At 38.0% G+C, this 60,531-nt stretch overlaps 1 protein-coding gene across 5 annotated transcripts; it reads right to left on the bottom strand.

Annotated features, from left to right (window-relative positions):
• Positions 1–1,151: 1,151 nt before the first annotated feature.
• Positions 1,152–41,985, bottom strand: SLC44A3 (solute carrier family 44 member 3). 5 transcript variants are annotated; one of them, XM_062581434.1, is made up of 17 exons: positions 41,920–41,985; positions 41,637–41,744; positions 39,592–39,734; positions 38,847–38,983; positions 37,584–37,677; positions 35,886–36,055; positions 35,239–35,328; positions 34,445–34,569; positions 32,665–32,851; positions 24,157–24,322; positions 17,923–18,079; positions 15,218–15,301; positions 5,157–5,294; positions 4,451–4,687; positions 2,518–2,616; positions 2,242–2,283; positions 1,152–1,419 (listed from the first exon to the last, which is right to left on the bottom strand). In XM_062581434.1, the coding sequence occupies exons 1-16, from the start codon at positions 41,944–41,946 to the stop codon at positions 2,275–2,277; spliced, it is 1,971 nt and encodes a 656-aa protein (XP_062437418.1). In that variant the 5' UTR covers positions 41,947–41,985; the 3' UTR covers positions 1,152–1,419; positions 2,242–2,274. The 5 variants fall into 5 exon arrangements, with proteins under 5 accessions (XP_062437418.1, XP_062437419.1, XP_062437422.1 ...); XM_062581435.1 differs by lacking the exon at positions 2,242–2,283; XM_062581438.1 differs by lacking the exon at positions 41,920–41,985 and having other exon boundaries at positions 39,592–39,724; positions 41,637–41,710.
• Positions 41,986–60,531: the final 18,546 nt, after the last annotated feature.

Here is a 60,531-nt window from a genome sequence, read left to right as displayed (position 1 = left end):
AAACAAAGAACAAGTTCCTCTTAGCATTCTCTGGCAGATAACTAATGCAACAGCAGGTTATCAGGTACAGTATTTAGCTGAACCAGATATGGTATTTCCAATGAGCTTTCTGTCAACATTTACTTCCAAGCTATGACTAATCAACAGTAGAGCAATCTCATCTACGGTTCCTGTTCATTATGGCAGCAAAGATGAGTCACTTACCTGCAGTAATGTCCCACTTCCTACACTGATGCATACTTTATTGAAATCTCTGCTTGGAGTCATCCTACATCTCAAACCTCTTTAAAGATTTAAAGGAACTTTGAAAAAAGGGATAAAATCATGTTCCACTGATAAATCTAGAATCAACCTCGTACCCAGAACAAGCATAACCACAGTCCAAGTACAAAGCTCAAAAAACAAACCTCAAAATTGTTCACAAAATGCTGAAAGACTGTTACTGAGGGTTTTTAAAAATGGTCTATACTTTGCATGTCCTTATTTTGGCTAGAGCTATGTTCATCACTTCTCTACATTCCTCCATGACACAGTATATTTTCATATCCATGTTGGAACATTTCCTTATAAAGTACTATTTTTAACATTTATGACATTTTTATCTTTTATCTCCTTTCTGTCCAGGTACTCTGCACCTCTGCTACCTCTTCATCAAGCTTTAAGTTATTATACCCAGACATAAATTTTCTGTCTCCTCTGTCTTTTCAACTGCAATGAGTGTGGCTCTTCATTTTCAGTTACAAACCAAAGGTTTATTCCTCTCCTACCCTTTGGAGAGGAGCCAGCTGATGGTTTATGATCCTAACTTGTTAAAATCATTCCCAAAAGAGTATAATTAAAAGGAAGACCACCTAGCTCATGACCATTATCTTGACTATAATTCCCTTTAATGAGAATTTCCATCAATGAACTCAATACTCTTCCTTGATCGGTTGCACTGGCTGTTCAAATATACTGAACAGATCAGGAAACAGTCATCTCAGAGTGCCTCCTCCACCTGCGTAAAATGTTTCTACATTTTTGATCCAGGGATCCCTAGCCCAGTTTTCTCAGAGAAGCATGTAAAAAGTATATTAGTTGATAAACCATAAAGGTAAAAAGGACAACTCTATATAATTTTATCAACTTAGTATTTTTAGTCTGACACCATAGAAACTTTCAGGGAATTTGTTTATTAACAGCTTTCATAGACAATCATAATAGGAATATTAATAAAAATCAGATATACTGATATACAAAATACATTATTTGTAAAAACTGATTATGTTTCGTTTTACCAGTGCAAAAGGTGCATCAGGATTTTACAGAATTTATAGTTATTTTGTCCCACGATACTGGTAATTGTTACTTTCTTTCCTGCAAGTGCTTTTGCTGTTGCAGTCCTGCCCTCACACTTCCTGGTGCACTTCCCATTCAAGTCTGCAAAGAGAGAAAAAGGAAAAACAAACAGTCCAAAACTGTTTGTAGCATTAGTCCTATTATAACATTTAAATGCTCACAGAAGTAAACTGGAAAATAATTAAGGGTCTTTCGTGTTTGACATCTAGGATCCTCTCTCAGGGGGTAGAAAGATCCTGGTTTGTTCCCGTCAAAAGTACTGAAAAACGCAACACAGACCCAAAGACGTTGAAGAATACAAGTGCAAGTATCCTCTACAGCAGTAGATCAGAACAGTGTTCTCCAGCCCAACTGCCTATCCCAGAAGATTATGTGAGAGTATGCCAGAGCCTGGTACCTCTTGAAAGTAGGTCAAGAAAAATTATCAAAATATTTTACACTCTTGTTAGCCACAATGTAGCAAGAATAGCTGCCAGAGTAGAAGCTGCTGCAGAATCTTTCTCCAGCTGTCCTGGTTTTGCCTCCCAATGCTGGGGGAAAATCATCCCAGATGTTGAGCTCCTCCGGTTGGGTAATTTGCAATAGCTATGCAGACGACAGCTAGCTAGCTTTTACTCAGGATTTTTACCAGCCTGAGTGCAGGGGCACACTTCCTTCTGGCATTTCAGCTTTTTTATCCCAGCATAAAGCAGAGCAAATAAATACATACATCGATTATAAAAAATAAAAATTAAAAAATTGTAAAAAGAAGGAAGACATCTGAAGTGCTGATCTTTAGCTCAGGAGCCTCAGCAGTTCCAGCATGGAACCAAGCAGGCTATGACTGTTCTGACTTCCCCACAGCAGACATGCCAAAGTGCCTTTATGCCAGTGAAGAACTACCTAGACAGGCTGCTCTCTCACCCCTTTGCCGTGTCCGATCTTTTTCTTCCTCTGTCAGGCACTCTGGGGAATGAGAAGAATAATGAGTACAAGTGTTTGACCCACCCATTTTGCACTAGCAGAGGATTTCCCGAGGAGGGAAAGCAATAGAAAGAAAAATGGGAGTCTGGGTTCAGGCATGCTGGTTGCTGTGAGACATCATAGGACACACAACATCTACATCCTTTCTTCTCCGGTTGCAAAGCAAACAACACATTAGCTGGCAGATAAATTGCACAGCCTATACTCCTGTCTCACCATAGGTTGGAGCTCTGTCCCATCTTCATTGTCCTGGAAGGGTTTCATGCTTCTGTGTTTTTGCCCTTCTGTTAACTTGTTACTCTGATTCACAAAGGTCTATAAGCAAAAATCCAGTTGAGATCACATGGGAATGCAAATCATTATGTAAATAAAAATATCTGGTAAAGGAAGATAATTAGGCTGAGGCTATGAAACGTAAGTTAGCTGTTCCTCAGCTGGATGGCACTAACTGATACCAGGAGGGACTCTGCAGAGACTGCAAGGGTAATAAAAGCAATTAGGAATAAAGCTGAATAAAGAGTCTGTGTTATGCCTCTTAATGCATCAGAGAATCTTCGGCTGTCTGCAATCACTCACTCGGTTTTCCACTCACTGCTGTCCATGTTCTGAGGGGCCAAGAGCCTCCCCCTTCTACCCTCAGAAGTCTGTCACCTGACTGTAACACATATCCCACATCAGATAGCTTCATGTGCTGGTAAACTCCAAGTTCTGGCCTACATGAGCACATGTACCTCAAACATGCAATGAGGAGGGATTTGGATGCGCCTCCCCCACCATGCACACATATTTTTCCATAAAAGCGTATGCAGCCTGTCCTGCAGGGAACACTCCTCTTCCCTGAGCTACGGGAGGTCCTCTCTTTACCTGAGCCCCTGCGGTATGACTAACTGCAAGAAGTAAAGATCAGAGTTGAAGAGAAACAGCTACACAATCTGGATATTCAGAAAGAAAAGCCTCTGACTGTTTCATAAAGAAGAATTGGCTTGAGATGTATTCTAGCATTTGGCAAAACAGAGGGAGAAGAATAGAGGTCAAGGCTTCAGAGTTTTCCATTCAGTAACATATTGCTATTTAGGACATATGCTTAAGTACTGTTCTGAATCAAGGCCAAAGAATAACTACCTTCTTTCTTCTGTACAAAGGGTTAAGCCTATCTTTTGGCTGTTTTTTTTTTTTTTTTTTGCTTTTTGTTTTAAATAGAATTCTAAGAACATTATAGGGAATGTAACATCAGCACTAAAAAAAAAAAAAATTCTTATGACGCTGCCCCTGCTGCAACCCATCCAGGAGATTCACATTATATGAGCTATTCTGGCTCCTGAGTTTGTTTTTCATGAATCACTAGCACTTTCTTTGTAACATGGTTCATGAAGGAAAAGGCAGAACTAGTGAGAAACAGCATGAAAGGAACATCTGCATCTTCAACCATTCCCTCCATAGGAAAGGGAAAGCATGTGTACACTCAAACACTTCAGGTACAGCTGTAGCTAAAGTGCTCTTCATCACTACTAACTATGCAATAACTCTCCATGGAAATGCTTGTAATACAACACAGTATTATCAAGCTAAAGAGAAAGAACAGTCTGTACAGAGGCAGAAGGATTTCATCATGAGGCCTAAGACACTAAACTGGCAAAAGCATCCATGTATGTATACGTATGGAGCAGAGCAACTCAAGTTTGCATGAAGTTTGTTCAAAACTACAGGATCCATAGGATATGGATGGATACCTGACCTGCTCTGGCAACAAGAGCTCATCGTTCCTTATTTTTGCTCCTTGCTGTACAGTAAATCACAACAGATAAAAACATCTAATTTTAGGACACATCGTGGATAAGACTCTGCAGCTATTTATTTATTTTTTTAAGTACCAGCAATATCTTTAACAAACCATAAAAAGTCAGCCATCACTTACAGGGTATAGCCTAAAAGAAGGTAACAAATCATAGCTAAAACACAAGACCCAGAGGCATTCATTTACTTCAGTTTATAAATTCACACATTAATTTGTATCCCTGAGCTCACCCTGTTCTAAGATATTGGACTGGAAATGGCACTGGTCGTGGGTTCAAATTACTGGGTCTTTGGGAAAGAAAAATCCCCCAAAGCCTATAACGGCTAAAATGTCTTTGTTATTATGGAGGTTTACCAGCAGTTCCTGATCCATGAAGTACGGCTTCTCTGCAGATCCATCATTTGTTTCTAAATCAATAGCAAAGCAAAGGAACAGGGCGTCCACTGTCATTTCAAACACAGACAGAAAGCTGTGGGATACCACGTAGGCAAAAAATCCAACCAGCAACAGAGGAACTACCCAAGCCTGCAACTCACGATGGTAGTTAAATGCCATCAATCCTCCAAAAACAGTAAAACATACAACAAACACCTGTAAAGGGCGAGGGGAGAGAAATGCAGCCTCATTAATCGTGTAGTAATGTTTCACAAAAAGCAAACAAATAAAAACCTAAGGCAAACACATTACAGCTAATATTTTAACAGCACACCTTGCATTCAGCACTACTGTCAGCATGTAGTTGTCGTGCTTTGTGTTCAATTAAGAGAGTGAATTTTGTAGGGTAGAGGCAATATTTTACCATGTGTTTACCAAGGACTCGGTGTAAGGGGAGCTGTAAGAGTGGGGCCAAGGACAGTACTGTAACACAACTAAATAACTGAGTACAGACTGTGAAAAAGATTAAGTACCTCATGCAGTACAGTCTGCTAACTCATTTTACAGCCTGAACAAAACTGAGTTCAAGAAAGGTAAGCCTTGTTTACTTTGGGTATAAGAAAAGAGAATTGGACCTGAGCTTTTCCACTTCCTTATTACAGAATGGTAATTTTCTTACTCTTACCTTTCCCAGAAATATGATGAAGCCTCCAAAACAGCTAATGGATGCAAGTTTAGCCGAATTCTTTGCCAAAATAAAGACAGCATCCTTAGCTGATGTACAAAAATTTGTCCCATTTATGGCTGTAGTTGTGTATGCATGCTGAAACAACAGAAAATAATAACGCAAGTGGACAGTAAAGACCCATATAATTTAGGTTTTACTTCAGCAAAGTGAAAAGCCTTAAAATCTATTAGAAATACTGACTTAATGCATATATAAAAAACTATTTTGCATAATATGACAATTTTAAGTGACATATATCATTATAATAACTATGATTATAGTAACTATACTTCTAATTTCAAATATTTTTTCTACATAATTCCTACCATTAGAAAATGGTATAACAAGGACCAAATAAGTTTCTGAATACACCTTTACGCAAATAATTTTAAAACACTGAAATTCTCTAGTCTAACTTTATTAATGAATATGACACAAATTACCACAAAATACCTGTAGTCACACTATCCAAACTTACTTATTTGCTATGAATGTATCTCCAAGACTGCTGGCAAACTACATACATGGAACAAGCAAGTTGCACTGTTTTCAAGTCACTTAGGAGTCAATGATTACAAAGGTTTTATAAATAGCCTGTTCAGAATATTCATATCCTTTTGAAATTTAAGTTTATGGCTGTAGCCATAAAACATAACCTTTTCATGAAAGATGAGATCAGCTGTGAAAATGATTGTAGAAGAGCAACAAAAGAATCCTGGACTATATCAGTGAGTCTTATGTGAAGAAAGAATAGCAGAATTTTACTAGACAGCCATAGCACTCTCAGTTTTTAAGGTACTGAGGATTTCGCAAGATTTCTCTTTGTGGAAATCTGCCATGACAAATGGGAAGGACGGATTGATTACCTTCTTCGGCTAGAATATTTTAGCACCTCTTCTAGATAACTTGGCGCATCTGTCCCATTTATGGAACTCTCCAATGAAATGTTGAATCAGTGTCCAAAATATCAGCTAAGAAAAACAGCACTCAAAATACCTGAAATGTGTGCCAGCGAATCTTATGAATAGTTTCCTTTTCTCAAAATATTAGAAGGTGGATTATGTCACAAAACATTAGTTACATCTGGTATATTCAGTAAGAACCACAGTGTGCAAGAGATTACTGTTCAGAAGGAATTTATAAATTCTAACATGTATTTAATGTTTAGATTACCTACTGCTTCATCTGGGAGTGAAAAAAAAATCTGTTTGCTGAAAGTGAACTATATACATCTACTACTATTCCTGGTTCAAAAATACATTTTTTTCTTACTACAAATAAAAATATAAAATAGCCTCAGATATCTTACAGCATATAAAATCTATTTCTGCAATGTCCAGTTTTACCCCACAGCAGTTTCTGTAATATACTGTAGCGTAGCATGGGTATATTGACATTACCAAATCTCAAAATGTTACAAAGAAGGAAGAAATTAAATGCAGGCAAAGATCCTTGATACCTTCACTGTGGGCAATACTTTATGTATGAAGGAAATTGTTTTTCTTACTAAACTGAGAAAAATATGTATAAATAAATAATGACATCCTATAAACATAGTACTTGTATAGTAATAAAAGCATCCATAGATGGAAAAAGTTACTATAGAGACCATGGGTTTATTGTCTACAGTAATAATAGTAATAATAAAAAAAAAATCCACTAAACTCTATGGAAATACACAGAGTATTTGCATAAAAACCTATTTAAACAAGCAGGTTCACTCCATTTCTAAACAGGAAAAATGCTGTCTGAACCAGCTTGCTTTCATTTGCACTTCTGCTGTTCCTCTCTGCTCTAGCAGGACCTGCAGGGAGCTGCACCCTTTGGCTCAACTAGGTGCTGATAGCAATACCTTTGCCTTATCGGTTGCCTGCACCTCTGAAAGAGAAGCCTTCTCATCCCACCTGCCTTGCTCAGCCCAACTGGTTTGCGAGTAGCCTGCTGCCACCCCACACTTGGAAATGCAATGGCCCACAGAGCCACGGCCCAGGAGGCAGGCGGAGGAGGGCCGGCCGCTCAGGAGGCCACCCCACGGTCTCCCTAGGGTGCAAGCGCAGGGGAGAGGAGGGCCTTAGGCCAACCTCCCACTCTGTCTTTCATCTGTAGCTGTCACTGTGCATTTCAAAGTGGTGAGACCTATCTTTATAATGCGCTGCGAGTTATGTTTGTTTCATCATTCCCATTTACGGGCAGAAAATTGAGACACAAAGTGGAAAAATTGCTCTTCGATGTTTGTTTCCGTCTGTTAAGAGCTAAGGCCACAAAACAGATCCTGATCTGGTGAGGTCAGTATGGGTTTTGCCAATAAATGAAATAGAAATTCTGTATTCATAATTAATAGCAAAAAAAAATCCTCTTTTAAAAATCAAAAAGAATGCTGAAAATGCATGTGCACTTGTACAAACAGTGTTTCCAACCTTAAAATAAATAGCCACTTGTTTGCACTCTGGAATTAGCCACTTTGGTATCTCAGGAAAGTGCAATGAAAAGAAATTCTGATATTTATTAACCAGTACAGTTACCTTGGAAAGACTGAAAAATAATACTGGGGAGTGAATACTACCTGCATAGGTATTTGTGATGTTACAAAGCAGAATAAGGCATTCATAACAATTATAACTTCAAAAAACATAAATATCAGCTAGTTAGGACAACATCCAAGCAAGGTGGACAGCTAGGTAATAAACCAACCTTACAGAAGGAATAAATGAGACGCAGAGACAAATGAGCTGCTATAAGCTACAAAACTAATCACTAACTCAGATAAAATAAGAACTTTTCTCCACTAGTGCAAAATGAAGACTTAGTCAAGTGATGTATACCTTCTGGTAGACATCATATTTCTGAGGGGAGGGGAAATAAAAGCATTTTGAGGGTTTCTTGCTCAGCTCCATACATTACAATTCTCAAGTTTCCTATATGAACTCACAACATGATCCCGTCCAGCCCTCTAGAAACCTGTATGTTCTTACTAACAAAATACATGTCTAATATTTAATGAAACATGTTCCCATCAAACTCGAAGTTGCACAGAAATGAACAACATCCTTAAAAATCAGTGCTTTGCTTGAAGATATTGCTGATTTCTTGCTCTTACCCCCCCTCCAACAAACTATTCCCAGTATTTGCAAATCTTTCTGGACTTCAGAGCAACAAGCTTAGATTTCTCATGTATCTTCTAGTTTCAGGCCATGTGCAAAAACCCATTCTGTTTCAAAGAAAATGAAGTTGCAAAGGCTAAAGTGGTAGGCAATGGTCAATTAAGAACTTACTCTCATCTAGAAACAGGTTATTTCAATGTGTGTTTTTCTACAGATTGTATTCTCTTTCCCCATTCACAAAAGCTTTAATGGAACTGGAAATGCTTGAGAGAGAGAGAGAGAGAGAGAGAGAGAAGGGCAAGGATAATGACCAAATGGTATGGAATGTCTTCTGTCTGGGGAACAACTGAGTACACCAGACTCTTCATCTGGAAAAGAGATGACTGAAGGAGCATGCAGTAAGAGATCTACAAAATCATAAAAAATACAGAGGGAGCAGATAGGGTTAGATGGCTCATTGTTTCTTCTGGTGCGAGGACTAGGCAGAGGGGGAACCATACGAAGCTAGTAGAAGCCAGATTCATAAAAGTGATGATAGTTCTTCTCACTGTGGTCTGTAAGCTGTAAACTGCTAGCCAAAGAATGCTGTAGCTGCTAAAAGTTTGCATGAGCTCAGGGGAGACAGGAAAAGTTCAGGGAACAGGAATCCACTGAGAGTTATTAAACACACAGAAACAATAACTAGCTTGAGCTGTCTCTAGGCTGAAAACAGATTCAGAAAGGGCACTAGGGGTGGGGAAGCAGTCACTGTTCTCGCTCTTTCCTAGCGGTCACTCGCAGCCACCACTGGAGATGGAATACCAAGCTAGATGCAGGTTCAGTCTGACCCAATATAGCTATTATTATGTTCTTAATCTTTGCTTAACGTGTTGATGTTTTATAATGGTAGCCTCTGCTACATTGATACGCAAGTAGTAATGGCATCAGTGCTGTACCATGGATCAGAAAGCCTGGGAGACAATGGGGTCAGAAGCACTAGCAAGCCAGTACTGTATCATCATCACCTTTGTGAATAACACAAGCTTCTTTGGCTTGAGGCCTGGGAACTAGACACTGGTTTCTCAGTGTCAGAATGAATAAATAAGGAATGTGAATGTTTACATATTTCCAAATACCACAGTATGCAAAAAAACTATTTAAAGAAGATATCCTTCTGTGCTTCACAACACAGAATGTCAAAGGTCTTGGAAAAATTGACCTGCTAGTTTCATGAGAAAGGCCCTGTGGCTCAGATCCAGGCCATTAAGTTCCCTGATTGTTGAGAATAATTGCTACTTTGTGTAACAGCTGAATTCAGCCCTCCATTTAGGACTTGCCTTAATAAAATGAGCTTGCAGGGAGAGGATTGCTATAGCAACAGAATCTTCTTTAAAAAGAAACAAGAGACATACTGGTCTTGCATCCCACTTCAGCTTTTTCTGCTCTACTGATATTTTCAGACTAAGCTGATTTTCTTGTTGCTGCCAACTCTCTCGGGGGCTGCTTTGGTTATCTACACCCAGTGCAATGTCACAGAGCTCAGACAGGACTTTTAAGTGCTTCTAGCTTATGACTGCATAGCTGAGGAATCCCCTCAGAAAACAAAATTAGTGGTAGACATGACAGTACTGTTTCTGTGGCTGCTGTACAGGCCATCATTGATATAGTGAGAAAGCAGTATCACACCTCTCAGATGGCGGTGGGAAACTACAGCACCAGAGGCTAATGAGACCCCATTGAAGTGACGAGGACATGTAAGATTGGAATGGACTTCCAGCCACTCTGATCCCTGGCTGTTTCAGACTACACGATTTCTTGTACTAAGTTGAAAGCTCCCTCTTTAAACTACTTAGGGCTTTCCCCCCTCCCACCCATTACACTTGGTGCTGTTCCAGACCACTGTCTCTCTGGCCCTTAGAAACCTTTTTCAATTTCCAGACATTTACTCATGAACAGTTTACATCTATTCATTCTTCTTCTGATCTTGTGTTGGCTCTCATCCCTCCTTTTTGTTTCTCTTCCTGATATAATCATAGATGGCAAATGTGTTTGCTCTTAGCCTTCATTTGTCAGAGTAGACACACCAGAATATTCCAGTCCACTCTTGTGAGATAAGCCTGACTGCCTAAATCAGCAACTTGTGCAGTGACATTGATCCCCCTCTCTGTGTTGGAAATACTTCATCCTAACACCTCCAAGGACTGAATCTGCCCTTTCTGCAGCTGCATTAACTGATTGCTTTTGTCCCATGGCTGACAAACATGCTAATGTTCTCCATCACTTCCAACCAATAAGCATCCAGCTGATAGAGAAACGATCATTTTCAGTCCTTAGGCTAATCATACCAAACTATTATATTTCATCCTATTATATTTCATCCTATTTCTATTACTCCAGTTCCTCAAATCAATTCTTTCTGCATGTGTTCTGTCTTTCTCTTCACAGGTAACACCATCTTCTGAGAACATCATTCAGTGCAATCGAATTCACAGTTTTGCACCCACTCCCTCCATGGCTGTCATACACTGGGTACAACCAACATATCTTTCTCCTGGAGAGAGTAGTTAGATCTCCTTTCCTGCAGCAACTCATTGCTACATCTGGGCTCTGTTTGACCCATAGGGACCGGACCACGACATCCTGCCTTAAGCACCCATAATACCACAATTACATCATTACTTGAATAGCTAGCAGTGGCAGCTGCATTACTGCAACAATGTTCTCATGTGGGAGCTCCAAAATAAAACCAAACTAAACATAGCAAGAACAGTTCAGAAATTGCCCTTCTTAAAGGCAAGAATTACTGGTCGCTTGCTTCACTGCCTTTTCTTAATAGAAGAGGGAGAGGAGAAAGGTTTCCATTTAGCAAACTGGAAATGATTCAGGGAGGTCATAAGACATTGTCAGGTTACAGACCACATTGCTGTTCAATTCTGACTGCATCAAAGCAAGATTAAGTCAGTCTTGTTCATCTCTATCCTCTGCATAATTCAGTATATAAAGCAAATAACAACCTAATAATTTTTATCTCCTGTTGTAGCACATGTAAATCCTCTGCAGGGAAAAAATATATTTAAAATATGATTTCACTGAAGTTGAACATTTTAGCCAACTGTATTTTCAAGATGATTGAAAATTTATCTTAGCAACTACTAACAATTTTTCAGTAATATTAAAATACAGCATTGGTTTTTGGAAGGAAAAAGAAGTATTAGATGGGGTGAAGCAGAATGCGTTTGGCAGAGGAGAACTGTATTTACACTAGCATGCATGAATTTTGGTTTTATCTGGTCATTTCTGCACAAGACGTTTAACCACAAACTGCTAATAGGCTTCCATCCAGTTTAAGAGACAACCAATTGCCATGGATATAAGACCATTAGTCAGTCTTGATTCTTTTTTTTTTGTTCGCTTTTTTTTTGTTTTGTTTTTTACACTAGACAGTTGCTGTCTTTCAGTATCAGTAAGGGTTCTCAGGGCCAGGCTATCACACTGCCCTTCATTAGTAATGGCTACCACTAGGCCCTGAAGACTACACTGTGGATCACTATGCCGAGGAAAATAGAGAAACCACATACTGCTCAGCAACTCCATCAGAAATCCATGTGTTGCACTTTGGAACAGTTGCTTGCCAACTGGCTACAGATAAACCCAAAGCAGACACATAAAAGCAAAATTATCTTGTAATAGACATACTGTGTAAAAAAAAAAAAAAAAAAGTAATTGCAAAGACTTATAAAGAAAAAAAAAAGTGATTTCTTTGATGTATCAAAAGTTAAGATTTTGCCACAACAATTTAAAAGAGCCGCAGACAGACCGACCTTGTAGCTCCCAAACCACATAAAGAAAATAGTATATTCTTTTTATGGGAGAGTAGTTTAAATCTATCAGATTTTTCTTGAGATGATTGGATATGTTTATCTGGAGCATACTGAAACCATCAGAGCCAGAAGATGAAAAATCTGTGGTAATTCTGACAAGTGTTGGCAAACAGAACTGTCAAGTAAGGATAATAACTTTATATTCAGAAAGCACTTTTCATCCAGATAGAACCCAGAGTGCTTTACAATTGTTGCTAATGGATTATACACACACATGAATCACTTTGCCCATGACTGAAATGGAACAGCTTAAGGAGTGAACTGTTTAGCAGCACAGAGCAACACTACACCACAGTTTAGCACCGGATCCAGTTGCAAATCCAAGAGAAATCTTCGGAAGGCAGAATGTAATTATCTACATCGCAATGTGGACATGATCCTGGGTTTACATTCCCATTCCTCCAAAAACTACCACTGGAAATATGGCAACTGTCAGCAACTAGCACAGAACTCTGACTGATGTGAAGACAAGAGGGTACCTTTTTGGCCCCTTCTGAGTGGAGCTCCAAGGGAGCAATTAGAACTCAGCTGAGTTTGGAGAGGAGTTTCGGGGAGGCATGCAACAGCCAACGTCCATGCTAAATCCCACATGAACAATGGCACACTCAGCCCAAAAAGCACACTTTGACAACATAACATAACAGAGCTCTTAGTCGACACTGCATGGGAAGAAAGAACCTCACACTCTCTATCACCAGTGTTACTTCCTCCAACACCTGTTTCTCATCCACAAGCTTCCCAGATGGAAAACAAAGACTCTGTCTAATCCTGATTAAACTTGTGAATGAAGGAGGAGAAAAATTTAAATAATCTATGTAATATAACAATAGGTTGAAGAAAACAGTGATGGGGAAGGTTGTCTTTATGTTTAAGGTGCTTATTAGTATGATGAATGTAATACTGGGGTAAAAGGCAACAACACAGTAAGAAATGTTACTACATACAATGAGTTTTGGACCAACTTTTATAACAGCTGTTCCACATTTTAGTAATTTCAATTCATACAAAAATCAGAATCTAAATAGTCAAAAATACTTTCAAAATGTTAGAAACATATGTACAAGCAATTTAAAAAAAATGAAGTCTTATTCTTGAGTCCATGTTCAACAACTATATGAAATTTCAAGGCACTACCCCGCAACTTTCACTGATCTCAACAGAGCTCTTAGGAGGTCAGCACTTCTGTTAATCAAGCCATATGTTAAGCTGCTTAAAACTGTAGACTCTTTGACTCCTTTTTTTAAATTTGGCCACAGATTCTGCAAAATTGAAGATTGGATTATATTTTCAATCTTAATAAAAATGTATTTGTTAAATCAGGCTTGAATATAATCTTTATAGGAAAAAAAGCTTAAGAAAAAACAATTAGATAAATTAATCATCCTACATAATGCACTAATCTTCAGCCTGATGTTACCCTTTCATACAGATAAAACTTCTATTACATGTCTTATAAAATGTTTCTAGTTTTCTTCTCCTCCAGCCTCTCCCAAATTGCCCTGGGTGCCACATGGAGTGCCACCAATTTTGCCAAAAAGATGTTCAAACAGTTATTCAAGAGCAAACTTACTACTATCATCATTAGGTAAAAAAATCCAACTCATACTCGAAAACAGATTTTTTTTTCCTGCAATAAGTTAAGAAACAGGAACTCTTGTAAGAGAATAGATATAAGCTCTGAAACAAAGGAAGAACAGCACAATAATTATTTCTTTTTTTAAAACAAAAACACATAGCATATAACAGCTGGAAAAAGCAAATACAAAGATGCTGGCTATCTTTTTGAAAGGCAGGAAGCCAAGGGAAGGGTGACTATAAATGGAATGCTTGCAGTCAAAACTAACTGAGATTCCTCACCAAGTCAGCGACCGTAAGATCTACCCAAAAAATGTAAGTCTGGAAAATTCATCAGCTAGAACTAAAGATTTTGCCACACAAGTACGTAATCTAGACTGAAATAAGTGAAAAACTTCTTCTGTATAGTTGTCCATGATTAAGTTTAACTTATGCACGTACACTAGAACAAGTAATCAGACAATTTATCAGAATCTTCCTATGTACTTCACTACTGGCCTCAGCAATGAGAAAAAGAAAAGTAACAGTTACAGAGTTAGGAATCAACATGAACAACATCTGATTCCTTTCACATTAAGAATACCCACAGCCACCAGACAAAAGGGGACTGACAAAGAAAATATTAACTATATATAATGATGCAGATAGAGTTGGAAAAAAACTTGGAGAAAATGATCAGGAAGCAAAGAGCACGAGTCAAGTGTCTGAAAAATGCTGTATGTCAGAAATCATCTATTTCCAATATAAACACTTATGAAACAAACTGCTAACAAAATAGAGATGTCTTTCAAAGAAAGAGATTATTATATCATCTTACTTTTTCATCATGGCTTTTATTCCCAGACATATCAATGATGGAAATCAGCCAACAGTTCAATGATTTTTTTTTAATAGGGACCTTCAAATGGAAAAAAATGTAACTACCTATAAGGTTTTATAAAAGCAATGGACAGGGACTGGGGTACAGTGTCTAACACAACAAGGTCTCAATTCTGATAAATAAAATCCCTAGATTTTGTCTCTAATAGAAGTAAAGAAATAGGCTGCACACATTCGGTTCCCTAGTTCAGTGACACATCTCCTGGTAGATATCTTACTTCTTCATTGCTTCCTTCCACTTGGACACTCTGCATTTCAGTAGTCTACCTGGCACAACTCAAGGAGATGTTAAGACCTGAAACCATTGGAAATAGCAGTGGCCCTCTAAAAGAACCATCTCAAGCTGTTTTAACAAGTTTTCTGAAATTTCCACTCAGTACCTTGCATGTTTGTCAATTCCTTGTTTCTTGGTAACATTCTCCACCTAAGCTGAAGACCCCTCTTTTTTAAAAAAAAATAAAAAAAATAAAAAGTTTAGCTGGCCAACAGCTAACTGGTTTCCATGCACTGGACACTGTTTGCTATGTTAAAAGCAGTTAGATATACGCATGGTTTCTAAATAGGCATGCAGATGGTCAAGTGATAGAGAAATGATAGAGTGTACCTGGTTAAAGTATCTTAAACATCTTTCCAGGCACCAAAAGCAGCAGAAACAGCACTTGAACAGGCACTTTGCACATGCACTTTCCTGTAATAAAATGAAATGTTTGGTTACTGGATGCAGAATTAGATTCATTCAAAACTGACATTTTAGAAAAATCTGCTCTACAGGTCACTCTGTCTCTTCTTACAAAGCATTCACTTAGGCAATAGATATTTTTTTTTCACATTATAGGTAATGTTTTAAATTCAAACTCTACAGTATTAATGACTGATGAGATGAGCAGTTTTTTCTTCCTGTGGATGAAAGGTTCTTCTCTGAGGAAGAAAATAAATGCTGTAAGCAGCTTTAGTGAGCTAACAGCTGCATGAAGAACAAAACAGACAGGCAAGTCAGTAACCCTTACAATACTTTTCAAGCGAGCAAGGAGTACTTTGGCAATTTTTTCATCTTTTTTGTCATTTGTCAAAAAACCTTCACATTTCTGAAATGACTGGTACACCATCAGACAGAAATAAAAGGAAAAACCAAGAGGACTTCTTTGCACATTTGTGTGTATATTGACCCAGAGTACATATTCATTTTTCAGGGCAGGAAAAAAAGGCTTACATTTTCCTGAACAAACCATTCACTAAACAATTTGAATTTAACAAGGATTTTGATCTATATTAATTTCATACCAAAAACAAAGCAAAAAAAAAACTAACGGTCCACCCCCAATACCATATCAAAAGCTCAGAATTGTTTAACATGTAAACATTTTACTAAATGAGACAAGAAAAGACATGTTGGCAGCCACGGTAGCCTTCCCATTTTAAATGGCTCTTTTGCTCAGAGAAAGGAAACTCAGTGCAGTGATATATGTGTCTTTTCAACCTTCTCTTTTCCAGAGATCGGAATGATTTTGGTTTACTTTTGAAAGCAGACCTCTTGCGGTCACTGTATAAAATCCTCAGGTCCCAAAAATACCATGGAACTGTGCATAAACCATGAACCTCCTAACTTTTTTCTCACAAAGTTCCTGAAAATATTCCAGGATTAATCCCTTTAAAATGGCCACTGCACATTCATACAAATACATGCATACAGATTCTGACACCACTGTAATACTTTTATCATTTTTTGTTGAAGAAATTATTTTATTAAAAATGTACAAACCTCAGTAGGTGCTATTTATTAAATACGTATAGCAGGGGCCTTCAATTGCAAGCTCCTCTCTGCTATTCTGCTTGAAGATTTCCATGTAGAAAGTACCAGTGAATTTACCTGCAAAACCTGCAGTCCTTCTCAGACAACTAGATGCTCCCTGACTTCTGTTCTCCGTAGAGAACAGGAACATTTTTTGCACAGGTGGCAAATTCTGGGTCAGCTCTACAGGAATGCAGCATCCCTTCTCCATCCTTCATCACTTCCACTCCTGCCTTGTATGGAGGGAACCTCAGCAGAAAGGAGCCGCAGCTCCTCCCTCCTTCCATGGGAATGAGCTAGGTTACTTTTGTGGGGGATCCTTCTGTGGACTGGGGACACGAGCTGGCCTGAGCATCTCCAGCCTCTTTAGGAGCAGTTACAGCCACAGGTCATGTCACACCTGTCTCAGCTAGATGGTTGGCAATCGGACTAGAAGAAGACAGAAGAAGCTTAAAGCACACTGCTATAGACAAACAATCCTTCTTTGCTAGGTAAATCTTCTACAATTAGTCAGATTACAAAGTCCACTCATTCTACTTCCTTTAAAAGCAGAATATAGTCTATTTTCCTTCTAGAATAACTCATCCCACCTACCACCTTTAAACAAAGTTCTTAATTAACCCAGCTCATCAAGTTTTATAACCAAGACTTTCATACAAAAGTGACATAAACCTATATGTTTACAGAATTTCTAAGCACCTAATTTAGACTGACTTTTATTTTGGTGTTCACAAACCATGTCTCACACATGCTTCATCAGTACCAGAGATGCTCAGTGTAAACACCCTCTCATAATTATACACAACTTGCTTCAAGGCCAAGACAAACTTTGGGGAAAAAGGTATAAATTTCAAGACCTACATTTGAAACTTTTTGTCTAAATGTTTCTGTAGAATCAAAGCTGCGCAGTCATGAGAGCTTCTCTCCTTGCCATAGTGCCAGAACTGCAATAGTGTGTTTTCAGCAGAGTGTGAGAAATGTAGAGATGCGTGAAAGAGAGAAAGAAGGCAAGCAACAATCAAACTATATTTTTGTATCTCTTAAAAAATGTGTTTTAGATCCTATGCAAATGTCTGGAATAGTTCTTATTTCACATACTCTTTTTATAAACCCACATCACAAGACAAGTGAAATCTTTTCTATAGAAGATATTTTACACTCAAAATAAGAACATAATTCTTAGTTCATTTTTCTTTTATAAAAATTTACAAAGTGAAAGTTTTAAATAAAGCCTTCTGCAAAATTTGTGTTTTCCCTTACCCTTCATAAAAACTTTACATGTAAAAAGTAAATAATGATATTTTTAATGCTAATGTTTTCTTATTTTAAAAATATCTTAGTTGAGAGAAAAAAAAGGTAAATACACTGAAAAGACTTTCTACATGAAGAAAATGGAATAAAACATAAAAGCCACATTCTATCACCCATTTTTTAAGCAACACATATATTCTTCACATTTTTTTCCCTGAATCTCACCTTTTAACTACTAATTATATGGTGTTACAGGAGTACATACCTACCTTTTGTTTTAAGAAATTATAAAGGTACAAGAGAAAAATCCTTGGTATTCTCAGTATTGTGATTAAAAACGACCCTTTTACAACAGTTCCTAGATGATAGCAAAAAAGAACTGATATGGAAGACAGGACTGGGTGCCGTGGTGGGCTATTTTTATTTCTAGAAAGAAAAACAAACAATATAAAATGTTTCAGAAACTGTTATTTAAGAAGATATACATTGTATCATTTCAGGAAAATTCTGGAGATTTAATGAATTAATCTGCTATCTCCTTCAGCATTTAAAATAACTCCAGTTTTCCTACTGACTTCATCTGAACATTCACTATAGTCCAAATGAAAGTAGCCAAGTTTAAAACTTTTATTGGACTAGTTTAATTCTGAAGCAATGACTGTTTTGATGTATTCAGTAATGGAGAAATATCTAGAAAAAACTGGTATGGAAAATATCAGAAGTGAAAAACATCTGAGAATTATACTTTCCTGAACACTTCTCTGTTTTCTGTCCTTTCTTTTTCCCTCTGCAATCTTTCATTTGACTTTTTTTTCAGCAAGAGTTTAGTCTGAAAGAATGAATTCACTATTTCTGCTTCAGTGGTAAAACTAAAATCAAAAAAAATGACAAGATCTTACGTGCAAAACTATCTACTTTTATTGTCACAACTTGGCCAAATTTTGTTTTAAATTTTGCTCAGATAATTAATGCATATTTCCTATCATTGGGCAGGTTTTGTTTTAAACGGAATATACAAAAAAAGAATTTGATGTTATATATTAAAAATAATAATTTGGCCTAAAAAAGCTGTAATGTTACTGTACATTAACCTGTATTGTTTTGGGGTAACAATGAGTATTCCAAAATTGAAAAGCAAAGATAAAAAACAACCTCCTATAATTGGTAGAAGAATCCCCAATCCAGATTTTATTTTCTTGATTTTTATAAAGGTCAGTTTAATGTGAATTTTTTTACAGAGAAGAGTATGACACAGCTCTGAAGAATTTATATGAAAACCAAGAAATGAACTTAAAGTCATTCCCCTCTTCCTGTTCAAAAAAAAAAAAAAAAAAAAAAGAATACCTAAAACTATGAATACCTAAAAGAAATGTTTTAGAGGACTTAAAAAAAATGCTGATTAATATTTCCTTATAACCTTCTATAAGGCAACTCTTAAATAACAGGTATAGTTATGAAAAATTTACTCAGGCAGTGCAACCAGCAGCAGTTTAAATAAGCCATTAAGTAAAGATCAGACCTTAAATCACAAATAAGACATTCTATAAGTAATTCTTTCAAAACCTCTGTTATCTCAAAAAATTAATAGTTTACAGGAAAAAAAATAAACAGAAAGAGATAAGAAAGAGTGACTGAGTGACGCTATAAAGGTCTATAAATATATTTTTATTAAGTTCTCACCTCAACAAGGATTTAAATCATACACACTATGTCAAGATAGCTATCACAGTTCTGCAAGAATCCTGAAGGTATCACTGTAGTCCTTTCAAAATGCTAGCTACTTTGTATCTGAAAAGTTAAATTTAAATATGTGAATATACCACATTATTTGAAATAGGAAATTCCAGCAAAGCAGTTGCTGCATTTATTATTTTTGGTCTTATAACCTGGGGAACAGCTTGGGGGATACTGGAATTTTATACTGAATAAGCCTTTCTTAAAGACTTTAAGGTTCTGTGTTAGAAACATACATCTCAAAATACATGAGCTTTCCACCCATACAGTACCATTGCTCCTTTTCCTTTTATAGTATCTTACATATGACAGTCTTGGTCAGATCTCAGAATTTGAAATCTGCAAGTTAAATGTTAACGAAGGGTAAGAAATACAGAAAGGACAAAGTTTACTCTTGTGTTAATAATTTACTTGCCATTGAAGAGAAAAATGAAGAAAGGTTTTGGTATTTTTATCAGGACTGATTAATGAGCAGGAATCACAGGATCTTAAGTTTTGTTTAGATAAATTTCTACACATTTGGAAGCTTTTCCAAATCTTGTCCTAACAAAGGAATTCTCACTGGAACAGGCTCCGACAAGGCTGCTTGTCATTTTGCTTTGAAACTGCTTGCAGAAAGTACAGAACTGCCTCAAAATAGGAAACTGGCTAGCCAACCATGGTAACGGTGAATGATTGTGACTCAAAACAAGCTCAAGATCGGTTCAGCCATCCACCTATACCCAATTACCCAAATTACCATCATGACTGAAGTTTCATCCAGCTTTTCCACACTGTATGGCTGCAATCCTGAAAACAACTTCAGCACTAGCTTAGCTGGGCCTAGCTTACATGCGTAAGCTTTTGTAGACAGTTCATATTGTGCAATGAATCCTGTGCGTGGGGCTGTGGTGCGTGGACAGGGTACCCCGAGGCACATAACAAGGTACTGGGGAAAAACAAGGAGCTGCCTGCATAGAACTGGTGGCACAACTGGTCAGCGCTACAGCTTGATTCTCCCCACCAGCATTCCTATTTCCTGTTGCTGCAGGATTGTTTGATCTATATAGAACACCACTATTTCAAATTCCTGTGCATCTGTACTCAGTATCACATCATCTTTTAACAACTTTACTTTAGTGCTGCCAATTGTCTTTATTTTATTGTGATCTCCGTGATATTTGATATTTCTTAATACCAAGTTTCTTGAATCAAGTGATCACACATCGATCTCATCTCTCATTTTAAAACCACTTCTTGTTTTTTGTAAAGACAAAATTCAAACTAGAAGGCCAAAAAGACTTAGACAATTGAAAGTAAAGGAATGCCTTTCTTTAAAAGCCTGTCCTTCTTTTCAAAGCTGTGCTTACGGTTTTCTTCAGTGTCATCTCACCTTTTCCAAAGACTGTTTCAATTGAGATCAAGAGTTTAAGTATAAAAATACTTTTTAAAAAATGTTAATGAAAGTCATATATTCCCTAAATAAATAGGAATCTCAGTTTTTAAACAAATAGAATGAGTTACAAGATTGTAGTAATCGAGACATTATCCAATTAACACAGGGACTCTACTTTCAACTGCTCTTTTACCTGCTCTCCAGAGCCCAGGGGACCCATCTGACTACATCCATGCTGCAGGGCCCTTTCGCTTGAGCTCAGCCAAGTCTGTGAGTAGGGCAAAGGATGCTCACAAATACTACAGCTGTATGTGAAAAGGGGAGGGGAATCCTTTAAAATATGGTCCCAGTTCATCTCTTAATGGCTCTGGTGCAAATTCATAAACTTAGATTGCTGACTACCTGCGAGATGTATGTTAGTAAATTCTGTGGGATTTCAACTCCCACTGAAAACTGTGGAAGTTGAGGTGCTGTGCACCTTACAGTCAGGTTCAAAGCCCCAATCCTGGAAATACTTGTATACATGCTTAATTTCAAGCCTGTGCAGAAGGGTTTGCAGAGCAGAGGCACAGATCTCCAACTCTATAAATGCATAAACATTCAAATAATTATACTTGCACACATGAAGGGAGGACATGTAAGAATTACTGAATAAACTCCAGCATGGACAGGACTGTGATCCCTATAACATGAGTTAATTTAGCATACTACCTTCCTTTAATCCCAGAGAGGGACAAACCCTCATCTCATTGAAAAGGCAAATATACATATAACCTCTAAGCACATCACGGTGAAAATAAACCTTTTTGTAAAATAGCAACACTAAGAAAGAGCTTTTCTTAAAGACTGAGCCCATTTCACAAGCCATAAAAAGTAACTCTTACATAAGTTTTATTTATTTCATTAAATTAATAAAAACTTTCAGTTACTTAAGTCTAATTTGAAATTTAAAAAAATCCATTTTCAGTGGCAGCGTTGCAGGTCAGACATATGTCATTTGTAAAACTGATGTGGCAAGAGCCACTTCCCACTCCCCCATTCCTAACTGCACTTGTGGCTGTTGGCCACGCAGTACATTGCTGCATGTGTGGCAGAAGACAATTTCCGCAAGGAAAGGCCAAGCCATTTCCTCGGAGCATTTACTAGCCAGTAAGACTTTGTGTGAGGTATCATAAACAACTCTTGTGACATGTTTTTATGACACTGCCCCCAAGGAATACAGTAAAGAGCAAACAAGCTTAGAATTGCTGGAACAGCTTGAGATAACAACAGCTTGTTGCTAATGATGCAGCAACTCCGCCCGTTCACCATCCTCTCCTGTTCCTTCACTGTTGTGGTGTCTCTACAGACCTGCGCTGGCGGCCTAAAGGCCAGGAAGAGGGATCACCACCACAGAAATACCACATTTCCCTTCCCAACCACAACTCTCTCAACACAGTACATGTCACCTGGCAAGCAAGAGGAGAGCTTAAAAGTATCTGCGCAAAATGATTTCAATACAATCGGGAGCAGGAATCTTCTCTACTCTGCAGCCAGTTCCTGGAGCGGGACAGTGGAAGAGTTTAACCGAGCAGTAAAAGTCATCACAGCAGCTTCAACAGCTGCTTTCCTGCTCTGCATGAAGACATGGCCAGTGCCTTTGCCTTGGGGACTTAGATGGTGTGTCTCACCATAATGCACTGCAGCATGCAACCCAGTAAAAGGCAGTGAAATTTTCTTCCTTTCCTGTGCTTTCCCAAGCAAGCTCTTTTAAATGAAACCTTAGCGACCCAGCATTCAGCTTTATGATAGAACTATCGATTGCTAAAGCTTAAGAAACACAAATATGCTTAGAAGAAAAGAGCAGGTAACTATGCACAGAACCATAAACATGCCGATTACTTGTTTTTAGAGCTTCAATCAAAAAAAGATGATGATATGAAACGGGAGTCCCTCTCTTTTCAGATTCTATCATGGCATGTAAAATAGCAGTGTGAGATTATGTTACTCTACAGATAACAATCTTGTTAAAAAAAAAAAAAGAACATTTTTGTTTCTGTCTGCACTACGAACATCTTACTAACACTAATTCTGTGACAATAAACAATGCTTGAAACCGAGGTGGTCACTACCAGGGCTTCCAGTTTTGTGGCTATAGATGAAACTGAGCTACTGTCTGCCACAGAGGGAAGTTCTCAGAGTCACTCCTGCAAGTAAGGCTTATGCTGCCTTCCACGCAGGATGAAGGAGAACAGAGTACTTGGAAATCTTCCTGCAGAAGGCTTTTCTATCAGAAACTGAAACATCCAGGGATACATTCTTAGAACTGTCAACAGCAACCTAGTGCCTAAGCTTTGGAGAAAGCCCAAAGCCTTACCTCCCCGCACCCTGGCAGCCTGAGCTCCAGGATCCCTAGGCCCTGCCAGCCTCCAAGGCAGCTCACCTGAATCACCCTCAGACCACATTCCTCAGGGGCTGGTCTTCCAATAAATGGAGATAAGCATCATATTCCTCTACTACAAAATGAGGAAATGCCTTAAAATGTCAGAGCTTTTCACAGATCAGAAAATCTCCTTACAGAAAGTGGAGTAGAGGAACATAGCAATGAGGTTAAGAAAGCTCATAAAACATTTATGAATAAAAATGTTTTCAGAATACTACTCTCCTCACTGTCAAAAAAACCCAACGACATATTCTTAAAATTAGATTTTCCCCCACTATGTTAGCATAGCACCATGCCACTGCAGGAAAACAGTTTAGTTTTGTTTTACAATTTTACAGAAAGTGGGACAAACAACCCACATAAACCATGAAAAGTAAATATGATTTTTCTTCAGTTACCCCACATTTACCTGTCAGAGTAATACAAAACTCAAGAAATTTTGTTTATACATCTCTGAATTTGTAATAGTGCTGTTAGAGGACTTGTAGTTAACTGAAAATATCTGCACAGAATGAAAAAAAAATACAACAGACCAAGAATTAACACAGAACAAATTAAAAGCCAGAGCAAGGATGAACTCTTAGGAATAATATACCTATGAATACATGAAATTACTGAGGTGCTACATATTACACCTCCATTTGGAGCTAACATAGTCTCCTGGGAAAGGGTCAAATGTAGCCTGTCCCTTACGAACTGAAATTTCATCAGATTCAGCAGAGCTCTACTGGCTTATATCATGGATCAGTTTGACCTAGTAAGTGTAGAGGTAAGGGTGAGTCATACTGATATCATACACATTGTAAAATCTTACCCAAAATCTTGCAACAAGCAACACCATTTTAGATTAAACTGAATTCCAAGATATTGGCATAAGTTGGAACTTATTTGATAGTACTTTTTCTAGAAAGAGATTGAAAGAAAATGCTGAAATAGCTGTAAAATGTGTACTTTGGGCAATTCTGCACATACCTGTTGAAGTAACAAGTAACCACTGCTCCAGCAATTGTCATTTGCTGACAAGCAAGAATGAATTCACTAGTCCAGATAAGGCCAACAGAATGGTACCATACCATGTAGTGAATTCCAGACAGAGCTCTATATTCTACTTGTCCTCCTGAAGTAATCTGTGCAGTGCCTGGAATTAGGATTACATCACACTATTAATAAAACACAGCAGTCACGACCAAAAAAGTAAATAAAAGTTTTTGTACCCTTGCTCTTAACTTTTCTTCAATAAAATTAAACAAAAAGCAGGTATTACTTATTTCTCTCCATTTTTAACAAAATTAGAGAGCTAAAATTCTGCAATTCACATAGAATTTTGAAAAATAAAATCTTATAAAGCACAAAGGCTTACATTTAAATCGGATCTTAAGCAGAGCTGCCAGTAAAGTCAAGAGCATAACTATAAACCAGCAGAGATTTTTGAGAAAAGATTACTCAAGATTACTCAAATGCTTTGGAAGTAAACAAAATCCCTTAATTTTCTTCATTCACATCTAAAAATAAATTTGTAGCCAGTTATGAAATGCTTTAAAAGTATATTTTCTCTACAAGAAGCAAAAGAGAAAGATTGCAGAAAAATATTAAGGATGTATATGTAACCCCACAACAAAATGAAATTACTGTTCTAACATTTTTAATAATTAGAACCATAACAGAACAGGTTTCTGTTGTCTGTATTTTGCAGCTTTTCTATAAAATAAAGCACATAAAGAAAGCATTTCAAAAAATACTTCCAAAAAGCAGAATGTAGACATCTGTATGGTAATAAAAGCTCCGGTGTTACTAACATACTGAAGAACACTGACAAATGCACTTATTCAAGCTACATTTTTGTTGTCTTAACTCTTGTTAATAATGAACATATTCCATATACAAAAGACAGCTTTTCACAACAAGCCAGAGTAACTCAGGCAACATTAGCAATCAAACTTTTCTCTATGCAATCCCATCTATGCCATTTGGCTTTCAAGTCTAGTCAGGGGATGACAGAATCAGGACATTTCTAGTGTCTAGGACTAGACATCATAGTCTCTAGGGCTGTAACCTGCCATGTTATTAGTTTACCAAGTCTCAAATCTATTAACTTTGAAGATAAATATATTCACAGAATAAAACAAGCTCTGGAGGCGAGTAGTTTCTTATTTTAGCTCCATGAAAGAAAGAGCAAAGGGACATGTAGAATTCTCTGTTGCTGCTAGAAGAGCATTATAACTTAAGCTTTAATGCTTCATGCTTTCCTACAGGACAGTGCAACAGTTCCAAATTCAAAAATACCAGAGATAAAAAGCTATTCATGAAAATGTTCACCTATCTTTCCCTTTTTTTTCTGTAGCCATAAAGTTCATGCTCTATATTAGCGGAAAATAGAAGCAATAAATACTTGTTTTGAGCAATACCATCAGATTTAGAGGCCATTATAAGTCTTCAGAATTTTGATCCATTTATCTGTAAATTATGAACTATATTAATCTACCCTATGCATAGTAGCTTTGCTAAATTATTTTTGAAATGCTTTGAGAGGATCAAAAATGTTACATATGTGTATAATTCTTATTAAATAATTAGCTCTCAGATGTATCTGTCTGAAAAAAATGCATTCCTTTACTCCTGCAGCACTAGCGCTGCAAGAAACTCATCCTTCTGTTCAAGATTAAAAAAAAAGAAAAAAGTTCATGAACAGATTTATAGCTTACAAAATAAGCATTCTTCCCAGAGCTCAGTCATCTTATTCTTAGCATTCTCACCATCAAGACTTGCACCCATCAACACAGTGTAGCTGGCCTAGAGAAGGAATTCATAGGTCCCATAACAGACTAGATTATCAAGGCAATCTTTGCTGGAGTGCAGATACAGATGTGTTTTCTAGCTATTTTATTTTCTAAAAGGCTATCAATTTTAACTAAACAGGAAAGCTCTGTGAAGTGCTGTAAGGATAATGATTCACACAAATACTGTTGCTTCCATTATATTCAAATGTATTTTAAGCCTGTGAAATGCAAGATACTTGACGCTGTGAAAAAGCTATGACTCTTATCTCAGATTTCTTCTCACAAACTCTCTCAGCCCTTCTTCCCTATCCGCTGCCTCTCTTTTATAAGCCTGGATTCAAAAGTTATTTTTCCTTTTTAAGGGAATTTTAAAGGATAGCTTCATTTACTTTGATACATTGAAATATGCTCTCTGCTATACCACTCCTCCTTGTTCTGAATTCAGCTCCCCTCTTTCTTCCAGAAGCTCTAGATTACCATTTTCCTACAGCACATACAACTGGCCAAATATGCTCATTAATCATAGCCCATAGCCGTTGTTGAGGAACATGTGCAAATGATGCCAACAACAGCTCAATAAGACACAAGAAGCTTTCCTACTTCCCCATTTTTCTGTGAAGGCATTATGTCATTTGGTAGCAGAATCAAGTATGTTCTCTGCCACACAATCTACCTGCATCTTTCTTTCCCAAAAAATGGCATATTTTAGGCTTTGCTTCTCTGGCTTTGTCATGAAGAGTGACAGATACCCATATCATTTGCTTTTTATTAACCTACTGAAATAGTCATCTGCAATAGCAACAATAATGCCCTTGTCTTTCCCAGCCAACCTTGTGCATGTGTGTGTACGTAGTAATATGTTCAGCTCCATGAAAGTCAGGCACATCCATCTTTGAGTTCGCTTTTGATCATTTCACTGTCTAGATAAGGAAAATTGTTTTTGCTACCTCATAGAAATTATTTTCCACTGTAAACATCTTGTCTGACTAATGGCCTCTGCTTTGAGGCCTACTATGCAGGTATAATTTTGATGGCAGAATTACCTACTATGCTATTTTTTGTATGTAAAAGTATGTCAGTATTAGTAATACAGATAAACTTCTAAGGCTATCCTTGACACCTTGTTGAAAAAGTACATGCCCTTTTCTTTGTCATTCCACTGTGATCTATCTGTTCACGCAAGCTAAACATCCTGAACAAAGGCTCCAAATATGGTTTTATTTTATCCACAGAATATTTTTCCTCCAACTGCATAATCACAGAAGAGACTGCTGAAAAATGAATCTTTCTGGTGTACTACAGGTGTTTAGTGGTAAAATCAAGATGTTAGTAAAGAATTAAAGTTTCTATGGGTGAATCACCAAATCTGGTAAAATCTGCTCAGTACAAATGTTGATCTGCTGCAAAAGTTTCTAAGAAGTGTTGTTAACAATGCAGTTGCAAGTACTTGCAGCAGAATTCAGAAAAATTTCTCCATCAGCCGCCACAGCCCAGTGCTGTGCCACTACGTAGGTCAGCACAGCAACACGACGATCTGGAAGTCAGTGTGTGCAAGCAACATCATTAGCTACATTTTGGTGCTTTCAGATTTATGTCATATGCTCTTATATGGCAACAACTACTGCAAGTTTTTGCTAATGCCTCAGGTAGCAGACTGTTTTAAGGGGCTAAAGTTCCTGGGAAGTATATTTTAACAATTCCTTTATCGGAAACAAAGAACCACTGACCAGAAAATACTAACTCAGAACATGTTTATCAGTTCCTGTTAACATGACAACATGACCTGTATTTAACGCTTCCCACTGCTAAATAAAGAAAGGTACTGGCATCATACATTGAATCTTTACGCTTCTTCCATGGAATTTATTGTGTTATTTTATCTACCCTTTCCATGTAGTAGCATTAACAGTTAAGCTAGCTGACTATAATTAGAATATCAAGAATCCTACAGGAAATACATTTTTACTATCGGTTTAGCTACTACACAACTTTAAGTGGCACTTATATTGCCTGTAGGATGCACCTTCATTACATGAAAATCGTGCACTGCCATCTCATCCTACTTTATTTGCACAGCATTTATAGCACGTGGATTTCACAGCTCCCGTGTGCTGTAAAGTTAAAAGAACATGTTTTGCCACTCCACATGGCTGCTTCAGTTCTGCAGTAAAATACCACACAAAGTAGCAAATAATAAGAGTCAATAACACTACGACATAACAGCTTTTTCAAAGCACAGCTGAATTCCATTGCTACTCAACTAATGGTTCTAACTAGGACCACTGTCTGTGCAGTCTCAAGTCTTTTGGAGTCTGGCATTTCTCCTGGTTTTCTAGGTTTGGAATTCACTCAGTCTCTGCTGCTCTTATACACGCTGAATTATCAAGGCACTTAAGCAGATGCCTACCTTAAAATGCATAGTCCCACTGATTTTAATAGGATCATACATGTGTTTCAAGCTAGTCATGTGCATAAATACCTTCCCAAGTGGGGACTATAGTCTTCTGCGGCTCCCAAGAAGTCAGGCTCTTCTTAGAGTAGCATTAACTTTTGGAAAGGACATAAACAAGGTGTCTGTGTGGTCACACAGAGATCAGGTGCACCATAGCTGAAGCAAGAATCAGGGCTTCAGAGCTGTCAGATGCCCAGACACCATAAATATTATATAACTAGAGGAAGCTTAAGGAAAATGTTAAGAACAGGTGCAGCACAGTAGCAAGCCAGTTTCACTTGCCCATCTCTCTCAGCTTCATATTATATGAAAGAGTAATGTTCTCCTACATATTTCGTTTTTCCAGCCTTCTTAAAGTCCAAATTTAAAATGTATCTTTTTTCTTGTTTTTGTCATTTTGACTTTTTATTCCAACAAATATGTTTTCTGGGGCTAAGTAGACTACATTTTAAATTTGGACAAAGTGATAAAAACAAGAAAAAAGATTTTTTTTTTTTTGAACTGAATCCTGGCTAAAAAACTATTCGACAAGAGAGAAAACAAACTGCTCAAAGTGAACTTATCTTGGGAATTCACAGAAGTACTATCAGCCCACACAAAAAGTCCCAAAACTCAAAAAGCAGAAGAAATACCTTCCATATATGGGATTGCTTGATTCTAGAAAAGAAGCGGAAAACACAAAGCTGTTCTGCCAATGCATTATGAATTCAATAGCACTATACTTATTCATTTTTACAGGATCACAAAGAACTAGTTATTCTAAAACAGCAAACCGACCTGCAATGTTCAGCCTCCTGTAAACTGCTTTAACAACAGCCAGCATTTCAGAGGATTCAAATTTGGGTTGAAATTTTGAAATAAAATTTAAAGGAATAATCACAATATCAGATCTAGCCTACTGTTTATTTGTTCTAGTTTTGAACTACAGAAAACGTGATCTGTTTTTTACCAAGTAAAACAACTATCAAACTCTTGCCTACACCAACCTCCTGGGTCACTTCACCAAGTCATTTCAGTCTGAGCTAGATAAAACAATCCTTCGTTATCTCACCAGATGATTAAAAGGCTAAAATAGCCTTCATTGTGTTTGAACTCCTCCCACGAGAAGTAATTCTGTAATAACAGCAGCTTTAAACAACTGAGTAGGTACAAGAGAAACTTTCTCAAACTACTTTACTGGCACCTAGCGGACACAGACACTACTGCACATTATCTGTTCCATGTTAACCCTAACACCTCAGCCCCCGGGCTTTGTTAGTAATTTGCACTTGTTGAGTAACAACAGCCACCATTTAATGTAGACAAACTAACAAAAAGAATATTAATACAAATGACAAAAGTAATGGAAGTTTCAATCAGAAAAACCACCTGAGTGGCATTTTCTACCAGCACTGATACTTAAAATTGGTATTATTTATCAAATGCATATTCTCTCCTAAATATCAACACCCTAACTGCTAAACAGAAAAATCTTATAAAGATTGATATCTACACTAAAAATATCCTGGCAGAAGATCTCAGTCAAAACATATCTAGATTTCTCATATAATAATATATTCATAATTACAAGTACCTGGAAATGACTTTTCCTTCCTATGCTAGATTTGCAAGAAGTCAATTCTTTCATGACCAAGAGTATCCTCGAAACATTATCATTGCTCTGCTATGCAAAAGGACTGTGCTGCCTTCTGTGCCATCTTGTTTCTATCATTTTGGAAAAAAGCCTTCAGGAAACATATGCCTTCCCATCAATGTTAGGGTAACGACAAAAATAAAATACCTTTGAGCCAGGAGATGTCTGCTGCACTATAAAGGTTACAGAAGGTCACAACCTGCTTGAATTCCACCCTCCAAGCCAGAAAAAAAAATGTTGAGTGGAAATGTCTACCAGGGAACAGAGAATATAACCAATGAAGGAAAATAGCACAACATCAAAAAAACATTAAATGCCCCTCAAAGATACTTTTCATTGGATTTTATTTTCTTGTGAATACATGTAAAATTTATTTTTGGATGTAAAGTGCAACCCTCTACCTTCCTGCAAAGTCCTGCAGCATCCAGAACATATCTGACTATCTCCCCACTGTGCACTTTTATCATCAAGTTGTTTCTGTCTTATGAGCTAAAATATATCGTCTAATGACTGCTGCATTTCTAAAAGCTTTTGATTATGACAGACTCAGCTGGTATTTTCTAAATTTAGAAACATGTATCTTCATATTAAAGTACCAGAGAAAATTCCTATGGGTAATATACCAGCTCAGCTTAAAATCAAGAATGTATTATTTCTTGCTAATATTTTCTGCTAAATTTATATTTAGCAAATCTGTGTTGTCACTCACTTTATTCACCTGCTATTAGATTTACTACAGTTAATGTCTGATCTATGTACAGGACTTTAGTTACTTAAATTGAATCTGATCCAAGCAAGTGCATGAAAAGCAATTCTGTAACTCTACCTAAAGCTGAACACTTGGTTGATAGCTCAGAAATGCTAGTTTCAGTAAGAGACCAGGCTGAACTGGTGATGAGACAGTTTGAAAATTACTGCTTGTATGGTAGATACGTACATAAATGGGATGAAGGTTTTGTGGAAAAGCTAACAACCACACAAAGCTGTACCTGGCAGGTAATAATGTCTCTGTAAAGGAAAAATCTAAGAGGACTGTGGAGAAGAAATATCCGTGACGTCCTTAAAGCAAAGTGAATCTGACTATTTATTCAGCCAGGAACAATTCAAGAGAGATTGCAGGTTGAGTATCTGGCTTGTCTGGGTCTGACAGTTCTGCAAGAGAAGCAGGTTATCCGCCAGCCAAGTGCTTCAAGCAGATATTTCTGACAGGTATCAGCTACTGGGCAAACAGTAGCAGAAACAGGGAGACTCTGGCAAACCTGCATGATTCTCCAGCCAAAGCTGGAGAGAAACAAACATTTTCTAGCCTAAGCAATGGGCAACTGATTTGCAATACCAGCCTGGACTCGGACATTCTCACACGTTACAAGTGAAATGGGACCTGGAAAAGCTAGATTTAACAGAACAAGCAGTAGTCAAGGGATGGGGATGAGGTGCCGGACCTACAGAGACAGTTTTCTCAAATTGGCTTAGCTACAGAGCAGTTGGAGAGAATTGTAGGCCTGTACAGATAAGTTACTGCAGCCCAAGGGGTTGAGGAAGTGCAAGACAAAATGACAGCATATAAGCATTAATAGGGCTTGGCTGCATTTGGTTTTCTAAATAAAAGCACTATACAGTTTCAGAAAAAAGAAGAACCCAGGAACAAATAAGTCCACAACAAACAACTGCCTCTATCTCTTCTGTGAATTCAGCATCTACTTCAGCCTATAGGAGAACACTGAACACCTAGCAGCGGTCCTAGAAATTTAAAATACACAAATCCCCAAATCATAATGCTTCCTTATATGCAAAGACTAATGTCTCCTTGAGAAGTTATCCCCACAGCTACATTTAGCTTCCTTTCTTTTGATGATGTTCTTTGTAAGGACAATCTCGCCCTCCCTTGGGTGTCCTGATGCTGCACCAAAGGCTAGCATACCAAATTATTCAAAATTATTCCTCGTTCAATGAATGAGAAATCTTACAATGATACATTATACTCAATAATAATACTTCCATACTCAAAATCTATTCTTACAGATCTTTCATACTATGATTCTCTATCTATACAACAAATCTCCTCTATATCACCTCACCTTCAGAGGTAAGGACCGCTGCAGTAATTTAAATAGTAGTATACCGAGCTAAGTAAGTATAGTAAATTCAAATACTAGTATACCAAGCTAAATGAGTATAGTAGTTTTCACCAAACTACTGCTCAGAAACAAAATGCTTTCTCCAAGACAACTGGACATTGTTTATCTCACTTCTCACAGAAGATTAATATTCTCATTTCATAACAACTGCACTAAAAGTTGTCTCCCCCCTCCTGTTACTTTCTGCATTTAAATACTTCAAACGTACTAGATCTTCCATAATCTAACCATAAACTAAATAAATGAGAAAGAACCCTGCATCTAGGAACAAAAATCTCTCTTAGTAGTGCTATGGCTCACAAAACTATGGCAATGCTGAAGGCTCCAACAAGCATAAAGGAACGAGAAAGGAAAGGATAACACAGCTCTACAACAGTGCTAGCCCACATTTTGCACCCTAACACCATACAGTCCCATATTTAAGAAGCAAATTTAGGAAACAGATGGCATTCATCCCAGTCATGGAAAGCATATATTTACCTGCAGTTCCTAAGCTAAGTAGCACAGCAACCCAAAATACCCAGAAGACAATGAGAATCAGAAAGCTCCAAAGTGGTTGGAACAAGAGGAAAGGAATTCTGCTAATTACTTTGTTAACAATCTGTAAGAGCTGTACTGTGAACCGAAGCCTCTTTCTTAGTACAAGCAGGAGGGAAAGCACAACAACCTGTTACAGGAGAGAAAAAAAAATAGTTATTTTTTTCCTTAAGAAGTATTAAAGTTGTCAAATATGGGGTCAAAGGATATGGATTCCATGAAGACATTACAGCAAGGCATTTTACATGAACTTACTGTGCTTAGAAATGCTTTCTGAGACACTGCTACTTTCTCAAAGAGCTTGTGGCTTAAAATCTCATTTTATGAAATCATGTTGCTGCTGCTTCTTTAAAACAAAATAGGATTCATAAAACTGCAACTCACTAAATACAAGCAGTCCTCTTGCTTTAATGTAATGAACAAAAATGTATGCTACATGTTACACATTGCTTTCATAGACTCTGTACGTTATGAACATTTAAAATTCCTTCCTACTAGGTCAGCTTGCCATTGTTCACAGTTGGAGGAGGATCAGTCCTTTCCTGAAGAAAGGACAGCAGCAAAGATAAGCTGATTTGACAGCTGTATATATATGGAGACAAAGCATAAATAAAATGAAACCTCATTCAAAGAAATTATTTTCTTCTCAAAGGAAAAAAAAAAGAAAAGCAAAGGCAAAAACTCCACAAAGTCCAATTCCCTTTATCATTTACAAAGAAGTATGAACAGCTTTTAAAAGACAGGCTGGAATTTATAAAACAATAAATAAAACCAGTGGCAGTTGTTCCTCTACTTTTCTTCTACAAAGAAGCCATCTGCTCTTAAGAGAAGAATAATCTGCAGCAGTGGATGCTTCCAGGGCTCTACAAATAACAGTGAAAGGTACTAGAATGAACATGCTTACAAATGAACTTATTCTTTTATTATTCACAGAAGTAAAAAGGTCATTGTTCATAACTTACCAGGATATGAAAAAAAAAAAAAAGTCTGATGTGCAACATACTTGTATCTGTCACAGTAAATTGACAGACTGTTCATATTTGGTGAATTCCATTCTGTTTTGTTTTAAGGACAACAGTAATATGATTTTGACAATTCCTGAACAATGGACAAATTTTTGCATACTTACATTGAGCAATGACTTCTTTGACACTGCAACATCAGAGTGAAAAAAATCACTTTAAAGGTGGTAAGTCACAGTAAAATTTCATGTTGGGAAATAAGAAATCAATAAAAGAAAAGCAGAATTTACCCCTGTAACTTGAGGCCTAAACACTGACCTACTACCTAAGCTTCAGCCCATCCTCTTTCATAGACTAGAAGAGTCTAAAAGACATGCCATGCCTTTCTTCTGCTGACAGAAGAATCCACAGATTTTATATTCACACGCAGCCACTGCCTCTCTGTTCACTCAGCATGATTTTCCAGTTAGCTGATGCAGAGAAGAATGGGAATGGAACTTAATTCCTGCATTTCTACAATACCAGTGCTAACAGTGTTTGTACAGGGTTTCAGTGTGGCAGAAAGCCCTGTCCTGACACATGAATTTCATGATGAAAATACAAAACTATTTAAATGCATATAAGTAGATCTTTTCATTCATCCACTATTTCAAACTTGAAAGGAATGAGGAAGCAGAAGTATTTTAATTGTTGCACAACCACTATTGTTCAAGTTTTTAAGTTACAGTCTCTCTCATTGTTTATTGTAAAATGCTACTTACTGTAACTATTGTAGAGAAGATAGCATATCCAAGTAGAAATTTTATATTTTCCCTTTCAGTTTCCAATTCAGTGCTGGGGTCATTCCTGTAGTCATAGTAGAGCCACCAAAGAACTCCTGAGACAACTGCAGCAAACACAGGTCCGTATGAAGGCCAGCAGTACTCCTCACGCTGCGCTAAAGTCTACATTGTCGGCAGGCTGATTTCTACTCGACACTTCATGATTTTGCCACCATTCTTCCTAACTCAAATTCAGCTGAGGAATACTGTAGTGTAACAGGGAGCTACAGTGTCAATGATGGTCTGTTGATTTGAGGTAAAAATGCAGCAGAAAGTTTGGTTTTCTTGCTGTCTTCCTAAAACTCAGCCATGTAATTTCATTCAGGAGATGAGAAGCATAACTTCTAAGGAATGTCTAACTTTGATTAGACACATTCTTATAGCTCTCTCTTTACAAAATAGGCAATGTCAAACTTTGTTAAACTTTCTTTGAAATGGTAGCATTTTCATATCTGCCTGCATTTGCCAGAAAAGACATCATTTCCTAGCATCCATAAATAATTAAAAATCATCGTCTCAACACTCCACTATGGTGCTCTTGTTGGAACTCCACAGCCAGTTTTGGCACCCAAAGGCAGGCCAACTTCTGCTTAGAAATGGCTGTGTTAAGCTTAAGCTTACTGAGGATGGCTGTGGAGAAATGGATTTGCTATTTGTTCAGCTGCCTATCCTTAAGTTCAGTGAAATGATCCATTCAACCAAGCACATACACTTACGTAAGTAAATATACTTACATAGCAACCCAAACACAACCAGAGCAATCAAAGTATGCACCAGAAGTGTTCGAATGAATCTGAAGGTTAAAACCAGCATAAAAGAGAAGGCTGAAAAATATACAAAGTAAGGTTATTGTGAGTGTTACAAACTATTTAACTTAACTATTAATTACTTTAAAGATAAACAGTAATCTCAAAAGCAACAATATTTAGTAAAACTGGCAGCCTTTCTAACATTTAAAGCAGATCTCTTTGGCTTACTAATAACAAACTAATAACTGAAATACTTCAGCTTGGGAATCATTAGATTTTTGATAATACTTTTGTATAAGATTTAAGCTAAAATCAAAATGTTAATGCTGACGCTATTATTTTTTTATCAATAGTTTCTAAGAGTCCCCTGAAAAGAGATAAATGATAGATTGTATCTAAGAACACAAAGTCTGATCTCTAAAAGGCCCACATTTCATTTATTAAAAGTCTTCTGATAACAAACATTTTTTAAAAAACAACTCTGCCCAGAAAGTATGAAAAAGATCAGTACTTCTAAATTAAAAATATAAAATTGATCAGTACTTTAAATTTAAAATATAAAATTGATAAAAACATTTGAAACTTCACATTTTAATTAGACATCATTGTTTACTTTTTATTTATAACCTTACCTAGTGAAAGGACACTCAGTCCTATTACAGTATCTCTTCCTGCCAATATTCCAGACAGAATACGGTGAAGAGCATCCATTTCATTAACCATATTTATTAAGACAGATGCATACTTGGAATAGCACTCAGGATTTTGTGGAACACACCGATTAAATAATAGAAAAGATTTACTGGAAGGTTAAAAACAAAGATGGTGAAAAATGCTCATTACTGGAAATATGGTGTCTAATTCAGAGATCAATTCCACTGCTCTAGTTCAAGCCTTCTGTAGTACCCTACCAGCACCCTCAACACCGTTTTGCAGCAGCAGCTGACCAGTGTGACCCACAACCTCACAGGCACCCTTCCCACCTACGGGAGACCTTGCACAAAAAGTCTGACACAACAGGGCACTGGGAACTGGAGCAGTCTGTTACTAATGGTCAGATGGTAGTTTTATGCTGCATCTGAAAAATGAACTCTTAGCAGCATCATGCCTGTATTATAGTGCTAGATCCATTCAAAACTATCCTGGAGAAAAAAAGTGACCTACTGTCTTCATCACCAACAGCATCTATTCAATTACTAGTCTGGCTTTACCTGCTTTGCTCCCACAGGTTTATGTAAAAGCTAAACTCATGCTTGCACGGCTGTAAGCTATGTTGTTGTAGGTAATTCTAGACCACAAAAACCTTGCATAGTTTTTAGGATATTTAAGCATCCTAAAGGCAGCATGAAAACAATGTTTGTAAGGTACAATTAACCCCACCAAAGTTACTTGGCAATACTGTACTACATCTACAGAACACACACTCATACCTAAAAAGGAGAAATCAGTTCATCAGCACATTAATACTTCTCTGACTTTAATTCTACTAGGAACTGTGACTAGATAACATAAATAACTTTGGTGAGTTCTTTTGCCAAATAGAAAAAAAAAAGCATAAAATGTCAAAGAAAGAAGTAAAACATGCCTTATCTCTTCAAAAAGTTACATGCCCTCCTTTGATCCACACTAAGTAACGCTTTGATGTGTCTCCTGCTCTCTTCTCTTTATTTTTTTCCTCTATTTTCTCATGTTCAGAGCAGTAGATAAATTAGCTCTGCCACACAAAGGTTCCAATTTGATGTATTTTCTTGAAATGGTGGAATTTAAAATTAACCTAGGACTTAAGGATTTTGACTCACAAATTTTTAAACAAGAAAAGAATCAAACTAAACCAATATCCAGACTTCGTGTGTTGTCAAATGCTAAAGACAGTCCATCTGCCCAGTGCTTTCCACAGACATAAGTTTCAAGCAAGCTGGGTGTGAATTGACTCTGACAGAAAATTTCTGGGCTCAGGATAATAATGCAAGGCCTGCTGACAGCACAGCACCTTTTCCTTAACCTTGTGGGAGTGAGCAAATGTCTGCGGAAAAGTCCTTGCAGGCAGATAAGTTCCTGCTCATGTGGAAGGCAAAATAAGAGCTTTGTCCCTGATTTGGTAGGGAAAATCTCTAAAGGGTGGAGGAATAGAGTTCTTGTTCATTTTGTGGACAGGAAACAGCGTTCACATGCGCACACACAAGAATGTATAATGAGATATGGGCAAAAATAAACAAAGCAAAAACATTTGGATTGTGAAGCATGAAATCAAACACAAAACATGAGGAACTAATAATTCTTAAGAAACTGTTTATACTCAAGGGTATATTAAAGTACCCAGTAATTCTTACCTTGGTGGAACGGGCAGTGTGGGACACAGCTCAGATGCCTTTGGATTTAGTGTGTAACTGGAAATATTCAAGTTGTAAACACAGAGATAAGAACCTAAGAAATAATAATAACAAAAAAAAAAATCCAACGGTAATTTGACATTAGTTAAAGTTTGTTTTGTGGAAAAGCTCTTTTTCAAGTAAGTTTTCAGTTCACTTCTGTTTTGATCCCTTAGCAGGCCATATCCATTAGCGATATTCTACTGAGAATGAAAATAACAAACCAGCTAATGGGCAAATTAAAGCAACATCTGGGGAATCTAGTTATCTAGACTTCACCACAATTCCCATTTACAGATTTTCCTCGGCAGCAGGCACATTTTTTATTCCACAACGCTATACTTCATGTCTAAACTGTTAGAGTTAAGGCAATGGAAATGCCTTTAATGACAGAAACTACAACAGATCTTTTTAGTGTGTGGATGGAGGTTCACAAAATTTAATTGAGTTACACTAAAATTACTCACGTAATATCACGGGTGTTTAAAGCACTCTGTAAATACCAGAAGATGGCAAAATATTCCAAAACGAGATTAAAACAATTGTTATTATTTTAAATAGCACTTCTTGCCAAACAAAACAAGAAAACCAGAGGAGATAGTATTCTAACCTCCAGTACACATAGGTAATACTCATGTGGTCTGCATCTTATGCACACCCCACAGATTAAGGGTCAGGCCACAGTTTATCTATTTGTTAGAAATTAATGAACTGGATCTACCCCTTTTGTACAATAGTTACTTCTGACATCATGTCCATCTTGAATAGCAGAATTTTAAAAAAAGCTCTGTGGAGAACTTTAGGCTCTGATTTCTAAAGGAATAACAACTTTTGTATATCTCTGGAATTAATAATCCCATCATAGTTTTAAATCATTTTAAAAGAACTAATTGGACATGTTTCTCAAATAGCGTGTGAGCGGTATCCACCTACTGGCACCTCCAACAAACTACATTAGCTCTTTTCAACTGCCAGTTTTCAGCGGGATAATCTCAGCACTGGGCTGCAACAACTTTTGAATTAACTTAAGAGAGCTGTAAGATTTCTGAAAACTGTGACTTTGAAATAGGTCACAAAGAAGTTTTATTTCCTGTCATTATGGACTGCTCAGGAAATTAACAGTAAGAAATGACTCCGCAGTATAGCAGGCATATCAGCAATAAAGTGAAAGCTGCTCAGCTGTTCTATGGCTATATTAAGACATTCATACTCTCTGTGGCATACCATTGTTCCTTGCAAAACTCTGGAGGTCTTCCAAAGAGTTGAGCTGCTCTTGTGGACAACTAGACACACACAAGGAAACTGAACTGATTTCAAACCTTCGCATTTCCAGGTTGCATGAATTAAGAAGGAACACATACCTAGGAAGAAAAAAAAAACCCTACTTTCAAAAAACAGTATTTTTGGTATTCACGGGTTTAAATTCAGAACCTTTTCATCTTTTGAAGGTATTACAATGCAAACAGAATTGTGTTTTTCCACATAAAATGAAACAAAAGATTTTGAAGCTAAAAGTTAAGAAGTAATTTGAGAACATGCTACATTTTTACACTTTATTTTAAATTCGTAAATGGAATTAAAATGGCATCCCCCTGTCAAGAGGGATCCCTTTCTAAGAGGACTAGTTCTGATGCACAGGAATCTAACAGGATGACTGGGAACATTAACAAGAAACTTCCGTAAATATAAATATCTGTGCATATAGAATGACTGCTGTTTTGGCAAAAGTCCTATTTGCAATCGTATTTAAGAAGCAGCCAAAATAAAGGACAAAGATGTAGAACATTTTCACATTCCATCTTAACTGTTAGCTTCATTCACTATTTTGCAGCATTCTTATTTATGTCTTTTAATATACGCATGTATATGCATGTATGTATACGACTGACAACTAGAAGATAGATATCCTATAAAATTATGCTCAGATCTCAAAGATTTGTTTTATTTAGGCATTATCTGATATACTTACTTTTTATTAGTCATGTCCTGTCCAGAAAGAGGTGCTCCTTTTACAGGAGAGTTCTTCCTACCACATATGTTCCCGAAGCTGTCGTATCCAAGCACAAGTCTTTCTGCAGCACCAGCCATCACAGCATAGCCAGCTATAAACATCTATTAAAACATTTTTCTTTTGAAATCATGCTACCACGTCTTTTCCCTCTTCTTCCATAAATTTCCCTTTTAACCATGCATTTTTGTTGCGTGAAGGCAAACAGCTAAACCTAAAATTCACTCTGGTCTAAAAACTATCTAAAATTCTGCACAAGGCCAGAGCAAGTAATATGGACAAGTTAAGCTCTATAATCTCTTTAGAGTTTTTCCTTATTTATTGTAGAAACTGAAAAGTATGTAATTAATTAAGCAGAGTAATACAGCAGAAGAAAGACTCATGCTTAAAACATCTAGAAAGAAACAGTAAGGTGCCAAAAAGCCTCTACCAGAGTTTCTGTATGTCAATAAGCAAGATCACTCAACCTACAGTTTTTCACTCTGGCCACTAACTGCCTGCTCCTCATTTTTCAGGGTGCCTTTCATGATATACCTGGCCAACACATGTGCAGAAATGTTGAGTCATTGCAGATGTTATTGACTTTAATCAGAGGTATATTTTAAGCACATAAACTATAGTTAAAATGCATGTTATCTCAAATTTCAGGAAGATGCACCATTTAACATACATGGAAAAAACCTGCAGAGATCCACAGTCTGGATTTGAGTGTCCCTGCTCTGAGCTTTCAGATGCTCTGCTTCCTGAAGAAATTACCACCACTGAAAGTCAGGTCCAAGTAAGACTCAGGGTCCACAAAGCACCTCCAACTACTGACTAGGGGACACCCCTTTGTCAATACAAGACACTCTAGGAATGCAGCTTAAATCCTGCTCTTGTGTACCATGATGGGCCAAAAAGCTGCACGAAAAGAACCTTTCCAAGTGCCAAGAATCAGTAATTCCTTTTCTGTGAAGTTTGTGAAGCCCCGAGCATTACTTTACCTAACAGTTTATTCATAGCACTCCAGCTATGGAAGAACTTGGTGATTCAATCATCTCCTCTGTTTCATGGGGTGTGAACCACATTTCACATATACTAAGGACAATACGTGAGGCTCTTGGCTACACACCAACTGCTGGCAACAGCTAGTCCTGCTTGAACCATTACTGCTTCACAAAGAGTAACTGAATATCAGAAGTGCTGGGGAGAGACTGTATATATCAGATCAAGCACAACTGTTTTATTACTTAGATTTAGTGCCTTTACTTTGCTATTCCAGTGGATCTTGCAGGGTCTGGGAACCCACATTTCAGAAGTAGGCACTTAAAGTGGCTACAAGTACAAATCCTTTCTGGGTCTCTTTGACCTCTTTGGCTGCTATTTCTTTAGGCATCTACATCCCAATGCAGAAAGTCTAAAAGCTAAGCATTATACCACCTTTAGAATACCTAGAAAGAAATTAATCATTCTGTATTTGGTAAAGAGCTCAGATCATGTGTGTTAAAGCCTTGGGACACAAAATGACTGAGGAGGATAAAAAGTTAACTACCCACTCATGGAACAAGGTAGGCATCTCAGGGAAAGAAGAGTACCTCATCATGGAATTAAAAATAAAAGAACATTTGCTATCAGCAAAGTTAAACACAGTGAAAACTATGGATATAATGGGGGGAAAGGGGTGGGGAGAAAGCCCCAAGGGGACAAAGAGAAGAAAGCTGGTAATACGGAGTAAGGGCAAGCACACATTGGCAGATTAGTTTATTTGCAGAAAAGTAAACTCCAAAAGTAAACTCCAGCCCTGTATATACATAGAAACTGAAATATATGGGCAGAACTTGAAGTCCATGTTAACACACATGAAAACAGAGCCCTGCACCACTACAAGTTCTGCCAGTTCTGGTCCAGTCCAATCCTGGGACCCTAACGTCTATGCCCATATTTATTTCACCTTACATTTAATATACAGTTGTGCAGAGCCCCTTAACTCTGAATCTCGTTTCTCTTTCAAGGGAAAGCATGCTTACCAAACCAGCCCAGAAAATAAAGAAGAGAATCAACCAGAGAATGTCTGTGCACTTTCTATAAATGAGTGGTCTCCATTCCCTCAGTTCAGAAACTCTATCTTCAGGATCCTAAAATGAAAGAGAGGAGAAAAAAAAAACAGCCGGGCCCCCGCCGCACGCAGCACCGCCGCGCGTGGGGCCCCTCCCGCAACAACTGTCCGCGCGCCCGGCGCTGCCCCGCGCCCGCTCCGCCGCCGCGGGCCGCCTCGCAGCCCCCGCGGCCGCCCGCCCGCCCGGCGCTCACCTGCTGCCGGCCCTCGCGCCGCGCCATGCTCCCGCCGCCCGCCGGGCTGGGCCGCGCCGCGCCGCGCCGCGCTGCGCGGGGGCGGCCGCGGCGGGCGGGCCTCGCGGCGCCGCCGGGCGGGGGCGGGCGGCGCTCCCGGCGGGGCTGGCGGAGGCCGAGCCGGGGGCCGGGCCGGCGCCCAGGGGGCCCCTCCGGCAGCTCCCCCCGCCACCGCGGCCGCCTCCCGAGCGCTTCCCCCGAGCGGCTGCGGCCCAGCCGGCAGCTGCGTTTGCTGAAGCAAGTGGCATTTTCTCTGCCCCAAACCTCCAGCCGCAGCACTATGAGGGGCGGTGGGATGCAGCCCCCGGGGCCAGCTGCCGGCGCGGCCGGGTAACCGGCGGGCTCTTACTTCAACGCTGCCCCCGGGAAGGGGCAGAAGGCCGCTGAGAGCCCGGTGCAAGCACGGGGGGAGTTCACGTTTCCTAAATTCTTCAAATTATTTTCCTTCAATACATTAAACTTTCAGTGGAGAAATCAGAGCTTTTGCAAAGGGACGAGAGCAGCCGCTTGAGCTGCGCAGCGAGGCCCCCGGGCCGGCCTGCAGCGGGCAGCGGGCCCCGGCGCAGCGCAGCGCCCCTGCGGGCGGGAGGCGCTCGCGAGAGCGCGGGGCGCGCCCGCCGCTGCAGGCTTGCGGCCGTACCCCGGCTGCTTTGGGAGGTGTGTTTGTCACCATTAACTAGTTCATTTATAGAAATTACTGTAGATTTGTTTACTGTTATTGTCAGTACAGTATGCTGTCTGCTTCATTGGGAAAAGCCAACTGATACCCATTTGGCTATTCAAGTTGCATTATCAAAATAACTCCAATCAGTCGCAGATCCCCCTTCCCCTTTTTTTGAGGGTGGCACAATTACATTACACCGACATTACTGAGGTTGTGTATATGTTAGATCATAATTACCTCCCATGGGTCTTAGTATGAACTTTGTATGCACAGGAATAACCACACTGAAGTAGATCAGAACTGGGATATGAATGACCAATGAATGCAGAAATCATCAGCCAGTTTTAAAGACTGATTTTCTTATGCTGTCTTTGTTTTATATTTTCACTATGCTCAGCTCAATAATACTGTCTAAAGACAAGTAATGCTATAAATTCGAAAGCAGTATGAAAAGTACATCTTTTTTTCTTCTTCCATGAAGATCAATATGAAAGACGTCCTCTTTAAGAAGCAGTGCAACATCTGCAACCACAGTAAAACAGAACTAACTGGAAATTGTTGTGAAAAGCCATTTAAGAGTTGGTACAGCTTGTCCAGGAGACAGAGCATTTTTGAAGCATTTTGATTAGAAAAAAGAATTTATTCCAGTGCTCAGGCAAAAACACAGAATGAAACTTCGGTCAAAAAAATAGCATAGATGTGAAAGTAAATTGCTAATCTCAGGAACTGGGATAAAAAAAAAAATATGAATCTCTGGCCCAGTGTATTTCAGGCTCTTTCTAGGTTAATTGGAAATAAATATGATTTTAAATATAAATACATTTTTCTAAAAGGTTAATCTCCTGAAATTTATTTTCTAACTGAATTTAACAGAGCTTAGTACAATTCTGATTTAAATTAAAAAATAACACAAATGTGGTTGCTGAGAAAACATGACAGGAAGGATCTCTAACATCAGTTAGGCTCACAATTCTTATCTATCTCAGTGTTTTACTTTTTAATGTTCATTCATCAGTTGTACAATGTTTTAAGAATTTGTCTAAAATTTAGAATAAAATTGTTTAAAATTTTGTACACTTTGCAGAAGTAATTTTGTGTCTGCAGAATCTAAATAGAGGATGTACAAAAACTTTTCCATCCATTTGCACTATTGTACTTTTAAAATACATAGCAAAAAAAGAACAAAAGTAAAACTCATTTTCCCTTGAAATATGAATTTCTGTAAAATTTCATGTGAAATGCTTAACTCTTTTCCTGTAAAGGAAATCTAATATTTTGAACATATCAAGAAAAACAACCAAAATTATTAATAATTTGAAACTTGCTTAGACACAAAGAGTAACCTTATTATCTGCTGGGAAAATCATTCAGAAAGGACCAGGCCAGTGATGAAGGTTAATATTAGAATTTGATGACTTGCTGTCATCAAATACTAATACTAGCTTCCATTGTTGATCTGCCCCTTTTGGAATTATTTTCCTTAAGCTTTGCCTTACATTCTTATTGTGAATAAAGGAAAACAGCAAGCAGAACAAAAAAAAAGTCTTTTTAAAGCCAGATTCCAAGCAGCTGAAGTTCGGGGGGGGGGGGGGGGGAGGGCGACAGAATCAGGAGTAAGGCCTCCTTTTAACAACAATATCAATCATAATTCTTGTTTCCCTTCAATCAGGATAGGAAATGTCATCTTACACTTACTAGTAAAATCTTCAAGATTTTGAGAGCATAAATTTTAACTGTAAATTAAATTTTTAATTGTGTTCTTTTTCCTGAATTTGAAACATGATCAGCTAGAGCACGTTCTTAGCAGCTGATCAGTAATTTTATCTTACGTCACTAGGTGGTGCTCTGCTCCACCGTTTAGAATTACAAAACATACTTCAGCCCAGCGTGGAGGCTTATGTTGTGCTTAGCAAATAGTTATAAATGAAGATTTTCATGTTACAATTAGAAAATATATCCAGGAAGCAGGACTCATATCTAATAAGGGGTTTAAACACCCATATCCAAAGTGTAATACTGAAAGCTCTTGCTCATTAATATTTTCTATGGCCAAGGAAAAGTTTAGTTTTACAGCATGGGAAGGTTTTGCAGCTGCATAGTTTAAACAGTTAGTGGAGAGCAGAAAGTTTTAAACTGCCATTTTGTAGAACTGTTTTCAGCTTTACTTGAAATAGGAATAAGTTAAAAAAAATCTAGAAAAAAAGAATACTGGATTCCAGGACTGTTTCCTTTATTAGTAGCCTAGTGACTTAATGACTTGGCTACAGAGGTGTGCACTGGCTTATGCTCTTGCTGTAGTGGGAAGCCTAAATTGGAGCATGTAGTCTCAATCCATTGGCTACTCAGACAACATGCTGATTTTATAATATCCAAGTCTTGTATCCAATCATGGCCACTTTCTGGAGGTATTGGTACGATTTTGGTCTGCTTTCACTTATGTCTTCCCTGCTCTCTGGAGTATGCACTGTTTCGTCTAAAGGCAAAGAATATGTTTAAAATCCTAATACTTCACGCAAGCTGGCAGGAAGTCAGTTTAACCTGCTTGGTATGTTGTGCTAGGGCAGCTGATGGAAGGGAGATTAACATTTACATTTTCAAAACTACCCCTAGCTTTAAGAGCTTTATTTACATGTTGTCCATCTTCACACATATTCATCTGCATCAGCAACAGAAATACTGCAGCACTGAAAACTCATGAACATGTTTCTCTGATTTTGGTTCAAGGGTTTTTTTCACAAAGTTACCCAGAATATATTGAAGAAAACCAGGCACAAACCTCATCTCCCGACTTCAAGCCTCTGCCTTAATCACAATGTTCTTATTATACCTTATGAGTGTGTTGTTTATTCACAGAGAACAAATCTTGGTGAACAAATCCTGATGCTGCCTACATTTCTGGCTCCTCCTTCGTACCAAGAAACTTAGCTGGTTAAAACTGGGGCAAGGATATGGTGTGAGTGAGTAATGCCTTGAATGAGAACATTACAGTTCTTTGCTAGGCTGGTTAAGTCAGATTACTACTCCTATCTGTATCTTCCTCTGGGTCAGACAAGGCAGAAACAATAATTATTTTAATAGCAGGACACAGTAACTGAGAAAGTCAACATAAAAGCAAGCATTTTCTGTCTAATTAGAGGAGGCACAGTAGGGTATAATTTCCATTACTCTCAAATGATCTTCCTTATGTACAGTAGTTTAGCAAGAAGGCAGTGTTCTCCATACGTAGCTATGTTATCTGGAAATCTTGAATTGAAACACCCAGAGATTAACATAATGCCAGTTACGATATTCAAGCTGTCTCATTGAATTAGCTGTTAGTTAGGTTTCCTGTCACTTTCCACTTTAAGACCTCCTTTATGACATTGCCTCACTTGAACCATTCACAGACTAAAATTTCTCATGGCCTGTGTTAAAGATTTGTGGACAATTTCAGCCCAAATTGTTCAATCACTTCTAAGAATGAAATTACAGAAGAAAACATTATAGTATCCATGTTAAATAAATACAATGCCCTTTTTTGGTAGTAGTAAAGAAATTCCTACACAATCATGATTCGAATCAAAAATTTCAAATGCGCAAAGGGAAGCAGTGCTTTCTGCTTCTTATCATATCTGAGATGCTTCACTCACATTTGCTTTGATAAATCACTGTAGGCTCATTCATCTTTCTGGCCTTCATAGCTAAATAGTCTGAAGACTATCTGCATGGTGTATTCCTGAGCCTGCTTAAGATTGTTTGCACTGCCCTGAAACATGCTTCTGACCTGTCACGCACTTTCTCTGTTTTGCTTGCGTCTCAGTGATTGTCCTGATGGTGTCCAGGCACAGTGGAAGGCGCAGAAGGATCCTGCGATGAATGTAGAGAAAGACAAAAGGAGGAGCGGCTATTGCTGGTAAACAGTCTCTTGCAGCTGATAAGGAGTGTTACGCATAACATGATGAATAAGGCAAGCAAGGCCTAGAAACTACCAGCGGAGGATCAAGGGATTCACAAAAGTCAGTATGAGCAAGGATCATTAGAGCATCTAATTTAACGTGGGACATGGTGGGCCATCATGTCTGTGTCCTGTGTAATCTGTGACCTGCCTGTGAAAGCCAGGACTTGCTCAGCAAAGACATTAAAAACAGAACTCTTTAAGAGTTCTTTTAAGAGTTCTTTTACGAGTTCTTTCTCTTTAAGAGAAATGGAGGACTGTGACAGTAGGGGAATGACAGGCAGTGAGAAGAGATGGACAGAGGACTGGCAGAGGAATAGCATGAAGGATTTGAGGGAAGGTTAAGACTGGATGTGAATGAGGCTGAGCCGGGAGAAGATGGCTGAAAAGGAAGACTGGACAAAGAGGGTCACTGAGAGCTAAGGCAGATCGGGATTGGTATAGGGAAGTATACAACTGGCAGGGGAAGAAGGGGTCAGAGGAGAAACATGAAGGCTATGCAGAAGTTTAGCAAGCAATTGTACAAGTCCAGAAGGTGCATAAGGTATTAGAATTGTGGTGAATGAGCAAGATAATCTAGAACTGCTAATACCACTCTCCTATGCAGCTGGAATATTACCTTTCCTCTGCTGTCAGCAAACATCCACAATGCCCACTGACCAAGTGTCTTGTTGCTCTCTGGGCTGACTGGCACCTCAAATCACCCCACCTGGTCTCTGATCAACCTGCTAGTACTGTCGCTTACTCCACTGGATCAGCTGGCAAAAAGGTTTGTGCTATGTATCTAGCGTATCCAGTCCTCTTTATGACTTATGTCATCTTTATAATGTTAGCTTTTCTGATAAAACTATAAAAGAATATGTTTACAGCTGGAAAATTAAGTACTTTGTGTTATCCACATAATCACGAATAAAAATTCACAAAAGACACACGGTATTTATTCTAGTGGTGCTTCACTTCTCAACCCTAAAAGTCACTTGGATTTAACAAGCTAATCAATTAGTAAGCCACTTCCCCATTATTTCCAGCTTCCAGTGAACAACCACCCCACCTTATTATGGGTATTTCCAATGAACTGAGGGACTCTGTTTTTATTACAGAATATTCACTTCTGAGTAGATTCCTCACGGACCTAGAAGAATAGACTATGCAATTCTTACAGCCCCGCTACATAGCTTCAGCTTACTTCTGTTCACAACCAACCCTCCTGTGATTTATCACTCCTATGAATCATTCAGGGAAGAAATATGCCACGAAGTTAATTTGTTTCAGTTTCCTCACAAGCAAGTGGAGATCTGCACAAAGAGCTCTTTCAGCCCTGTCAATACACAAGCTAAAATACAGTCTGACCCTAGGAAAGTATTCTGAACATGTTTGTTGAGCTGAAGCTGATAATAAACTTTAGAACTGACTCATTTCAAGGTCTCGGAGCAGAGCAAGGAGGTCAATGTCTTAGGATTACATTGTACTTTATTTACAAGCTCAGAGAAGAAATAGCAATAGAGCTGCAGCTTTGCAGAATGTCAGAATTACAAGGTACTTACTAAATGTTCTGACTGATAAATGGCATGCATAGCCTAAGAGGAAAGAGCCTGAACTGGAAATACTTCCATTGTTCAGGACTGTTAAAGTCCCTCTCCAGTCCAAAGAGTAGACATGCTGATAGGTCTTAGTGCATCCATCACAGAGAAGCATTTGGATTGCTCTTCACAACACATAACAAAAGCCAGGGAAGGGTATTGTTTGAGTTCAGAGAAACTAAGAAGTGAAAGTGCAGTAATGATTTGGATGTCATTAGCTTCTAAGAGGCTGACTTGCTCTGTAAGTCATATAAACAGAAGCAAGGATGGAGGAAATTCTTGAGAACAGCGAAGGAAACAGGGAAAAACATAAGACAAACCCAAATCAAATAGGCAGCTAGCAAAAGGCATGAAGTGGGACCACGCAGGGTCTATAGAAAAATCTGTGGCCTATATAGTAAGGTCTAGTTCTGAATGAAAAGGATGGAAGTTTTTCATTAACTAGGTGGAGACCAGGGCAGCGTGTTTTTTTAATCTACACTGAGTTAAGTAAGATGCTTACTGAGATGAGCAGAGGGAAATCTTTTGTGCCAGCACAGAATCCTTTATTGATAGTTTAGTTCTTGTAAGGATAATTTATTTTAATGAAGTAGGTTCAGCTATTGAATAATGCCTATGAAAAATAACCATACTGAGTACAAACAGAGAGCTTGGCTTGATGTTAGGGCCTTTGCAGGAACACTGTGTCTGCCCAGCAGGAAGAACTGCTGCTCTCACAGATTTACCCAGAGGATGTCGTTCTTGGGCAGTTTTGTCAGCTCTAATCTTTGACTACAGCAGAAGTGGGATTATGAACTCCAGAAGACAAGTTCTCATGTAAAGTAGGAATTTGTTTACAGTATCTTCTAAGTGGTTTAAGTGCAATTTTATTGTCAATTTTAGTTTTGGTTCTTCTGGCAACTGCTTTTCACTAGAACCCTTAGTGACTACCTAAAACTAATTTCCTGGATTTATTGTGTCTACACATTTATTGTTTTGCATGGAGCTTTAAAAGCATGTAGAATTTTGCTTGTATGGTATAGTTCTCTTTTCAAAACATAAAGCCTTTTACAGTATAGTGAGGCTTATATTTTCCTGTTTTATCTTTCTTATAAATAACAGCATTTATGTAGAGGAGACATTAGATCATGTAGGCCGTTCAAACTTACCAGCCTGATGATCTCTGCCCCACCAATGGGGGGTAATCATGAAGAATCTACTCAAGTTTTTAGGCTTCACGGGGTGGCCTAGTCTGTAATATACTATATATATATATATGAATAATCATTGCTGTAGTGAGGAGCTGCACATCATAGGATATGGCTCTTCATTGTGTAATACTGTGCTTCTACAACATTTCATAAAATTGGATGAGATCCAGAGTTCCACTGCAATAGATGTTAAAAAGACAGACAGACATGCTTTCTGCTTGAAAAAAGAATATTGAACATCCTGCTTGTCCACATGCCAATAGTAGGAGAAAATGTGTCATTCTGTTTGCTCAGTGGCAAAGAACATACAAACTGCTTTAAAAACACTGATGTTTGAACATCAAGTCCAAAAAAGTCTGTAGGTAGTGTGTCAGATAATGGCCCACAATTATTTATCTGACCTATTGCTTATACTACCTCTGGTTTACCTTCATATTCCTATAGAGACACATTTTAATAGTCAACACTTCTCATGAATTATTCCCTCAATCAAAGTTTCACCTTGATTAGTCATGAGAGGAAAATCAAGGGTGAGTGGAATGCAACAGCCAACCTAGCAGCCAGTAGTGGTGCTACAGAGTGTGTGATGGCATGACTTACGTAAACAGTTCATTCATCCTTATTAAAGTTACACTGAATCAGCACCAAGGTCACAGATGAAAAACTCTCTCAGATGAGTAGCTCTAACTCATAGGAGTTATGTAGTCATCTTTGTAGAAACAGTTATTTACAGGATAAAGGTCCAATAATGAAAGTATCTGCTAAGAAATATGGTCCATTTCTGCAAACTCGAAATTAGATGTATTAGAGCTAGAGAAATTATTCCGACAAAGTAAAGCTTACTTTCTGAACTAAGGACTTCTCTATTAAGAATTTGTAGGATCCAGCATTATATGCTACTTTTTCAGAGAAGAGTCCTAAAACCTAAAAAGTTTTTTCCATGACATTTTAATTTTGATCTCTGTTATCCAAAAGGTATCAGATATTGTCATATGTTAAATATCAGACTGCCTCTGTTAACATCTCATCCTTTATGTACACATTAAGCTCCAGTAGTTAGAGCAGCTGGACACTAAAAACAGAAGCCTCACAGCTCCATGTCATTGGCCAACTGTTTCAGGGATCCATCTGTTCTTCAGGTATCACATAAAGTTGCATACAACAATTTAATCAATTCATACTAATGTTTCTGTTGATTGTGTAAAGTAAAAGAAGAAACAGCTCTTCTATTGTAGCAGTAAGACTGGTATTTATTATACTTGTAGTACTGTTACCGAAGTTAATTTTGTTTCATTTCAAGACTAGGTTTAAGAACTACATTCTTCTGAGGCTTCTTTGCCATTAATAGCACTGCTTCTGTAATAATAAGTCATTCACTGTGAATATAATGCTTATTATGGAAGCCTGATGCAGCTTATAAGCAACTTTATTTTATAAAATATATTTATGGTGAGATATGATATCACTTTTGTAGTAGACAAACAAAAATTATACATAAATGCTGCAGTGTTGATTCATTTTCATCATTTGCACATAAACCTAGGAGTGTTATATATCTGTTATGGTTAAGTAACAGAAAAACAATATTCCTAATCCATCACATTGTCAGTAAAGTTATGGGATAGCTACTGTACTTTGTTAATCTTCATGCAACAAAAAAGAGTTATCACTCTACTAGCTGCTCCTGCAAGAACTACATTTTTCCTAGTAACTACATATTGTAACAGTGGAGTAAACTGTTACATAATGTATGATGCAAAAACACTTGATAGAAGGTAAAAATATCTCTTGTGAGTAGCTATTTGAAGAAACAACGTTTTGTTGCAATCATTGCATGTTTAATAATGGAAAGACGTTTTTTGAAAAGAGGATATTGATCTTTTTTCTAGTGACTAAAATTCAAAGTGCTCTGAGTATGGCAGTACAATACAGTTTCCTGTTCACGTAACATGTTTGCGCAATATAAAGTTGCTGATAATGCTAACTATTTAGTAAAGATTATAAAACCCAAAGGATGTGCATATGACTGGGAATTCCCATGATCCTTCCTGTCTACCAGTAAAGGGGATTTATAGTAAAAAGCCAAAACTTCTACCATCTGTGGGTGAATCATGCAAAACCTTCTTCACCCTGTTAACTTGTGACCTTTATGCTTCAAATTTCTGTATTTACATAGGCAAATATGTACTAATCCAGCTTTCTGTCAATACTTGGCTTAGAAAACAGCATGCCATAGCAAACAATGATTTTAAATTTGACTTTATTTTGTGTATATAACTATGCTAGAAGAGTTAGAGTCAACAGGTGATTATAATTTTGCTTTAAATCTGGCTTTTCTTTGAAACCATAGAAATCTGCAGGTGAGCTAGCTGTCTAACTACTATTGCTAAAAGAGAGCCATTTTGCAGCACACCAGGGGTATACCACCAACTTGCACACAGTGTGCCCCCATATTTTTTGGCAGCTTCTTCCATTAATATTGCATTGACTTGCTCCTTCCTGCAGAAAAAAATTGCGTAGGATTGGGATCATATGTAGGGATTTGGCCTCCAGATCGCTTCTTAGTTCTTTTGTGTCTCACTAACTGATGTCAAACAAGTATTTTTACCTCTCCATGCCACAGTCCCACCCCTTGGTAAATAGGGAACAGCTGGGCTCTTCTACTCTCATAGAGCACTCTCAAATCTATGTACAAAAAGCAAACTATCTTTGCCACAATAATTTTGTTCATTATATTAATATGAGTATGGCCTGTTATGGCAGATTGTAAATATAACAAATAGTACAAGGAGAAATATGTATATTACCCATAAGTTATAACACTGATACTACTTATATGACAAGATTGTTGAACCTATAGAAAAAGCAGCCACCGTTCATCACATTTTTCCTATTTTCAACTGATTTGTTAAAAAAAAAAAAAAAAAAAAGGTTGAAATAACACTATCTTGTACCAGGAAAATAGACCTCAAAACCAAATATATTTATTTTAGACAATGTAATCTGAATAAAGACATGTGACACATTTCCCCCAGAAACCAGCTATTTGCAAAGAGGCTTCAACTGTCACATTACTGAGCTGTCACAGATGGACCCTGATTTCCTTGCATTTCTTTTTTGAAAGGCATTAATAACAATAGGAGTTTTGCATTCCAGCTTTACACAGGAAAATGCGGTTTCCATTCTCACTTAGACACAGTCTCAGAGAAGTATATATTGCACTTTTTTCTGTGTGTGCATGTGATCTATATAACCCACGGAACTTGAGTACACATGGTCTGCATTACTTATCACTCTTCTTATAAAGGTATTATGACACAAATGGTGGAGTCCAAAGTAAACAGTCTTTCAGCAGTTGATTAGTAATGTGTGTCATGGATGTAGCCTGTAAAATAATAGCTAGTCAGATCTTAGGGAAGTAGCTACAGGTTTTTTATCCACACTAACAAGCCATACTCTACATTTCTATTCTTATTACTGTGGAGTAGCCTGGAGCCTTGCTTTAAAATGCGTGAAGATACTTATTTTCTAAACATCATAAGCTGCCAGTATGGACAAAGAGTCTTTTTTTTCTTTGTACTAGAGTTTTAAAGCTCTCCTGTTAACATATTTGCAAATGAAGCCACTAGTTGCACGTTTCCCATTGTAGCTTACTTTTCAAGCTTTTCCAAAAACACACAACACTGGTCCTTTAGTATTCTAGAACACATTGGTATTCTGGATGTATTACTATTTTAAGTAACTGAAAGGAGTAGTATTGCTCATGCTCTTGTTTGTTGCAAGTTTTAATTGTTTAGAAATCCTTATGTGTAAATCTCACTTCCTTCCCTCTAGTGATCAGTAAAGTAGCTTTTTACTACTAGCCAACTCTGAGAGTCTTCTTTTTTATGTTAGTTCCTCTTTAGACACACTTGATGTATACTTGATGTATATCAAGGGACAAACAGTGACAGATGTAATACAGAAAATTCACTGGGATATAGAAAACAAAACAACTGATATCTCAAAAGGTCCAAGATCAGAAGCAAAAGTTCCAAGCTTGTGGTGCTTGAGGAGGGTTACAACAGAAAAATTAATCAGAAGAGAGGAGAGAAGATGAGAGGAGATCTGTAGCAATGCATCTCAGGACAACGATCATAAGGTTTGGAGTCATCAAGGAGGAGGCTGGCATTCTAAGCATAGACAGAAGTTTCTCAAACAATCTCTTGCTATCTTTTCTTAAACTGTTCTTTCTTATAATACAGACAGAATGAATTCTGGTCATTTTTCAAGGGTAAAATATAGAAACAGAGCATATCCTGCCTGTCTATTCAGGAAGATTATAGTAATTGTAAAATACAGACATTAGTAATTGTAAAATATTAAACAAAAGAGCTTTAACGTTTGGGTGGAAAACCAAAACCAGACATTCAATATGATTCTCATCTGTCATTGCTCATTGTAGTAAAGGAGCAAACAAAATGTGGAGGAAGTGCGCTAGTTACTATATTTGCTGTCCTTCCTAATGTCTCAAAAATGAATTGCACAGCTGTCACACCTCATGCCTGAAACTCTGCAGGGATGGAATACCTTTGCCAGAGAGTCCCAGTTTTCTAGGGTTTGTGAATATTGATTCTGGGACTTTGTGCAGACCATATAGCAATAGTTGCAGAGGCACTGTCCATCTGTAAATGTAATTACTGTGTGCAACCTTTCCTTGCTAAAAGGAAGCTAATTGGATCATGATTTCTTGGACTGATTCAGTCTTTTCTTCTGTTCATGAAATAGCAATGATGATTTTTTTATGTTGAATTTATTCAACTAATAATTTTTTGACTTTTTTTTTTACTTTTTTGTTATCAGTCCATATTCTAAACCCAATTTTGCTGTTCAACTGTGATTGGCTAAAGAAAAGTATATATTACTGTTAGCTTCTGATGATGAGTCTGAAAATATTTAAAGAACAAATACAGAACAGACAGTTGTTTTATAATACATATTCAGCACTGGTATAATGAACTGCTCAAGTGTTCTTGCAGATGGGTGCAAACATGACTAAGGTAAATTGATATTTTTATATGCTCAGCTTGCTGATAATATAAGCTCAGCTTGCTCAGCTTGCATTATTTTCCCAGGGCTTTGTTTAGTCTAATTATTATGTAAGTAGTAACATGAGTTAGTATGTATTTGTTAGTACACTTCATATAATTAGTAATACTAAGGAGGTAATTGCATGACTTGTCTGTATTTAAAAAGTGACAGCAAAATAATATCAGACCTTGTTAAACAAAAGTACACTAACATATAACTGATGCCTAACCTCTTTTGACTCAGGCCAACCTACATTCCAGCATCTTTTCCATGGGTATGTATGCCTGTTTACCTGTATGCCATGACTACACACTTAATCTGAAAGTACTGCTACTGTGAGAATGCTGTTGGCCATATAGTTTCAAGTTTCCTGAAAACCTAGTGTAGCAAACCAGTTGGAAAGCACAAGTACACATTACATGACTGTGTTCATCTTGCATTATTCTCTAAACCAAAAACGGAAATTGTTATGGCACAACACTGCACATCTTCAGTATGAATATGAACTACTAAAACAGCACTACCAAGGGATGGATAGAGGAGTGGACAATGCAAAACTATCTTTCTGTTCATTGATTCCTAGAAATGAGTGGGCCAAACTTACTGAGAGATGGGCAAATTCATTATTTTGTTTCATTCTTCTGAAAGGAAGCAATATAAATACAGGAAATAGAACATGCAATATATACTTCTTGTGTTTCTAACATACTCCCTTTGTGCTTTGCTTCATCTTTTTCACCTTGCCACATCAAAACTGGGAAGGAAAAAACAGATGGGTAGTGGACAAAAGACAGATGAGTGACAAAGGCTGACTCATCCTATTCACTGCCCGATCAGATTGGACTTGAAATAATCAGTTTAGCTAATGTGGAGTAGCCCAGCTGCTACAGCCCATTGGTTGGACTGAAAATGTCTCTGGAACTGCCAGGCTCGAATTTTTACAAGAGTTACAACTCACTGAAAACAGAATAATAAAAGAGAAGTGGAAAAACATACAGAGTCTATTAAAAAAAAATTGCATGTGCCTGTGCTTCAGGTTGAACTGCTCTAGGCTGGCAGTATTCAGCCTGTGATTCAGGGACACGGCAGGCCTGCAAGACCTTGCAGAAGCTGATTTGCAAAACAATCATTCCCCTCTTCCCCAAAGTATATGCACAGGAGTGTGCACAGTTAGCAGAGCTGTGTCAGTGCTTCCTAGCAAACATAGATGATCCACAGCTCCCACAAACTCCAAAGTCATACTATCTTTTTATCCTTCATATTTTTATTAATATGTTTATAACAGCTAAACTATAATACTATATAGCAATAACATTGTGCTTACCCAAACAAAAAGCACTTTATTGATTATCTTCCCTCCAAGTGCCAAACAAGAGTGGGACGCATGATGGCTGTTTCCTGGCCAAACAGCCACTTTATTAGAAAAGGCTGCAAACACCACTCTAGGCTTAATTGTGTGCTCATTCATGGAATGATGTGGAGCAGTACACAGGCTAGCGTATTCCCTTTTGCAAGGGTTCTTCCAAGACAGAGAAAGAACTCCAGAATACACTGCAGGAATTGACTTTGCCTCTCTGATAAGGAGCATATAAACATTTCTTATGATCCATCTTCCCCAGGCCATAGTACCTTGAAAAAGTAAGGTCCATTCCAAAACCTAGTGACCTTGGATACTCTAGCTTCACTTACTTTCAAATGAGCTGTATAAAGGGAATTTGCCCTGCTACTTGTTCTGCCCCGAGGCTTTAAAAAAAAGCAGGAACAAACCCTGTATCTCAAAGGTAGACATATCTTATGGCTCACTGTCCCTGTCTGTCCCTGGCATAATTTATATTACAGAAATCATAGAGGTAACATTTCTAGTCGGTACAATAGTCCCTTGCTTCTTCACCAAAAATACAGCATTTTCTCTAAAGTTCAGTCAGAACCAGTTTTGACTAGGACAGCTGATCAGGATTTCAATGCTTTCCCAGGTACCTGCTTAACAGCCAACAGATTGTTTTGCCACTCTCCTGAGCCTTATTCCTGGTCTCTAAAATTCCTAAAATAGGACATTTTCTTTCTTATGTTACTCTTTGCCATTATTCTACTATTTACTCTTATTCCCTTGCCAGAATTGTCAGTGATTATATTGCTCCCTTGGACAGTTGTTGACTTATTTAGGAAATAGTGTAAAAATGTCTAAAATAGAATTAGGTTGTAAGATTGTAAATTATGCAGTAAGAAGCTATGCAATAGCATCAAGGTTTTTAAACCCAGTTTGAAATTTATTTACTTAATCATCCCAATGTATTCCCTTTGGGGAACAGCTGCCCATAACAGTTTTCCTTGTTTGTGGCTTAAAAACAAAACAAAGTAAAACCAGATAAACAGAAACAACAGTTGCCGTTAACTACAGTCATACATGCAGAGTCTAGCCCTGTTCAATTTCATGCAAGAGTTTATTTCTCTTGAAAAACTATGACTGCCAGAAATAGTTACTTGATGATGATGATTAGCAGTAAATGCAAAATATTTATATAATAATATATATGTAGCATTTAAAGTCATAACAAAACTAAGTCATTGCCCTGATTAACATAAGCAGACAAACAAAATGGCTTGGACACAGGAGGTGGTGCAATGGAAAAGAAGGAATAACAACAATAAGATGTGGCCTCTTTTCAGACATACAATAATGATGATCACAGTCAATCAATGCCTTGCCACTAGCAGGACATCGTTCTCTGAACACACTTTAAGAGGTTTGAGGAGCCATATGAATGTAATGTTGGTCTTTGAAAAATTGTATTTCTCCAAAGAGGATTAAGAATATGTTTCCAAAATAATGAGACCATATTTATAAGTGAGCCCTGATGGTACTTGGCTCACTGCAGAAACTGCAGAAGAGGCAATGCCAATTTCATCCTCAGCATCAGAGCCGGTGGTATCACTTGCAGGATGAAACTGGTTTCTGATTGCTCCACCAGAGCTTGCAGATTGTGCAAACATTTTCTAATAGGTATACAAGTTACTACTTGGAATAAGGTCATTTTCTTCAGTGAGGCCACACCTTTAGTAGGATTAGTCACATCCACAGACATGGCTCTTTGTAATGTTTGAAGAACAAGTTCCCAAACAGTATATTGCCACAGTATGTTTGCAGATTAATTTAGCTTTTAATAAAAGCAAACAGAAATATCATTTCACATGGGAGCTTGAATAGAGAGCTCTGAATAGGCAAGAAATGTTTGTTTATGCCTTGCAGCTTGAATGTTTGGATCTCATTTGATTGATGAAGTACAGTAGTGTGGAGATAGAGCTAATCTATAGGTATATAAAATTATGGATATTAAAGAGCTCTTTAATATGGTATAAAAGGCATAAAAAGAAATCCTAGCTAGAAACTGAAATTCAGTTGAAATTCAGATGGGAAATAAAACAGAATTTTTCACCAGTGAGTATGATTAATTACTGGAACAAATCACTAAGGGAAACACTGAATTCTTCATTCCTTTAAGAGTTGAGTTAAGACTACAGGCCTTCCTGGAAGGTACATTGGAGCCAAACAGAAATCATGGTTTAGTCATATATACATTTTAAGACACAAAGCAGTATTAACTGGATTAATTCAATAGCCACTGAGTTACAAAAGGTCAGAGCAAAGCACCTGGCACAAAGTCCAGCTGGAGGCTAGTCACTAACAGTGTGCCCCAGTGCTCCCAGTACTGGGAGCCTTTCTGATTAACTTTTTTATAAATGACCTGGATGACAGCACAGAGAGCACCCTCAGCAGTTTTGCAGATGATACAGAACTGGGAGGAATGGCTGATACACCAGATAATTGTGTTGCCATCTAAAGGGACCTTGACAGACTGGAGAAATGGACTGACATAAATTTCTTGAAGTTCAGTAAAGTCCTGCACCACAGGAGGAATAACCATAAGCAACAGTACAGGCTGGAGATAGCCAGCTGTACCTCAAGCTGCAAAACAGCTTGGCAAAGAAGGACCCGGAGGTCTTGGGGGACAACAAGGTGAGCATGAAGCAAAAATGTGCCCTTGTAGCAAAGAAAGGCAACAAAGTCCTGGGCTGCATTAGGCAGAGTGTCTCCGGCAAGTCAATGGAGTGATCCTTCTCCTCTCCTTAGCACTAGTGAGACACAACTGGAGTGCTGTCTCCAGTACGGGGCTACCCAGGACAAGTGAGACAGACGTCCTGCAGTGAGCCCAGCAAAGATGATCAAGGGACTGGAGCATCAGACATGTGAGAAGAGGCTGAAGGAGCTGGGACTATTTAACATGGAGAAGGCTCAGGAGGATCTTCTCCATGTGTATAAATATCTGATGAGAGGTAAGGAAAATGGAGCCAGACTCTTCACCAGATTTTCAGCCCTGTGGAAACATTTCTGCTCCCAGCTCAGTGGAAGCATGCCTTGTCACTGCTGCAGCACATGGTATTCCAGAAGTTGGCTACAGAAGCTATAAGTGAGCCTCAGGAGGTTAGTGCAGAAGCCTGTCATGCTGGGAACCATCTGAGAGACACCATAATTGATATCTTGCACAGCAGTTCATTTCATGCCTATCTGGCAGACCAACATCTGGATTACTTCACCTTGTGAAGTATAAAGCCAATGTTTATCTGAACAGAACAAACCACAGATTAGTGAGATATGGGCAGTATCATCACTGAATTCAAATTTTCAGGCATGCCACCAAGCAGCCATGACATTGCCCAATGGCATTGAACCCAAGGTTTGTGGAGAAGCAGAAGAGAGGAAGCACAGAGACAGAGTCTGAAGGACTGGGATGAGGTGTGGTGCCAGCCAGACTGCAGTACAGAGATTTGGAGCCCCTGGCTGAGGGAGGTGGTAGGATTGGGCAAGGCAGTGCTGAGGAACTGAGGCCCCAGTGCTTTTTCAGAGGCAGAGTACACACAGTGGAGTAAAGCTTAGGGGCTGGAAGGCTGATGGGAACCAGGTTGGGTGAGAAGGCAGCTATCAGGGCAAGACAGGCATGAAGGAGACAGACCTGGGGCAAGGGAGGACCATGAGAATGAACTAAGAGCATAATAAGGAGGTGCAGTTTATGGCACCACTTCAGATGTGGGACAGGCACATATGTGTGGGGCTTGAGGCTGAGGAGGACCATGAGGATGAGCCGGGAGCACAGCAATCCCTGCATGGCTACAGAGATCATGGTCCCCAGCTGCACATCTGAAGTAAGGGCACACAGAGAGGCTCAGAGCTGCAGAAAAGCTACCAGATTAGCCCCAGCAGATGCCACAGCTGGGCAGGAACAGATGTAGGGACCAGGGCGCAATGGGGATGAAGTGTAGCACAGCTGACAGGATAGGAAATGTTAAAATGCTAATCCCTCCTGGAAATACTTGGCAACTAAAACTTGGGTGCTCTATAAAGTGTTTGTGTCAAGTAACAACAACATTTCTGAGGAATCTAAAACTGGCTTTAGTGTGTGACTGAACAAGGCTGGAGGCTGTAGTCTCAGATTACATTTTTCTTTGTGGCAAAGCTGATTAAAAAGGTGAGTGATTAAAAAGGAGTGGAATAATACAGAGTATGATTATTATTATTATTATTATTTTGCTTTTTGTTTTTCTACAGAATGTATCCTTTCTGCAGTTTAAAAAGAAACATGAATGATATACTTCCAGTAGCCAAATAAAACTGACCATCTAAAATCCCAAGAGATGAAAAGTTTTGACTCATATATGAAACTTGCTGAGTAATGTTAACCCTTCAAACAATTCTAACTCTTGCAAATATTTTGCTGTTCTTCAAACCACATCCTCCACAAACAGAAGATCTTACTCCTGCATCTTGCATAATGTCTGCGGCAATCATGCTTTCTATCAGCATGATTGGTACTTAATAAGCATAAAAATATTTTCCAGCTATTTCGCTTGTTATGTCTCTGTATGGTTACACTAAATGTTGTGTCATTTATTGCTATGAATGGAACACACTGTTACATTCCTTAGCACTGAGCAGTACTCTTTCTTTAGAAAGGAGAGGTGTAATTTGAAATTGAGCTCTTTTTTTCTTGGCTGGTGCTAAATATGTAAGTGCAGATATATTTACACGTATGTATACAAGGGTGACTTGCATATGTATACATATGTATGTAGCAAACACAT

Source organism: Rhea pennata, chromosome 8, assembly GCF_028389875.1.
Source record: "Rhea pennata isolate bPtePen1 chromosome 8, bPtePen1.pri, whole genome shotgun sequence".
In the NCBI taxonomy this organism is placed as follows: domain Eukaryota; kingdom Metazoa; phylum Chordata; class Aves; order Rheiformes; family Rheidae; genus Rhea; species Rhea pennata.
The sequence above is the reverse complement of the archived record's forward strand: the minus strand, read 5'-3'. Positions and strand labels throughout refer to the sequence as shown.

Bases quoted from the DNA above. Each gene is read 5' to 3' on its own strand.
- SLC44A3 (XM_062581434.1), bottom strand. From the start codon at position 41,946: ATGGCGCGGCGCGAGGGCCGGCAGCAG. The intron at 18,080-24,156 runs GTATGTGCAGAA...TTTTCTTTCTAG, and splicing joins GTTACTTGTTACTTCAACAG to AAATAAAAATAGCCCACCAC. The intron at 2,617-4,450 runs GTAAACCTCCAT...TTTTGCTTATAG, and splicing joins TCATGGATCAGGAACTGCTG to ACCTTTGTGAATCAGAGTAA.